We start from the raw sequence: 72,089 nt of genomic DNA, 5'->3' as shown, positions 1-72,089 counted from the left end.
CAAGTTTAGGTAGCTGGCTAGATTAACTACCAATCTAAAATTTGTTAGCTGACATGGCTAATTGAGTGACTGCCAGTGACTGAAAGAACAACAGAAAAACTGCTTCTGCACAATCACATTTCGAAATTGCACCTGGTGCATTCTACTATTGTTACTCTCAATAGTATGTTGAGACCCCCGACTGAGTTACGGTGATGTCACTTATGCCTGGAATCGGCCCTGGCTGGGTCAATTATCACTGGATGGTTACCTCACCCATGTAGTTTGTGTACTGTCACTAATTTACCTGCAGCTAGAGACATTTAGCAGGAAAAGGCTTATGATGATATCTGAGATGAAATGGTTAATTTTATTGATTTATTTAAATAGGCAAGTCAGTTAAGAACAAATTCTTATTTACCATGACGGCTTTCCCAAAAGAACTCCTGCGGGGAAGGCCATCATTGTAAATAAGGCAGGGATTAAAAATAAATCTATAAAAATATAGGACAAGACACACATCACGACAAGAGAGACAATACAACACTACATAAAGAGAGACCTAAGACAATATCATAGCATGGCAGCAACACATTACAACACAGTATGGTAGAAACACAACATGGCAGCAGCACAACATGGTAGCAGCACAAAACAGGGTACAAACATTATTGGGCACAGACAACAGCACAAAGAGCAAGAAGGTAGAGACAATACATCACGCAAAGCAGCCACAACTGTCAGTAAGAGAGTCCATGATTGAGTCTTTGAATTAAGAGATTGAGATAAAACTGTCCTGTCTGAGTGTTTGTTGCAGCTAATTCCAGTCTCTAGCTGCAGTGAACTAAAAAAGACGAGCAGTGATGTGTGTTTTGGGGACCTTTAACAGAATGTGACTGGCAGAACGGGTGTTGTTTGTGGAGGATGAGGGTTGCAGCAGATATCTCAGATAGGGGGGAGTGAGGCCTAAGAGGGTTTTGTAAATAAGCATCAACCAGTGGGTCTTGCGACGGGTATACAGAGATGACCAGTCTACAGAGGAGTATAGAGTGCAGTGATGTGTCCTATAAGGAGCATTGGTGGCAAATCTGATGGCAGAATGGTAAAGCACATCTAGCCACTCGAGAGCACCCTTACCTGCCAATCTATAAATTACATCTCTGTAATCTAGCATGTTAGGGTAATCTGAATATGGGTTAGTTTGGCAGCTGGTGGGTGAAAGAGGAGGCATTACGATACAGGAAACCAAGTCTACATTTAACTTTAGCCTGCAGCTTTGATATGTGCTGAGAGAAGGACAGTGTACCGTCTAGCCATACTCCCAAGTACTTGTATGAGGTGACTACTTCAAGCTCTAAACCCTCAGAGGTAGTAATAACACCTGTGGGACGATGGGCATTCTTCTTACCAAACCACATGACCTTTGTTTTAGAGGTATTCAGAACAAGGTTAAGGGCAGAGAAAGCTTGTTGGACAGTAAAAAAGCTTTGTTGTAGAGCATGTAACACAAAATCCGGGGAGGGGCCAGCTGAGTAAGACTGTATCATCTGCATTGAAATGGATGAGAGCTTCCTACTACCTGAGCTATGTTGTTGATGTAAATTGAGACGCGTGTGGGTCCTAGGATTGAGCCTTGGGGTTCACCTTTGGTGACAGGCAGTGGCTGAGAGAGCAGATGTTCTGACTTTATACACCACTCTTTAAGAGAGGTAGTTAGCAAACCAGGCCAAAGACCCCCTCAGAGACACCAATACTCCTTAGCCTGGCCCATAAGAATTAAATGGTCTACTATATCAAAAGCTTTGACCAAGTCAATAAAAATAGCAGCACAACATTGCTTAGAATCAAGGACAATGGTGTCATCATTGAGGACCTTTAAGGTTGCAGTGACACATCCATAACCTGAGCGGGTACCAGATTGCATCGCAAAGAGAACACTATAGACATCAAGAAAGCCAGTCATTTGATTATTGACAAGTTTTTACAACACTTTTGATAAACAGGGCAAAATAGAAATACGCCTATAACATTTATGATTAGCTTGATCTCCCCCTTTAAATAAAGGACAAACCCGTGGTTGCCTTCAAATCAATGGAAACCTCCCCAGAGAGGAGACAGGTTAAAAAAGGTCAGAGACAGGCTTGGCGATGATAGGCAACCTTAAAGTAGAAAGGGTCTAAACCATCTGACCCAAATGTTTTTTGGGGGTCAAGTTTAAGGAGCTCCTTTAGCACCTTGGACTCAGTGCCCGCCTGCAGGGAGAAACTTTGTAGCGGGTAGAGGAAAAAGAGGGAGGAGCATCGGGGCTAGTCGCTTTAGAAGGGGTTGGAGATGAGGAAATGTTGGACGGGCAAGAAGGCATGGCTGAGTCAAATAGGAATCCTGACTTAATGAAGTGGTGATTAAAGAGCTCAGCCATGTGCTTCTTGTCAGTAACAACCACATCATCAACTTTAAGTAACATGGGCAGGTGTGAGGAGGAGGGTTTATTCTCCAGGTCTTTAACCGTTTTCCAGAACTTTTCCAGGGTTAGACCCACAGAGAGAACTGCTCCTTAAAGCAACTAAAGTTGGCCTTCCGGATAGACTGAGGGCCCTTATTTGATGGATCTGGATCAAATACAGTTCCAAAGCAGCACAAATAGTAAGCTGAATCAATCTGGTAGCCTCTTAAACTAGTCTAACATGCCAGCTGACAGTCTTATAGGCCGATGTCCATTCTCTTCTTACATTTCCAGATTTTTTATGTTTTTTTTTTTAATAATGATGAATTGGCCGGTGGTTAATGGTCAACGTGTCAACAAACATGTTACACTTTTACACAAATACATTAATTAATCACCTATCAGACCCACTTTAATACAAAGCAGCATACATTTATTTTGACATATTTACAACTTCTCACTATCCAGTTATTTACATGATTTAAAACACATATGACATGAAAGTACAGAACATCATGATCACACCTATGGCACAGGGAAAATGTTTGTTTTTGTGTTTTGTGAGATGGCGCTGTGAAAAGTACAACCTACATGCAATCCCCAAGAAAATCAAAAAGTCAGTTTTTACAGAATATGTGATATTCTTACTCTATACCCCAAATAGGGCCAGATTTACTTAGAGTGTGCACCAGTGCAGGCTGCTAAGGGTAGGACGGCTCATAATAATGGCTGGAATGGAGTGAATGGAATGGTATTAAATGTGTTTGATACCATTCCATTTATTCCATTCCAGCCATTATTACCAATCTACTATTTTTTACTCTAATGAAAATATTGCCTTAGGAAATAAGGGCCACAGCGTCTAATGTAGCTTTTGCACGTCTTTTGAGGATCTAGATTTGAGATCAAATCAGAGGTCACTTCAATACATGGTTGTGGTCACCTCCATTTCAATTCAGAAAGTTTATTGAAATTCAAAATAGCACTTTTAAAATTGTGAATTGTAAGTCATGTCATTCTAAATTTAAATGGTTTTGACCACAACCCTACTTCAATCAATACAATGTGGTCTCACATAGATGTAATACAAATATCTCAGGTCCCTCTTAAAATCTGCTGGTGAGAGTGCAAATGTCGTCTGCTTCCAGAAAGCTAACCAGCTGGTGATGTGCTGTGTGCCTGCCAGGAACATTAGGTGGGTGAATATCAGCGAAGTCTCATCCAAGCAGGCAAAACTGGTTGCAATGTCATTTTGATGACATGGTCAGGTTTCATAAGTAAGTTTTGTTATTGTCTTTTTATTTAGCAGACACTCTTACCCAGAGCAATTTAGAAGAGCAGTTAGGGTTATACTTTTCACCTAGTCGGCTCAGGATTCGAACCAGTGGCCTTTCAGTTACTGGCCTAAACGCTCTTAATCTGACCAAATAACAACCAAAATATTACTCTTTCCCATGACCTCTTGATGTCATCGCCTGGTTATACTGTAACAGAGACCGTTTGGTTGCATCTGGAATTATGAAGTCTCAACCATACTACCACAAAATGATGCCATTAAGATGACATTTGCCAAATTTTTGCCTCCTTTTTTCTGTTGAAAAAATTCTGACAAAACAGAGAAATAAATCAATAACAGCTAAAAGGCAATCAAAATTCAGTAAAGAACCTAGTTGGGTTTTGATACCTCACCTTTATGGGGCAACTGTTATACATTGAACACAACAATGAAATACAACACTTGTGGCTGAAATTGAGTTAGTTCATGGTTGTTGAAGTTATTGCCAATAGACAGGATGTGTGTGGTATTAGCAACACTAATTCTCTTTAAATCTTGTTCCCTCTTTAGAAACTGGAACACTTAATTACGAGACTCAAACTTCATGAAGCATAGATGAATTCTGCCATGACATGACACCAAGCACATTACCTAATGATAGTTCATCATGTCACTTTTTGACCAACGACATCACAAAACACAGTCATTAATTTAAATGTAACTTACTAAAGATCCCAAATTGCTGCATGATATTGTAAAGTCATACTATACTGTGTGAAGTGTCACAAAATGGTTTAGGGACCCTAAACCAATTTGTGACACTTCACACAGTATAGCATGACATTACAATACATGTTACTGCTACAGCTATGCAGGCTTTATAACACAGTGTGCAAAGTGCTACCCAGCCAATTCACTGGGAATCTGACTTATACTGTACAATACATCAGACATTATAACAATAAAGAATACAGGTAGGAGAACGAATGCCCTATGAATAGGCATGCAGCGCATTTACAGACCGACCTCAGCTCTATACTGTACATGACCAGAGCCATATAGATACATATGTCTGGCTCCCTTATATACACATATGTATACATATGGCTTTGTACATGACCCTTCCAGGCAGTGTTTGACACTGCATCAGTGAGACATTTAAAAACAAATTCTTACAAAAGTATTATATACAGAGCATAAAGGAAGCAGCGAGACACTTCATTTTGTACATTTCTCAAGTGTCCTGATCGTCTCCCTTTAGAAGGTGGCAAAACTCAAGAGATCTGCATGGGAGATACGAAATCAAATCAATATTTCATTTAAATGTATGGATTAAAATATTTCATTTAAATGTATGGATGAAAGATGTAGGTCAAAGTCTGGTAGTTAATCTTAAGGACATATATTTCAATCAAGAGAATACAGTGGTAGCAGGGAGGACTTCTTTCATTGTTATTTATCAACTATAGTTTTATTGGTTCCCTGGTCTTTAATAGATGAGATTAAAAACATTCTGGAGTCTAGAACGATTGTAGAACAAGCGTAAAGGGGCTTACCTTCGTTACAACCTTTAGTTTGCTTGAGGTGTTTCAGGTAAACAAACTGATGTGTGATGGGGAAAGAGAGGAAAGTGAAAATAAATGAAAAGTGCACTCACCAAATCCTGGGTTTATAATCCTGGTTGTATTTAAATGTTTTTTCAATACATCATCTCTATGCAGAGTGATTCAACAAAATGTCAACAGAATTTAATCCCTTAGTACTGGCAATGACCACCAGGTGGGCATAACTATACTGAAACCACACTTTTTTTGTTGGTTTAAAGGAAAACTCCACCCCCAAAATATGCAACTTTCAAAATACAGAACTCTGCAGCATCATATGATTCAAAATGCATCATACAGGCCAGATTTCTTATTTTTAAAGTTACATATGTTGAAAACTTGATTGCTGACATGCAAAACATTTTGGGGAATAAATCATCAATGGACTAATGAAACAAATACCAAAATATAGTTTTGGGGTGGAGTTTTCCTTTAACATGGAAGTAAAAAAAAATATATAAGTATATACGTTTTTAAATAATCAATTGTGGTTCTTACCAACTCTCTCTCACTACTTCAATGTCGCTCACTAGATTCTGTGCTAAACAGATCCCAAAAATCTGAAAAAGGGCACAAAGATTAGGTGAGACATCTCTACTTTTGAACGGCTACTGTGGTGATAGATCTAGTTGATTTCAGTGTTTCATGGTCAGTTTTATGATCAGCAATACAGTTTTCTTTATGTCTAAATTCTATTCTCAGACAATAGCCTAAGTCATCATTTAGTATCATTTTGGGCGGCAGGTAGCCTAGTGGTCAGCGCTTTGGACCAGTAACCGAAAGGTTGCTAGATCGAATCCCTGAGCTGACAAGGTAAAAATCTGTCGTTCTGACCCTGAACAAGGCAGTTAATCCACTGTTCCTAGGCCTTTATTGTAAATAATAATTTGTTCTTAACTGACTTGCCTAGTTAAATAAAGGTAAAATAAAAAATAGTAGCAAGTAAAGTCCACAACCATATATACAAGCATAGTCAGCTATGAACATAAAAAGAAGAGATAAACAATGTTTCAAGACATCTTAAGAAATTGATCATTGACACCACTATCAAAAAAAAAACTGTCTATTTCAAATTACAGTCCATTCCCGCAACATGTCAGAGAAAACACAATGTTGAAAGTACAGCCCCTTAAAGCTACATTCTGGGATTTGAAAAAACAACAAAAGGGGTGCCCGCTATTTGTTTTATTATACATCTTATTATACACCCCTCTCAAATTCATAGACAACACTCTAGATGCAAGGTCTGACAGTCCATGACAGTTTCAACCATATATGTCGTTAGTTCACATTATTCGTGTTTGTAAACAATGGAATAATGAAACCTTGGAGGGGATTCAACCCATAGAACGTTGTCGAACAATGTATCTTTTTAAGGCCAATGTTACCGCATACGTGGAGATCGCATCCAAGGTAAACATCGCAGATGTCAACTCTATTGGAAATGATCTGAATATGTCAAGTGCTCCATAACGCAGCTTTTGGATTGATTTCCGTCCCTTATATTTTGGATTATGGTGAAGACAAACAGTTGTGCTAAACTCATGAGGCAGTTATAAGTTATACATATACAGTGAGCTATATCAATGTGTAAAATATCAAGAATTGAAATGACTATTGAACAGCTTCTCAAATCCCAGGCTTTAGCTTTAAAACCAAAAATGCACTGAAAGCAGACACAGGTAAAACTAGGGTTCATACTCCGGTGTATTTGGGGCTTATGTATCAGACATGTGTTCCCAACCTGTAGTAAAGCGATTCCTATGAAGATCCCTGCCACCACTGTCAGGTTGTCTTGAAGCCACTTCTCAAACTGAGGCACACAGCCTTTGATGTAGATAAAGGTCATCTGCTCCGAGTCCTAACACAGCAGAGACGACACAAAACAAAACAATGACCTTTCATGCTAACATTTTTATCTTACAGTCCATAATTTAATTGGTATTTACTCTGTTATCAAGTGTAGCTCAGTTGGTTAGAGCATCATGCTACCACCACATTTACAAAAAACAGTTACTATACTAGAAGTCGCTTTGGATAACAGCGTCTGCTAAATGGCACAGCTACTTTAAAGTATTGTTATATTATTATGTGAATTGTACATCAGGTTAATCATGCTTCAGTAGCCTAGATGTTAAATGTCAGCTTTTGTTAGCCACCTTATCAGTCACCTCAAGTGTTTTCGCGGGCACTATGGGGTGAAGTTTCTCCTACATTTAGATATAGAGCTAGGATCAGCTTCCCCTACCGCAATCCTAAACGCAAAACTGACCAAAGATCAGCGTGTAGCGGCAACTTTACCCTGACTTGCATGCCATATACGGTGAGCTCCAAATGTATTGAGACAGTGACACATTTCACAACAATTGTTGTTTTGAATTGTGAATAAGGATGAGTGAGAAAGTTACAGATGAAAAATATGCGTCTCACTCATCATTATTCACGATTCATTAAGGATTATCCGTAATCATGGTAGCATACACATTAATGTAGAAGAGTTAAGAAACATATTATATTCTTATAAACAATAAAAGTGACTCCAAAATGACCAAATACATTATTTACCATTAATTTCTATTGGGCACAAAATGATCTGAATCACAACCAAAACAAACCGCAAAATCATCCAACAAGTGTTTAGACCACAAGCTTGATGTAATCATTGCTTGTTAGGAATAGGAGACCAGTCTAAAGAAACATGATATGAAGAAAATGTAGTGTGTTTCATAAGAACAGAATAGTTGTCTATTCTGAGTTGTCCTTATCTGGCTTATTTTATCTTATCTGGCTTATCTGGCAATGCCATATGGCTGTGGGCTACACTAGTTCATTTAGCAGACATGATTTGCTTTGAATTCCGTGGCATTATTTTAGATTATTTTATATAGTATGAAGAACACAATTGAACATAGCTGAATAAAATAAAAATGATATTTTCTCCAAATTATTTGGGGGAGTGCGCACATTCGGCTATTCTGTGTTGAGAGGTTAATAAAGAAACAGGTACTCCTATGTTTAATTTGGAGTTTTTATGTAACTTTAGTTGTGAAACAAACCTTGGGCTATATGTTTAGATTTTTAAAACATTCTAGGGCTGCATAATGCGACTCTAATGATGATTTGAAAGGCATATGAGCTCTGCTTTGTTTTTTGCACAGGCTGTACACACTTCATCTTCATTCATTCGTCTTTAAAAATTTGACAAGCACTGGATAATGTATCAGATTTCACGGCGGCATACTTTTTGTGTGGCCATAATGCCACCCAAAAAATCCATGCCTTTTGCGACCAGTAGCTGTTGTGCCCTTGGGCTGAATAAAAATAATTATAATTCCCTTCTCCCAGCTGGGCGCGCCGAAGAACCTCTCACTCTCTGTCACTTGATCGGGTCTTTCTCACAGGATACAAGTGAAGACAGACACATCGGGGACGCAACTGTCCTCCTTATCTAACTCCGAAGCGCAAATTGAAGATATTGGAAGAACTGTCCACATTTATTTTTGTCAATCAACAAGAGAAGTAGGCCTAACGAACAGCAAACGCACACTCTACTATCCCCCATAGAACAAAAGTTGACCTATTCTATTCTGTGCGGGAAATAAATATCCCCAGCATAGTCTGGGACAGTTGTGGGATGCGATAATACAACCACTAGCATCAAAAAAACTTTAAAAGTAATGACGCAACAGATCAGAACGTTTAACTTAAAATGTTGCTAAACTATTAGGCTATTTCTTCACATTATAAGCTCAGCAATGACCCATGGCATTAGGCTATACGCGCAAATGTTCCATTACCAGGAAAACGCCACCCTCAAAAGTGACAGCAAATGCAATTATGCATGTAATGGTTTTATTATAAATTAATTATAAATTATAAATTTTATTATGAATTTATTATACATTTTAATGGTTAAATTTATATTGAAACTAAAAATTGATACCCACTCGCTGCATATGTATGCCAGTTGGGCTCTACACCTGATTAATCAGATTAATGTGCTTAACTTTACGAAGTTATTTGGCCACTTGATTTGTGATACTGTCACGACCGTCATATGAATAATTGGACCAAGGCACAGCGTGAGTAGAGTTCCACATTTTAATGATAGTGAAACTTCCAAAACAACAAAGATATAACGATTGTGAAATACGTAGCGCACATAGGCACTCATACAAAACAATATCCCCCATAGCAGGAGGGAAAAAGGACACATTAAGTATGATCCCCATTTAGAGGTAACGATTAACAGCTGCCTCCAATTGGGAACCATACACACACACCAACATACAATACCTAGAAACCCCCCTAGTCACGCCCCGACCCACTACACCACAGAGAACCCCGAGGGCTCTCCATGGTCAGATGCAAACGTTGGGCTATATGTTTAGATTTTTAAAATATATTCTAAGGCTGCATGATGCGACCGTAATGATGATTTGAAAAAATGCCTTGATTTTCCCGGCAACAAATATATCATTCACAAGTGATAGCCTAATATTGTCAACCATCAGACTATTCTTGATTTAATCTTGTGTTTACATATACTAAATAATATATGTGTGAATTTTTATTTATTTAGAATGGACCATTATCATGCACCTGTCTCGAAGCAGGGGCAGGAGGAAAAAATGCATGTCATCTATGCACATAAATAGCGAATGGAGGATGCTATTCCCATTGTTAATCTTCATGCCATCCTGTTGTAAAGAGAAGCAATGTGCTTAATATTAGAAAAGTTGAGAAATAAATATAGTAGGCATAGCTTATAGAAAGCTGATGGGATCCTCCTCTTTTTAATAGAGGCCATCATTCTGTTTTCTCACGTAATTGCATAGCCTATAGAAATGTTGCACAACATGAGCTCATGGGCTTTCGTGAAGTGTTTGATTAGATATTCGATAACATTTGCATTGATGTCAGAGTGATTAGAGGGACAATAGAGTGCTGAGTACCAAACTTGGTAGGCTACTAATGACCATCAACAGCATCAGAGCTTGAAGAAGCCTAATTACTGTGACTAAACGGTCGCGTGGAATTTGACTATCATGACTCATGGCCGTCGATGTGGCGATAATACGGTCACCATAACAGCCCTAGTCAGAATAATTTTTGGTCCCCCTAAAATGGGTGGACTATGTACAAATCGTGCTGCAATTTTCAAACTGTTCTCCTTTTGTTAAAATACATTCCCTGAACTGAATCTTATCAAAACAGTCTCCAAATGTATGCTTTTCACAGTGTGAGGGTAATGTTTGGAAAATAAATACACCCCTTCCTTACATTACTCTCTCTCCCATGGTACTTGGCCCAAAGCACATTTCTCCACCATGAGTAATTCCATGCAACCCATAGTACTGAGGGAACCAGCTGTTGTTAAATGGGGGCTGGGAGAGTGGTGATGGACTGTGAGACCAGTGTTGTGACTTAGACTTGGGTGGAGTGCAGTAAGAATGACCTCATCTAGCTCAACCAACCTGCCAATGACTAATGGGAAACAGTTTTCTACGATTCCTATTTCGCAATTCCACTGTTTTATTTTGAGGGCTGCCTTTTGATGAAACAACCCATCCCCATGCTGTGGAAAAAGTTCCCAGAGCTTGATTCCAAGTGAACAGACTGCCGTAATGTTGGATTCTGGGGCTGTTTGTATCAAGTGTCTCGGAGTAGGAGTGCTGATCTAGGATCAAGTCCCCCCTTTCCATGTAATATTATTCATTTTGATCCAAGAGGCAAGACAGCAGGTCTCTGAAGAACGTTTTCCCCTCTACTACTCAGGCATTGCACCAGCCTCACTGTGTCGGCTCAACACTAATAACAGCAACTTTTGAATTAGAATATAGGTGCAGACTCTTGGATTAAGTACTTCACAGCATTTCCAGGAATCTCAAATAAGTTACTGTTGGGAAATAACATGTTTTCTGCAAAAAGAATGATTAAACTCACCGCTTTAGCTCGAATGTCGTAGCCACACTGGGTGTTAATGACATCCTCCTACAATATAAACGAGAGGATATTTATAAACGGTATATTCACAGCATTCGCCTAATTGACTCAAAACCAAACCTGCGACAAGTTTGCAAACAGTAGATAGAAATGGATGTAGAGGCTGCTAAAACTGGGGTTGTTAATGAGCTTGATATAGGCATATACAGTGGGGCAAAAAAGTATTTAGTCAGCCACCAATTGTGCAAGTTCTCCCACTTAAAAATATGAGAGAGGCCTGTAATTTTCATCATAGGTACACTTCAACTATGACAGACAAAATGAGAAAAAAAAATCCAGAAAATCACATTGTATGATTTTTAATGAATTTATTTGCAAATTATGGTGGAAAATAAGTATTTGGTCACCTACAAACAAGCACGATTTCTGGCTCTCACAGACCTGTAACTTCTTCTTTAAGAGGCTCCTCTGTCCTCCACTCGTTACCTGTATTAATGGCACCTGTTTGAACTTGTTATCAGAATAAAAGACACCTGTCCACAACCTCAAACAGTCACACTCCAAACGCCAAGACCAAAGAGCTGTCAAAGGACACCAGAAACAAAATTGTAGACCTGCACCAGGCTGGGAAGACTCAATTTGCAATAGGTAAGCAGCTTGGTTTGAAGAAATCAACTGTGGGAGCAATTATTAGGAAATGGAAGACATACAAGACCACTGATAATCTCCCTCGATCTGGGGCTCCACGCAAGATCTCACCCCGTGGGGTCAAAATTATCACAAGAACGGTGAGCAAAAAACCCAGAACCACATGGGAGGATCTAGTGAATGACCTGCAGAGAGCTGGGACCAAAGTAACAAAACCTACCATCAGTAACACACTACGCCACCAGGGACTCAAATCCTGCAGTGCCAGACGTGTCCCCCTGCTTAAGCCAGTACATGTCCAGGCCCGTCTGAAGTTTGCTAGAGAGCATTTGGATGATCCAGAAGAAGATTGGGAGAATGTCATATGGTCAGATGAAACCAAAATATAACTTTTTGGTAAAAACCCAACTCGTCGTGTTTGGAGGACAAAGAATGCTGAGTTGCACCCAAAGATCACCATAACTACTGTGAAGCATGGGGGTGGAAACATCATGCTTTGGGGCTGTTTTTCTGCAAAGGGACCAGGACGATTGATCCGTGTAAAGGAAAGAATGAATGGGGCCATGTATCGTGAGATTTTGAGTGAAAACCTCCTTCCATCAGCAAGGGCATTGAAGATAAAACGTGGCTGGGTCTTTCAGCATGACAATGATCCCAAACACACCGCCCGGGCAACGAACGAGTGGCTTCGTAAGAAGCATTTCAAGGTCCTGGAGTGGCCTAGCCAGTCTCCAGATCTCAACAATCTTTGGAGGGAGTTGAAAGTCTGTGTTGCCCAGCAACAGCCCCAAAACATCACTGCTCTAGAGGAGATCTGCATGGAAGAATGGGCCAAAATACCAGCAACAGTGTGTGAAAACCTTGTGAAGACTTACAGAAAACGTTTGACCTCTGTCATTGCCAACAAAGGGTATATAACAAAGTATTCAGATAAACTTTTGTTATTGACCAAATACTTATTTTCCACCATAATTTGGAAATAAATTAATAAAAAAATCCTACAATGTGATTTTCTGGATTTTTTTCTTCTCCTTTTGTCTGTCATAGTTGAAGTGTACCTATGATGAAAATTACAGGCCGCTCTCATGTTTTTAAGTGGGAGAACTTGCACAATTGGTGGCTGACTAAATACTTTTTTGCCCCACTGTATATTGACCTGTATAGTAAGCCAAACCATTAGGTATTTTTCAAATATAATGGATAATGTCAATGTCAAGGACTTAGATTTTGCACGTGCTTGTAGGCAAGGAAATGTAATTTGAAGATATATGCCATCTGGTCTTGTTGCATGCTAAAAAAATAGATTTCATCATAAACATCTTCAAACAAGGTTCAGCTAGGGTTTTATAGCCTATTTGTGTGCCGTTTGGCTGTAGTATGAGTGAGTTCTGTGCGGCACAGGCTAGTTGTGTCCCTCCTTGTTTGTGTTGTATGAGTATGATTTATGGTGACGTGAAGTTAGCCACTGTGAGACGTTAACCCCTTAAAAAGGGACATGAGCTAAGATAGGACATTCTGTTCGGCAGCCTCTGAGAAGACTAAACACTGCGATCTGAATGCTGTAATCTAGCCAGTGCGTTTGACAGAGAGAGTCTACGACATGTCTTCTGACTAGGCAGAGAGAAACAACTAGGACGGTATTGAGCTTTACCTACTGACTTTGCTAAGTGTGTTCGCAGGCCACTTTACTATTCAAGTGTATCGGTATGAACTAATGTAATACGCTGGTGGCTGGACATTAGAATGGGGCATTTTATAACTGAAGTACTGACCGATCAACTCCAATAAAAGCTGTCTGTACTTCAGAAGATAGTGGGTATAGTTCAGTGAAGTGAGAGAACACGTACTGCAGGGTCTTTGGTGCAGCATGAAAAGGGGACTCCGCACTTCTCGCGACTTGGGTTGGAATCAGTGCAGTTGAAGTAGATGTTCAAGTTCCAGTCGTCTGCCCCAAAGGCTCCACAACACTCCCACTGGAAAGGCCAAAGAGACAGAACAACATCCTGTTTAGACATCAACAACGTCTTATGCTCTCAGACAAGGGACGCAAAAAACGTCATACCAGTAGGACAAGAAAGCAAGAAAATTAGTGATGGCAAAAGCAAGCCAGTACAATGGTATGAGTTGCTATGGTGATTTCAGTAAATAAACGTTGCAAATCAACATCCGGTAGAAAACAAAGCTAGGGCACACACCAAAAGTTGAAATATTTGAACTCTGGTGGCAAGTGTCATCTACTGTGGCGGCTAATGACATTCACCTCCAGCCTCAACAGCATTTACCGCCATGCTCTCATTGAAAACAATTACATTGTTTGCCATCAACCTCGTACCATATAAACACAGCATTACTGAGAGGTAAACATTGCATTCAGTAATACACATAATTGAGCATTCAGTAATACACATAATTGAATTGCTACTAGCATCACAGTGGGTGTGGCCCTTACATTACTTTCCATTAACCTAGGCAGTTGTCAATCCACATAGACAGTTTTATGTGCATTTGGTTATTTAGCTAGCTAGGTAATGCTAGGCAGAAGCTTCTGAAAATGACTAACATAAACTCACCCCATTCCGTACAAATGTGCGCAACCGCAACATTCATTCAAACGAGGCTACAAAGAAAAGTAATGGGACTGTAGCGACTGTGTTCACTTCAAAATCGGGGGTGTGAACTAGGTTTCTATTCAAGCATTGATGGACAGTGCCTTCAGAAAGTATTCATACCCCTTGACTTGTTCCACTTATGTTTCCACCCATCTACATAGAATAATCCACGATGACAAAGTGAAAACATGTTTTTTGAAAATGTTGTAAATTGATTGAAAATGAAATGCCTAATTTACGTAAGTGTTCACAGCCCCTGAGTCAATACATGTTAGAATCATCTTTGGGAGTGATTACAGCTGTGAGTCTCTCAGAGCTTAGCACACCTGCATTGTACAATATATATTTTTATCAGGCACTATCAATTTGGTTGTTGATCGTTCCTAGACGGCCATTTTCAACTCTTGCTATAGATTTTCAAGCTGATTTAAGTCAAAACTGTAACTAGGCCACTCAGGAACATTCAATGTTGTCTTGATAAGCAACTCCAGTTTATGGCTTTGTGCTTTGGTTATTTTCCTGCTGAAAGGTGAATTTGTCTCAGTGTCTGTTGGAAAGCAGACTGAACCAGGTTTTCCTCTAGGATTTTGCCTGTGCTTTGCTCTATTCTGTTTCTTTTTATCCTAAAAAAACTCACTAGACCTTGCCGATGACAAGCATATCCATAACTTGACACAGCCACAACCATGCTTGAAAATATGAAGAGTGGTACTCGTGATGTGTTGGATTTTCCCCAAACATAATGTTTTGTATTCAGGACATTAAGTTAATATCTTAGGCACATTGTAACGGCATTCTTCCTCCTCTTCTGAGGAGGAGTAGCGAGAAGGATCGGAGGACCAATGCGCAGCGTGGTAAGTATCCATAACATTTATTTTAAGACAAACGGAACACTATGAAATACAAAACAATAAATGTGAACATGAACGAAAACCGAAACAGTACCGTGTGGCAACAAACACTCACACGGAAAACAAACACCCACAACTCAAAAGTGAAACCCAGGCTACCCAACAACTAACAACTAACGACAACAAACGACACCTGCCTCTGATTGAGAACCATACTGGGCTGAACTCAAAACCCCAACATAGAAAAACACACAGACTGCCCACCCCAACTCATGCCCTGACCAAACTAAATAAAGACAAAACAAAGGAAATAAAGGTCAGAACGTGACACACATTATTTTTGCAGTTTTACTTAAGTACCTTATTGCAAACAGGATGCATGTTTTGTATTATGTGTATTCTGTACAGGCTTCCTTCTTTTCACTTTGTCATTTAGGTTAGTATTGTAGAGTAACTACAATGTTGTTGATGCATCCTCAGTTTTCACCTATCACAGTCATTAAACTATGTAACTGTTTTAATGTCACCATTCAGCCTCATGGTGAAATCCCTGAGTGTTTTCCTTCCTCTCCAGCCACTGAGTTAGGAATGACGCCTGTATCTTTGTAGTGGCTGGGTATATCATCCAAAGTGTAATTAATAACTTCACCATGTTCAATGGGATATTCAGTGTATTTTTTATTTGTATTTTTACCCATCTGTCACACCCTGACCTGAGAGAGCCTTTTAATTTCTCTATTTGGTTAGGTTGGGGTGTGATTTGGGTGGGCATTCTAGTTTTTTCTATTTCTTTGTTGGCCGGGTATGGTTCCCAATCCGAGGCAGCGGTCTATCGTTGTCTCTGATTGGGGATCATACTTAGGCAGACATTTTTCCACCTTTAGTTTGTGAGATCTTGACTGTTTGTGTGCAGTTGCTTTCTGCACTGCCTGTAGCTTTATGTTAGTTTTTTTGTATATTGTTGTTTTTTCGGTGTCATTTAAATAAAGGAAAAATGTACGCCTACCACGCTGCACCTTGGTCCAATCAATCTCTAAACGATCGTGACACCATCTACCATTAGGTGGTCGCTTGGCAGTATATCACTGGGGGCAAACTTCCTCACATCCAGGACCTATATATACTAGGCGGTATCAGAGGAAGGCCCAAAAAATTGTCAAAAGACTCCAGTCACACAAATCATAAACTTTTCTCTCTGCTACCGCACGGCAAGCGGTGCCCGAGCACCAAGTCCAGGACCAAAAGGCTCCTTAACAGCTTCTACCCCCAAACCATCAGACTGCTGAACAATTAATCAAAAGGCCATCTGGACTATTTACATTGCGCCCCCCCACCCACACATACACTTTGTTTTTACACTGCTGCTACTCGCTGTTTATCATCTATGCATAGTCACTTTACAAATTACCTCCCCTAACCCGTACCCCCGCACATTGACTCAGTACTTGTACCCTGTATATAGCCTCATTATTGTTATGTCATTTTTTGTATTACTTTTTGACTTAATTATATTTTTGACTTTAGTTTATTTAGTAAATGTTTTCTTAACTCTATTTCTTGAGCTGCATTGTTGGTTAAGGGTTTGTAAAGTAAGCATTTCACATGTTGTATTCGGTGCGTGACAAATACAATTTGATTCGATTTGAATGTAGGCCCACAGAGGGCCTACATTAGGGCATTAGCAGCCGTGCCCCACTTGTGATTGGTCCACAAAAAAAAAAAAAAAAACTTGTGCTAAAAAAGTGACAACATTTTTATTTAAAAAAATATATATAATTCATGGATTGTGTTCTAAACACTCATAAAAGTCTGGTAAATGTTCAAAACAAGCTGTTGGGCTACTCTGCCACTCAGTGACTGCCAGCAGTAGCAGCTTCGCCTCTGTGGGCGCATAGGCCGTGCGAACATTGCTTGGATTGTTTTGCCAGCTATTTGCTATGAGGGGGAACTACCCCGGATTGTATTCCAAAGCACTGGGTGTATCACAAAGCATGATCGATTTAATTAGCCAGCTACAGTAATTTTGAGAAACATTGAGAAATATTTTTATGTTTTTGTCAAATTCACCAGTTATCTACCTTTAAAAATCAGCTAGCTAGCTAGCTAGCACCCATGCCAATTTCAAGTCTTTCCAAATTAATATGAAAGTTAACTGGCTAGCGAATCATGCTTTGTGACATTATGTTAGCAATCTATCCCCAGTTACATAATGTGTTTTCACTTATTGCATCTGCATGCATGTTGCGTTCTCCCTGGTGCACTTGTTGTTCGTGAGCTGGCTGCTCGTTCTAAACAGCATAATCTAATCTGTTCAAAAGAGCGGCAGCATGTGCAGCAATGGTCATTCGGTTTTTGACAAGCAAAAGTGAAATAGGTGTATTTATACTGTTGTTCAAATGCACAGATTGCTTCATACAGTATATATTGTCTAAGAAACTAACGGTAGTTAAAAACTTGTTTCTGTCATGCTCCTTTGTTGACAACTCCAACCAACTCGCGTCACGGATATACAGCCAATCAGCGGTCACCGCTGCCCACACTTTTCTTTAACAAATGCCCTCCCGATTGATACAAATCATCATGATATCATTCTGCCTACTTTGCAGTGAACATTTAATTGGGAAGGTGTATTGGGGTCTGAATTGCGCATTGCAAAGATTCAGCCAAGACTCCGGACCAAACTTTTGTTGCCTTAGTTAACTTTTACTGATAGATATCATAAATTGAAAGGACATAAAGCAATTTTTTTATCAAATAATTGTTCAAATTCAAACAAATTTTGCTATTTCATTTTTAAGACCCCTTGAAGTAACAAAAAAACAATATTTAAAAAGTATTTAATTAACATTTGTATTCGGCCTGACTGCTATTAGCCCATACAAACTGTAACGATGTGCGGTGAGAGTCGGGAAGCAAGTTCAGGGAGTGAGTGTTTTAATAAATAAACACAACATAATACAAAATAAGAAACACGGACAACGCACAGACATGACACAGAAACAATAACACCTGTGGAAGGAACCAAAGGGAGTGACATATATAGGGAAGGTAATCAAGGAAGTGATAGAGTCCAGTTGAATGATGACGTGCAGGTGCGCGTAACGATGGTGACAGGTGTGCACCATTAAGAGCTGCCTGGTGAACAAGAGGGAGGAGAGGGAGCGCACGTGACAGTAACCCTCCCCGACGCGTGGCTACAGCCGCAGGACGCTGACCAAAATGACAATCCCAGGGATCAGGAGTGGACCAGTCACCTCTGCTGAGGTGCTGGAAACCTGTCAGGCCGGCTGAGACGCGGGAGCATGGCGACCTAGAGCACCGGAGAGAGCAGACATGACGATACCCCCTCCCCGGGGCCTTCGGGTCCAGCCTCGGGACGCCAACCCAAGGGACGATCCCGGGGATCAGGATCGGACCGGTCATACCTGCTGATGCGCGGGAACCTGTTGCCGGCTGGGACGCAGGAACCTTACAGACCAGCTGAGGCAGGGGATCCTGGCAATCTGGCTGAGGCACAAGAACCTGACGAGCCGGTGGAAGCAGGGGAGCCTGGCGATCCGGCTGAGGCATGAGAGCCTGTCGAGCTGGCGGAGGCAGGGAAGCCAGGCGATCTGGCTGAGGCATGAAAGCCTGTAGCGGCCCCCATACCTGACATCATTCCACCTGACACAAAAAAAGCACTCCCTGATGCTTACCTTAGGTGAGGGGTTATTCTTGAACGATGTGCGCTGAGAGTCGGGAAGCAAGTTCAGGGAGTGAGTGTTTTAATAAATAAACACAACATAATACAAAATAAGAAACACGGACAACACACAGACATGACACAGAAACAGAAACAATAATGCCTGGGGAAGGAACAAAAGGGAGTGACATATATAGGGAAGGTAATCAGGGAAGTGATGGAGTCCAGGTAAGGTGCGCATAATGATGGTGACAGGGGTGCGCCATCACAAGCTGCCTGGTGACCTAGAGGCCGGAGAAGGAGCACACGTGACAAAAACGCATTGAATAACAGATTCCCTAAATGGAACAACAGATAGTCCCCCCCCAAAACAATCAAAAGGAAGTTTGTTCTGAAGTGTCTGTCCTGTATCTGAGAGATAAAAAAAATCCTGATCTTTCTTTTATTACATTTGTACATGTATTTTACCCCTTATTTTTGTCAGTCTCCATATATAAACTCAGCAAAAAAAAGAAATGTCCCGTTTTCAGGACCCTGTCTTTCAAAGATCATTCGTAAAAATCCAAATAATTTCACAGATCTTCATTGTAAAGGGTTTAAACACTGTTTCCAATGCTTGTTCAATGAATCATAAACAATTAAACAACATGCACCTGTGGAACAGTCGTTAAGACACTAACAGCTTACGACGGTAGGCAATTAAGGTCACAGTTAGGCAATTAAGGTCAAACTTAGGACACTAAAAAGGCCTTTCTACTGACTCTGAAAAACACCAAAACTAAGATGTCCAGGCTCCCTGCTTATCTGCGTGAACGTGCCTTAGGCAAACTGCAAGGAGGCATGAAGACTGCAGATGTGGCCAGGGCAATAAATTGCAATGTCAGTACTGTGACGCCTAAGACAGCGCTATTGGGAGACTCACCAGACATCACCGGCAACAACGTCGCCTATGGGTACAAACCCACCGTTGCTGGACCAGACAGGGCTGGCAAAAAGTGATCTTCTCTGACGAGTCGCGGTTTTGTCTCACCAGGTGTGATGGTCGGATTCGCGTTTATAGTTGAAGGAATGAGCGTTACACCGAGGCCTGTACTCTGGGGCGGGATCGATTTGGAGGATCCGTCATGGTCTGGGGTGGTGTGTCACAGTATCATCGGACTGAGCTTGTTGTCATTGCAGGCAATCTCAACGCGTTACAGGGAAGACATCCTCCTCCCTCATGTGGTACACTTCCTACGGGCTCATCCTAACATGACCCTCCAGCATGACAATGCCACCAGCCATACTGCTCGTTCTTTGTGTGATTTCCTGCAAGACAGGAATGTGTTCTGCCATGGCCAGTGAAGAGCCCAGATCTCAATCCCATTGAGCAAGTCTGGGACCTTTTGGATCGAAGGGTGAGGACTAGGGGCATTCCCCCCAGAAATGTCCAGGAACTTGTTCCAGAGTGCTCAGGACCTCAGAATATGCTTCAACAAAGTACTGAGTAAAGGGTCTGAATACTTACAGTTGAAGTCGGAAGTTTACTGAGAGATACACCTTAGCCAAATGCATTTAAACTCAGTTTTTCACAATTCCTGACATTTAATACTAGTAAAAATTCCCTGTCTTAGGTCCGTTAGGATCACCACTTTATTTTAAGAATGTGAAATGTCTAAATAAAAGAGAATGATTTATTTCAGATGTTATTTCTTTCACCACATTCCCAGTGGGTCAGACATTTACATACACTCAATTAGTATTTGGTAGCATTGCCTTTAAATTGTTTAAATTGGGTCAAACCTATCGGGTAGCCTTCCACAAGTGTCCCACAATAAGTTGGGTGAATTTTGGCCCATTCCTCCTGACAGAGCTGGTGTAACTGAGTCAGGTTTGTAGGCCTCCTTGCTCGCACACGACTTTTCAGTTCTGCCCACAAATTTTGTATAGGATTGAGGTCAGGGCTTTGAGATGGCCACTCCAATACCTTGACTTGGTTGTCCTTAAGCCATTTGGCCACAACTTTGGAAGTATGCTTGGGGTCATTGTCCATTTGGAAGACCCATTTGCGACCAAGTTTTAACTGATGTCAGAGATGTTGCTTCAATATATCCACATCATTTTCCTCCCTCATGATGCCATGTATCTTTTGAAGTGCACCAGTCCCTCCTGCAGCAAAGCACCCCCACAACATGATGCTGCCACCCCGTGCTTCACGGTTGGGATGGTGTTCTTCGGCTTGCAAGCCTCCCCCTTTTACCTCCAAACATAACAATGGTCATTATGGCCAAATAGTTATATTTTTGTTTCATCATACCAGAGGACATTTCTCCAAAAAGTACGATCTTTGTCCCCATGTCAGTTGCAAATCGTAGTCTGTCTTTTTTATGCCGGTTTTGGAGCAGTGGCTTCTTCCTTGCTGAGTGGCCTTTCAGGTTATGTCGATATTGGACTCGTTTTACTGTGAATAAATACTTTTGTACCTGTTTCCTCCAGCATCTTCACAACGTCCTTTGCTGTTGTTCTGGGATTGATTTGCACTTTTTCACCAAAGTACATTCATCTCTAGGAGACAGAACGCATCTCCTTCCTGAGCAGTATGACGGCTGCATGGTCCCATGGTGTTTATACTTGTATACTCTTGTTTGTACAGATGAACGTGGTACCTTCAGACGTTTGGAAATTGCTCCCAAGGATGAACCAGACTAGTGGAGGTCTGCAATTTTTTTCTGAAGTCTTAGCTGATATCTCCATGATGTCAAGCAAAGAGGCACTGTTTGAAGGTAGGCCTTGAAATAAATCCACGGGTACACCTCCAATTGACTCAAATGATGTCAATTAGCCTATCAGAAGCTTCTAAAGCCATTACATAATTTTCTGGAATTTTCCAAGCTGTTTAAAGGCACAGTCAACTTAGTGTATGTAAACTTCTGACCCACTGGAATTGTGATACAGTGAATTATAAGTGAAATAATCTTTCTGTAAACAATTGTTGGAAAAATTATTTGTGTCATGCACAAAGTTGATGTCCTCACTGACTTGCGAAAACTATAGTTTGTTAACAAGAAATTTGTGGAGTGGTGGAAAAACGAGTTTTAATGACTCCAACCTAAGTGTATGTAAACTGCCGACTTCAACTGTATGTAAATGTGATATTTCAGTATTACATTTTTTATTCATTTTCAAAAATGTATAAACAACTTTTTTATTTGTCATTATGGGTTAGTGTGTAGATTGATGAGGGAATTATTTTTTATTAAAAAAAATATCTATTTTAGAATAAGCCTGTAAAGTGTCAAAATGTGGAAAAAGTAAAGGATTCTGAACACTTTCCAAAGGCACTGTACCTGCGTATAGCCCCAAATACACCACTGGGTGCACCAGTAAATTATTAATCTTATCACACAGAAAGACAGTTGTGAAAAGATAACTGCTCTTACGTATTCTTGGGTGAAATCTATGAGATTCTGTAGGTCAATGTCATCCCGGTACGCCCGGATGTTGTTGTTAATGAAGAAGTTGAGCTGGTCCTTTATCCAGTCCTTGAAGACGAAGGCCAAGACTCCAGCTGTCAGCTCCAGGAAGAATATGATCCCCAGGAACACAGAGAACTGGAACAGAGTGACATTGGCCAACACTTAATATGGAATACCCAGCAAGAAAAATTGGTTCAAATCACTTTAAAAAATCTTATGGCTGAGATCCCGCTAACGGGATCGATATGACAACAGCCGAAGGGCGCCAAACAACAGAAATCTCATAATTAAAATTCCTCAAACATACAATTATTTCACACCATTTTAAAAGATACACTTCTTGTTAATCCCACCACAGTGTCCGATTTCAAATAGGCTTTACGGTGAAAGGTACCACAAACGATTATGTTAGGTGAGTGCTTATACATAGAAAAACACAGCCATTTTTCCAGCCAAAGAGAGGAGTCACAAAAAGCAGAAATAGAGATAAATTAATCACTAACCTTTGATGATCTTCATCAGATGACACTCACACTCTTCGTGTTACACAATACATGTATGTTTTGTTCAATAAAGTTCATATTTATATCAAAACATCTCAGTATACATTGGCGCGTTATGTTCAGTAGTTCCAAAAACATCCGGTGATTTTGCAGAGAGCCACATCAATTTACAGAAATACTCATCATAAATGTTGATGAAAATACAAGTGTTATACATGGAACTTTAGATAAACTTCTCCTTAATGCAACCGCGTGTCAGATTAAAAAAAATCTTTACCGAAAAAGCAAACCATGCAATAATCTGAGTACAGCACTCAGAGACCAAAACAAGCCAAACAGATATCCGCCATGTTGTGTAGTCAACAGAAGTCAGAAATAGGCATTATAAATATTCACTTACCTTTGATAATCTTCATCAGAATGCCCTCCCAGGAATCCTAGTTCCATAATAAATGTTTGATTTGTTCGATAAAGTTCACAATTTATGTCCAAATACTACTTTTGTTAGCGAGTTTGGTAAACAAATCCAATCTCACAACGCGCTTGCAAGTCCAGCAGAATGTACGGACGAAAAGTCCAAAAAGTTATATTACAGTTCATAGAAGCATGTCAAACGAAGTATAGAAACAATCTTTAGGATGTTTTTAACATAAATCTTCAATAATGTTCCAACCAGAGAATACCTATGTCTGTAGAAATGCAATGGAACAGAGCTCACGAGACTGAGCTCGTGGCTCTCTGCCAGACCTCTGACTCATTACCCTCTCATTCGCCCCCACTTCACAGTAGAAGCATCAAACAAGGTTCTAAAGACTGTTGACATCTAGTGGAAGCCTTAGGAAGTGCTATATGACCAATATCCCACTGTGTATTCGATAGGCCAAGAGTTGAAAAACGACAAACCTCAAGTTTCCCACTTCCTGGTTGGATTTTCCTCAGGTTTTTGCCTGCCATATGTGTTCTGTTATACTCACAGACATCATTCAAACAGTTTTAGAAACTCCAGAGTGTTTTCTACCCAAATATACTAATAATATGCATATCCTAGCTTCTGGGACTGAGTAGCAGGCAGTTTACTCTGGGCACCTTATTCATCCAAGCTACTCAATACTGCCTCCTGCCATAAGAAGTTAATGAGCAGGTTGTATACTGGTTGCGATAGGAGCTTTTGTAAATGTATTTTTATTATTTTCAAATGTAAAAAAAAATCTGGATATAATTAAAAACATTCTGTATACATTATATATTGTGTTTTCAGTCATAACTATTATAGAATATGAGCTTTATAACCCACCCCTCAGCTACTCTCAGTCCATCCCACCTATCTATGTAAACCACACTTATGATTTCCATGTGCCATATATTTTTCAACTGTGCTGTGATGTTTCACATAAATTCTGAACCTTTCTAATCACTTATCAATATTTATAATAAAAGTATTATTATATTGTTGACTGATTGCCTATGGCTTTCCAAATCTCCCAACAGTGCTAAACGTCATTATAGCAACCAGAAAAACATGTCCTTTAACTGGTTGTAATCTGACCAGATTACAAACAAAATATGTCTTTCCCTGATTTGTGTCATGACGTGCCCTGGGGGGAGGATCATAGCCCCCCCCCCCCCTCCCTCCACAGTTTCATGACTTAAACGACAGGTCGTAAATACCTGGAAGGAACCCTCTCCACCTTTGGACATGCAGTATGGCGAGAGGGGATTTCACAGTGGAACAAAGAGTTTATCTTTGTTCAACTCCTAATCCCCAAAATTGGAGGATTAAACTGTATTTCTAGTTTTGAGAAATATGGGAATGGTCCACGGGTATTTAATGAACAAAGTTGTTTCATTTGATGAAGGACAGGAAACACACATAACTGTATCTCCTAGTGTACATTTCCCGGCTGTCAGGTTTACATCTAAATATTGTGAAACGTGATTAAACATTAAACTATTTGTGGAAAGATGTAATGTATTGATGTAATGATGTAAACCTTCTAAATAAGAAAATATAGGTTTCCATATAGTTAACCACATCAATGGCCACGCCCACGTGAGCATAGACATTACGTCGGCATCATGGACCACCCTTTTCTCTGAAGTGTATAAAACCCACTCCTGATGAAATTCACATTAGACTAGAAAACATGCAGCTGAAACTATGTGTGAAATTGGTTAAAACTACAAGACCAGAAGCCCATACCACACGGCTGGCTACACGGCTGGAAATGGTTCAACTCTGAGACTATTGATCACTACAGAATAAGTGAGAAATTCTAGACAAACTAATTACTAGTCTGCAGCTAGAAATGACATAAACCTAGAACGAGAATAGCGACAACGCAGAACAACATCTATTCTAACATTCCCAAATGGTATCTATACTAACCACCTATGACTTTGATCTTCAGGGAAACACAACCAGAGACTTTTCTGTTCACTCTCTCCAGCAGATGGACCGGCGACCACAAAGAAAGACAGCAAGACATACACTCGTAAATATGTAAATTCCTATTTATTTTAGAATGAGCGGTCATTCATGTAAAGTATTAGCAATTCCTATGAGTGTAGTTATCCATTCTGTTCTCCCGCTTTCTCAGTCCCCACCCCTTTTCTTTTGTCTCCCAAGCCGTCATATCGGCTTAGCTCACTAGGGACTTTTCTATCATGTTATCAATGCATTGTGTTAGTAACCAATATCTACTGTTTGTTTGTTATGTATTTCTGTGATTGACTAAGTTAGTTAGTAAAGAAATAATTAAGCCAATTTGTATATCGCTGATTCATAATTTATGCTAGAGTTCATGAAAATAACCAAGAATATGACAACGTTTGGAATAAGACTAACGAAAGGTAAAGAGTTATAAACATTAAGACCTGTTACCCAAGGTCTCTTTCGTGACGACATCAAGAAGTCATGGTAAAGATTTTGGTTGATATCTGTTCAACCATATTACGACCTGATAAAGACATCCTTTTCTGGTTGTTAAAAAGATGTTAAAAAACGTCCTTAAACAAACTGACCTAACCATGAATTCATAAAAGACATCACATTGTAATAAAATACATCATTAAAGACATACTTGAGAGCAATAATTCACCAGTCCAAACAAAACAAAAACACACACCTGCTCCGTAAAGCTGTGTGCTCTGGTTTAGTACACACATTGTAGTGGACCTACAGTTGAAGTCGGAAGTTTACATACACCTAAGCCAAATACATTTAAACTCAGTTTTTCACAATTCCTGACATTTTAATCCTAGTAAAAATTCCCTGTCTTAGGTCCGTTAGGATCACCACTTTACTTTAAGAATGTGAAATGTCAGAATAATAGTAGAGAGAATGATTTATTTCAGCATTTATTTCTTTCATCACATTCCCAGTGGGTCAGCAGTTTACATACACTCAATGAGTATTTAGAAGCATTACCATTAAATTATTTAACTTGGGTCAAACCTATCGGGTAGCCTTCCACAAGCTTCGCACAATAAGTTGGTTGAATTTTTGGCCCATTCCTCCTGACAGAGCTGGTGTAACTGAGTCAGGTTTGTAGGCTTCCTTGCTCGCACACACTTTTTCAGTTCTGCTCACACATTTTCTATGGGATTGAGGTCAGGGCTTTGTGATGGCCACTCCAATACCTTGACTTTGTTGTCCTTAAGCCATTTTGCAGCAACTTTGGAAGTATGCTTGGGGTCATTGTCCATTTGGAAGACCCATTTGTGAGCAAGCTTTAACTTCCTGACCGATGTCTTGAGATGTTGCCTCAAAAAAATCCACATAATTTCCCCCACTCATGATGCCATCTATTTTGTGAAGTGCACCAGTCCCTCCTGCAGCAAAGCATCCACACAACAAGATGCTGCCACCCCTGTGCTTCACGGTTGGAAAGGTGTTCTTTGGCTTGTAAGTCTCCCCCTTTTTCCTCCAAACATAACAATGGCCATTATGGCCAAAAGGTTATATTTTTGTTTAATCAGACTGCAAAGAGGCATTGAGTTTGAAGGTAAGCCTTGAAATAAATCCACAGGTACACCTCCAATTGACTCAAATGATGTCAATTAGCCTATCAGAAGCTTCTAAAGCCATGACATAATTTTCTGGAATTTTCCAAGCTGTTCAACCTTTTTGGGATAGGGGGCAGCATTTTCACTTTTGGATGAATAGCGTGCCCAGATTGAACTGCCTCCTACTCTGTCCCAGATGCTAATATATGCATATTTTTATTCGTATTGGATAGAAAACTCTGAAGTTTCTAAAACTGTTTGAATGATGTCTGTGAGTATAACATAACTCATATGGCAGGCAAAAAGCTGAGAAAAATCCAACCAGGAAGTGGGAAATCTGAGGTTTATAGTTTTTCAACTCAGCCCCCATTGAAGATACAGGGTGATATGAGTTATGTTTCACTTCCCAAGGCTTCCACTAGATGTCAACAGTATTTATAAACTGTTTTGAGGATTCTACTCTAAAGGAGGGGCTTTTGATATAATTTGAGGCCTCTTTGAGTGAGTGGTCTGGCAGAGTTCCACAGCCTCGGTCTGGCGCGCTCACGTGAAAGGTAGCTACGTTCCACTTCATTTGTACAGACAAAGGAATTGTCCGGTTGGAACATTAATGAAGTTTTATGTTAAAAACATCCTAAAGATTTAATCCATACTTAGTTTGGCATGTTTCTACGGGCTGTAATGGCCAGACCTGAACGCGCTTTTGGATTTGTTTACCAAACGCCCGAACAAAAGAAGATATTTGGACATAACTGATGGACATTATCGAACAAATCAAACATTTATGGTGGAACTGGGGTTCCTGGGAGTGCATTCTGATGAAGATCATCAAAGGTAAGTGAATATTTAAAATGCTATTTCTGAGTAATGTTGACTACCCAATATGGCGGGTATCTTTTTGGCTGCTTTGTTGTTTAAAGGCTGTACTCAGATTATTGCATGGTTTGCATTCTCCTTAAAGTTTTTTGGAAATCTGACACAGCGGTTGCATTAAGGAGAAGTTTATCGAAAGTTCCATGTATAATAGTCGTATTTTTATCAATGTTTATTTTGAGTACTTCTGTAAATTGATGTGGCTCTCTGCAATATCACCACATATTTTAGAACTACTGAATGTATTGCGCAAATGTAAACTCAGATTTTTTTATATAAATATGAACTTTATCAAACAAAACATACATGTAGTGTGTAACATGAAGTCCTGTGAGTGTCATCTGCTGAAGATCATCAAAGGTTAGTGATTAATTGTATCTCTATTTCTGCTTGTTGTGACTCCTCTCTTTGGCTGGAAAAAATGGCTGTGTTTTTCTGTGACTTGGTGGTGACCTAACAATCGTTTGTGATGCTTTCGCTTTAAATCCTTTTTTAAATCAGACACTGTGGCTGGATTAACGAGAATTTTATCTTTAAAATGGTGTAAAATACTTGTATGCTTGAGGAATTTTAATTATGAGATTTCTGTTGTTTTGAATTTGGCGACCTGCACTTTCACTGGCTGTTGGGAGGCGGAACCCCAGTCCTAGACAGGTTAAAAGCACAGTCAAATTAGTGTATGTAAAATTCTAACCAACTGAAATTGTGATACAGTGAATTATAAGTGAAATAATCTGTCTGTAAACAATTGTTGGAAAAATTACTTGTGTCATGCACAAAGTAGATGTCCTAACCGACTTGCCAAAACTATAGTTTGTTAACAAGAAATTTGTGGAGTGGTTGAAAAACTAGTTTTAATGACTCTAACCTAAGTGGATGTAAACGTCCGACTTCAACTGTATAATTGCTTGGTAGGGTTAAGTATTGACAAGGGGAGGAAAAATACTTCCAATGTTATGTCAGATCAATGTAAAATATAATGGTCTTGAATAAAAAGGGGAACATACAAACTTGAGAAGGAAAGAGTTCTCCCTCAGTGCTCCGATGCAGCCGGCAAAGCCAAGGATAAACATAACTCCTCCCACCACCAGGAAGAGCCAGACGGGGTCAAAGCCCCCCAGGTCTGTGATGGACGAGATGTTGGAGAGCACACCCTGGAGAGAGAGCGAGCGAGAGAGAGAGAGAGAGAGAGATAGATATCACTAGATATAATTGACTCATGAAGAGTCAATTAGTCATGTTATTTATTCATAGTCAATCATGTCAACTGTTTTAAAGAGTTTGAAACATGGAGCTTGAGCAATGGAGACCTTATTGGACATACAAAAATGATTCCACTCTAGGACTCTCACGACAAAGACACAAGCATTTTGGGCTCCCGAGTGGCACAGTCCCTAGTTCAACTCCAGGCTGAATCACATCCGGCCGTGACTGGGAGTCCCATAAGGCGGAGCACAATTGGCCCAGTGTCATCTGGGTGGTCGGGGGAGGCCGTCATTGTAAATAGGAATTTGTTCTTAACTGGCTTGCCTAGTTAAATAAATAAATAAACATATACATGCATGCACGCACACATCCACACCAGGATATGTACACGCACACACATATATGCATGACAGCTTGGAAATATGAGTTATCCCTAATAAATACAAATGAACCTGTGAATGTCCAATCAATTCAGGAGCTATTGTGTAGTCACGCTTCCCACAGGAAAACTCCAGTGTTTTCACTTTTTTTGACAGAAATTATTGCATGCAGGGCAGGTGGATGTGGAATACTCTTTAACATGGGTCAGTCTCGTCATAGACTTATAAACCTGTGATCTATTACCATGGCATATGATACTTCTTTATTGGTAGAACAGAAATAATAAATAACACTAGGATCTCTTCTGTAACACTTAAAGCCTGCAAGCATAATGCTTTATAACTTGTTATAAGCATGTATATGAGCCTTTATAATGTGTTATAAACAGGCTTATATTGACTCAAATTGGCTGGTATTTAGTCTGGATCATTATTAAATAATTATAAGACATTATGCTCAAAAAGTCTTACAATGCATTATAACTGCATCATAATGCACTATACCTGCAGACACTTGCAATGTGTTTCGAATTCTTTGAGCAGTCAGCTAGCAGATCATTAGTTATCTAGAGGATACAGGACACCCAGGGATCTCAGCTGGACTCACCTTCTCGCTCCATGCCCAAAGCCCTATTCCAAGGAACGCCACTCCAAGTAACTGTGAACCACGAGAGAGAGAGAAAGTATTTTAGATATGACTTTTTTTTAGACTTTTAGACTTTTAGACTTATTAACATAAAACTAGAGACATCCTCTCTGGCTTATCTACTGAGTTGTGGTTGAGGAAAGTTATTCCACCATTAATCAACCATTAAGTCATGAAAAATGTGCACAGGTATGCTGTACTGAATATTGTTGGGGTTAGCATCAACCAATTATTGCTGTTATGTAGGAGGATTCCTCAATTTATTGGGCCCAAGAATTTAGAACTGCCATAACTCTATGGACTATGGACTAACGCAAAATTATATAACCCTGAAATAATGTGAGCAAAAATACTACAGCACAATAGCCTCCTGCATTTCCATCAATGCGATACCCGTAAAAGCTATTGATGAGGGAGAAACTGTACAGGCATTTCATTAACTGGGTTATCATCTTGTGCTAAAGCACATGGACTGAACCACTGTTTATGTTACTTAATAGTCGTCACAGTATCCAGGACAAACCCTGAAATGTACATGGCCCTAGAGTCGGAGGCTTTCTAGGGCCTCCTACGACACTAGGGCCTCCTACACTAGGATGAATCTTTAAAAGCAATTTGAAAGCATAAAAAAGGAAGCACAAGTTTTCTGCAGAGATACAGTTTGCTCTTTCAGTGCTTTGATTTAAGAACAGGTCATCTGTGTGCCATGTATCTTAAATTATAACATTGTAAGTATGACATGGCCCTCAAACCTAAGCCTTACACTTGCCTGTAGCTCTTCCCTGCCCTCAAGATGGTAAAATGGTCAAATAAATGACTCTGCAATTAAATTATATAAAGACACTTTTTTGATATGACGATGACCACAAGAGTTGGGAAAACAGCACAAACAGATCTTAGACCAGGCTAGATTAGGCCTTGACTAGTTCTGGACTAAAGAGCACTAAGTGCCAGTTTCCATGATACAGATTAAGCCCAGTGCTGGCTTAAAAACCATATTGAAATTGAGATTGTCCATTGAAAATGATTATTAGTCCAAGAGGCTTATTTTCAGGACACTGGCTCAGAATCGCCAAATAGAAAGGGCTTTTTAGTCCAGGACTAGGCTTAATTGTGTCCAATGAACCTGCCTATAGGTTTTATATCAATGGATCTACATCCTTACAACAGAAGTCATATATACTTGAATTAATATAGTGCACATCCATCCGTAACAATTAGATTTGCCTCAGTGTTTTAGAGCGCCGTACTGTACATTTAACCTGAAGTTCACTTCACCTGTCAAGTTATGCTGTACAAGATGTGAGGATCTACCGTATATGAAAATAAATAATTATCCCAAAATTATTAATATGATTTTTTGTTGTTTTATAAGACAAGGATTCCATCAGTAGTCTACTGAATGTATAATCTAACCTATCAATCAGCACGGGAACATCTTACAATGGCAACAAATTGTAGACTATGGGAAGCACTGTGTCAACAGATATCACAGACTATATACCAGGTTATACTGTATGACTCAAACAATCAATCTGATATTTAATGGTTCACTTCAGAAGACATAGTCGAAACACGTTGCATGCACCATATCTGCATTTGTTTTCTGGTCTTTTTGGAGTGTATTGATGGCGAATATTATATAATGTGTTACAACTTCAATACATTTGTATGTACAAAGATACCCTATCTATTTTGGATATAGATGTAATTCATGCCCCCTTATCCTTTAGTGCCACTCGACCTATTGTCACTTCAGTGAAGGCAATTTGCAATCATGAATTTGGGGTCCCACTTTAAATGTCCCTTAGTATAGATTCGAATAGAATAGATACACTATTGTCAATTTCACAAGAAACAGACATTTGTATACTGTATATCTCAACCTGCCCCCATATACTGTGCTGTATATACACACGTTGAAAGGTGCAGTGTCAGCCATGGAGCAGCTCTTCTGGATGGAGAGCAGTTTAAGTGTAAATGCCTTGCTCAGATGCACAAATGCAGTTGATGGTACCTGCCAGTACTGGCCAGTTTACGCCTGGCCCGAGGCTTGAAACAGCAACCTTCCAGCTACTGGTCCAACTAGGCAACCTGCCTCCATGGTAGGCAGGCACAATGAAATGATTGTAGAGATAAATATTAATATGATAATACAGTATTGTGACAGTAGACTACTTAGGCTACAACTTGAGTAATTACATGTTAACATTACATTTGTAAACTCAACAAAATCCTTGACATTTGTGCATGTCACAAACATGTACGTGGAACAAGTAAACCTACCTAGACTTCAGTTACACTGTAGCCTACCTACACTCATCTGCCAGTTTATTAGGTACACCCATCTAGTACCGGGTCGTACCCCCTTTGCCTCCAGATCAGCCTGAATTCTTTGGGGCATGGATTCTACAAGTCAGAAACGTTCCACAGGGATGTTGGTCCATGCTGGACAGTGGTACACCACCGCCACTAGCCTGTACCGTTGACACTAGGCAGGATGGGTCCATGGACTGAGGCTGCTTAGGCCAAATCCTGACTCTGCCATCAGATGCATGACGCAACCGGAACCATGATTCATAGGACCAGGCAATGTTTTTCCACTCCTCAATTGTCCAGTGTTGGTGATTGCGTGCCCACTGGAGCCCCTTCTTCTTGTTTTTAGCTGATAGGAATGGAACCCAGTGTGGTCATCTGCTGCAATTGCCCATCTGTGACAAGGATCGAAGAGTTGTGCATTCTGAGATGCAATTCTGCACACCACTGTGCAGAACTGTTATTTGTCTGTTTGTGGCCCGGCTGTTAGCTTGGACTAGCTTGCAATTCTCCTTCGACCACATGCTGTTTTCGCCCACAAGACTGCCGCTGACTTTTTTTTTCTTCATCATTCTAAGAGGAGCAATCAATTTTCATGAGCGGGGTGGTGTACCTAAAAAACTGACCGGTGAGTGTATATCTACTCTAGGCTATAATTACATATAGGCCCCTATGTATGCAGTATGGCTAAAGGGTTCAATGGAGAATGCCATTAATTTTCACAGATTTGGAGGCAAGGCCTCAGTTCATGCATTCTACAGCCTACTGGCAATTGATAGATGTACGGCCAGAAGGAAACACTGTATCCTTAACCTTGTTCTGAACACCTCCAAAACAAAGGTAATGTGGTTTAGTAAGAAGAATGCCCATCGTCCCACAGGTGTTATTACAACCTCTTGAGGGTTTAGAGCTTGGGAGTATTTATTTTATTTTACCTTTATTTAACTAGGCAAGTCAGTTAAGAACAAATTCTTATTTTCAATGACGGCCTAGGAACAGTGGGTTAACTGCCAGTTCAGGGGCAGAACGACAGATTTGTACCTGGTCAGCTTGCAACCTTCCGTTTCCAACGCTCTAACCACTAGGCTACCCTGCCGCCCCTGGCTAGACGGTACACTGTCCTTCTCTCTGCACATATCAAAGTTGCAGGCTTAAGTTAAATCTAGACTTGGTTTCCTCTATCGCAATCGCTTCTCTTTCACCCCAGCTGCGAAACTAACCCTGATTCAGATGACCATCCTACCCATGCTAGATTACAGAGACATCATTTATAGAATGATAGGTAAGGGTGCTCTTAAACAGTGTTCTTTACCATTCGGCCATCATATTTGCCACCAATGCTCCTTATAGGACACATTACTGCACTCTATACTCCTCTGTAAACTGGTCATCTCCGTATACCCGTCGCAAGACCCACTGGTTGATGCTTATTTATAAAACCCTCTTAGGCCTCACTCCCCCCCCTATCTGAGATATCTACTGCAGCCCTTATCCTCCACATACAACACCCATTCTGCCAGTCACATTCTGTTAAAGGTCCCCAAAGGTCTTTTCAGTTCGCTGCAGCTAGCGACTGGAACGAGCTGCAACAAACACTCAAAATGGACAGTTTTATCTCAATCTCTTCTTTCAAAGACTCAACCTTGGACACTCTTACTGACCTTCTTGCCCTTTGTGCTGTTGTCTGTGCCCAATAATGTTTGTACCATGTTTTGTGCTGCTACCATGTTGTATTGTCATGTGTTGCTGCCTTGCTATGCTGTTGTCTTAGGTCTATCTTGTTGTGATGTGTGTTTAGTCCTATATTTAAATTGTATTTATGTTTTATTTCAGGCCCCGTCCCCACAGGAGGCCTTTTGGTAGGCGGTCATTGTAAATAAGAATTTGTTCAAAACTGACTTGCCTAGTTAAATAAAGATTAAATATCAGATAAAGTAGATATTTTTCTCAATAGTCTGCATGTTGACATAATTGTCATGCACAGTGATGCCAATATGTTGCAAAATAGAAACAATAGAGGGAGCATGTTATCAGATGTAAGCTGCTATAGTTTGCATTTCATTTAAGGAGTGCCATGAGCAGTAGGCCTACAAATTTAATGACAAAAAAATGACATTATGACGTAATCACAAATGGATGCTTAGAATTACAACGAGCAGCAAGAGGAAAGCTGCTTATCTAGGTCCGGATCCCGCGTTTATCAAAATAGACCATAATTCTACTCTTTTAGTTCAACATTGCCGCATTTACCACCGATTCGGCTATTATTGGTGTCCCGTATGTTGGTCTCCTCATAAAGCACCTATTCAATGTTAATAATGGTCGACCAATAACCTAATGTGCACTGCATTCAGATTTCAATTCGATCAATTATGTTATTTATTGCATCCGTTGATGTAAGACTTTATGTAAACATTAATGATACAAATTCCTTGCCCATTTTCCCCCATATGTGAAACGCAGGCCAAGGTTGAAAAGCATTTCAATATGATGTAGGCTAATCTATAAAGCCATGACAGACACTGAAAACGTCATATAGCAGATTTACTTACCCAAAATATTATATTGAATCCAAATATGAAATATTTGATACAGCAACTGACTTCATGAGCCTTGAAATACTTTCCGGACATCATTTGGCTCGTATTTACAAATGTCGCCCACCAGAATAGGGCTAAATCACATCCAGTCTGGTTTGGGTTCGACAGTTCGTTTCGGAAAACCCGCAGTTAAGGGTTCAACCAGTAGAAATGTTCCGACAATTGTTCAGCGTGTAATAACGTTCAACATCTTGCTTCCTCTTTGAAATACGTAGGGTCACAAACTATCTGCTTAAAAAACATATCGAATGTCGTATCCTATATATATATATATATATATATATATATATATTTCACCTACAGTATATGAGCCCAACCAGATTAAAACCTTTCTTCTGTCTGGTCCATGATCTAGACATGGCTGTTATTTGATGGACGTGTCTGCCTACCAATGAGAGCTTTCGTGTCATGACTATATATGCCACGTTCAAAACAACTGGGAACTCGGAACATGAAACTTGGAAATCTACGACTTCCGAGCGTTCAAAACAACTGGGAAACAACTAGTTTTGAACAGTCATTCAACTCTGAAATCCTTTTTCTGGAGCTCCGATTTTCCGTCCTGAAGTTCACGGACGTCATGATTTGACCTCATATTTTTCCGAGTTCCCGGTTGTTTTGAACGCGACAATAGACCTTTAACAAAGATAGACCACAGCCTGTAGTTTCCAACGGGAACAAATGAGTCATAGTTGGCAGAACAATTAGGAGGAGGGCAGAGCCAAGCAAGAGCTAGCGATATCATATTGGCGCGTTCTAGCATGTATTTGCACATTTCCGTAAGAGAACGCAAAAACTAGTTTCACCCTAGCACTCCTGAACGTTTTATTTATAAAAAAAATGTTTGGCAAAGGGTAAAGTCTACAAATCTATCTTCTCTCACTGCCGGCCACTGGGCTTCTTCTCACCATCACATTTGATGGTGAGTGGAAACGCCAAGCGGATGCTTCACATTTATACATCCGGTGAAATATCTGCCTCATTGTTCTGTCTGTGCCTATACCCTGGTTTTAATGTCCATACCTATACCACAGCGCAGCAGTTTGTTTTGACTTGCAAAGGCGGTAGGTTGCCTAATGAGCGTTGGGCCGGTAACTGAAAGTTTGCTAGATCGAATCCCAGAGCTGACAAGGTAAAAATATGTCGTTCTACCTCTGAACAAGGCAGTTAACCCACTGTTCACAGGCTGTAAATAAGAATTTGTTCTTAACTGACTTGCCTAGTAAAATAAAATAAAAAGCAGCCTGGCAAAGTTGCATATTAAAGAAAAGCGTTACACTCCTTCTGATGAAAAATTTACTAAATTAGTTTAATTCTTTTAGGAAATACGTAATCGGGACAATTGTCAAATTGTTCTTAGGGGATGCGTGTGTGAATGGGGGTGAACTGCAAACTTGTGGCGCAGCAGTCTAAGAGGCGCTGCGTCTCAGTGCAAGAGCTGTATCATATCCAGCTGTGATTGGATATGGGCGACGCACAATTGGCCCAGTGTAAACAATAATTTGTTCTTAATTGACTTGCCAAGTTAAATAAAGGTTACATAAAAAAAAAATGCCCATAGTTCAATAAAGACATGTTATTGATCATTACAGTCAGCAGCCATATCACCTGGCATTCTTCTGCTGTCCTGGGTTGCACCCAGTTGGGCTTTGGAAGAGGTTTCTACTGTGATGAGGACACTGTTCTCAAAGGGTGCCACCCTTGCTAAAACTATAAACTGATGCCCTGATTGAGGACAAGTATTCCAGGGCAGGGCTGTGCAGTGGGCAGGGGCTCAAAATGTACCCCTCCCTGAATTTTTTTCTTCTACTTTAAGCATTCATTTCTAGAAATTCATAACAGCCCCTGTAGTGATTTTTCTTTTTTTGAATATGCCTATATATTTATTGCACCAACATACTTACTCATCACAAATTGTAAGCAAGCTAACTTAGTTGCCTCCTAAAGACATTATTGAGATCGGTAAAAGAGGGTGGGCTATTGATGTTGATGATTGATGGACATTTGCAAGTTAGCCAGCTCGATAAATCACAATGAGTAAAAATTATTTTATCTTAAATTATTCTAAATAATAACTTCATAGTATAATATTATAACCCATGATATATGTCTGGCTGGCTAGTGGCCTGTGTGGATATTGTAGTATATTGTGGTTAGCTAGAGTCAACTAACTCTGTTGCTGCTGACACACCTGCAACTCCATACTGAAGAGATTTTGGCGTTAGGTCAGAGGATAGTTGATGCAGCCGCTCCTCTCCTCTCTTTTTGAGTCTCACTGCTGCGTGTATCAGCCAACCAGACCGAATCTTGATGATGATGATGTAAATCAAGTGTTATAAAGTGTTAATCAAATGTTATGCTGCTGTGGCAGTACTGTTGATATTTAATGTATGTAGCTTGTCTCACACAAACACACCTATAGCTAGGTGAGGTCTTGGGTTAGGTATTCTGGTCCTGCCTAACACACACATCGCAAGACATGCATGATCGGATACCGGGAGCTTGCAATCTCAGTGGACAGACCAGGAAACAGGCGCAACCAATCGTGAGCGAGATCCAGGGCAGACCAAAAGGCGAAACCAATGGATGGGGTGGGGGGTGGCGAACTTGACGGCGACCTATACCACCACCCAATGGGTCACTTGGTGATTGGGAGGGCAAAGGGTGAGGTGCTCAGACACAGTTAGGCCTCTATCTGTGCACGTGCCTGTCCCAGGGCTTTATCCCAAATGTCCAAACTAAAGTCCTACTCCGGTCCTCATACTGTCATGGCCATCTAACCAAATTGACACCCCAATCTATAGTCACACAGCTCAAATACACTCACCGTGCTATAATTACTGTGTAATTATTCCTGTTAGTAAAATGTAGCATTGTAATTACAGTTTAAGGTTACTGCTGTAAGTACAGCGTAAAAATGACTAATAACAATACTTGTTAGACTGTACTCACAAGAATACTTGGCCTACACAGTAATCAGATTAAAAGTGTCACCAAATCAGATAGGAACTTTACACAGAGCAAATTAAACGTAAAATAAACAGCTGTTGGTCTCATTTTGTCACTTACACGAAACCCAAACAGGCTGCGCGCGTGCGCTATCGTGCATACATTTATTTTGCCCCCCCCCACCAAACGCGATAACGACACGCAGGTTTAAATATCAAAACAACTCTGAACCAATGACATTAATTTGGGGACAGGTCGAAAAGCATTAAACATGTATGGCAATTTAGCTAGTTAGCTTGCACTGGCTAGCTAACGTTAATTTGTCCTATTTAGCTAACTTGCTGTTGCTAGCTAATTTGTCCTGGGATATAAACATTGAGTTGTTATTTTACCTGAAATGCACAAGGACCTCTACTCTGACAATTAATCCACACATAAAACGGCCAACCGAATTGTTTCTAGTCATCTCTCCTTCCAGGCTTTTTCATCGTTTAACTTATATGATGATTGCATCTAAACTTTCATTGTATTACCAGACTACCGGCAAAACAGTTCGTCTTTCAATCACCCATGTGGGTATAACCAATGAGGAGATGGCACGTGGGTATCTGCTTCTATAAACCAATGAGGAGATGGGAGAGGCAGGACTTGCAGTGCGATCTGCGGCAGAAATAAGAATGAGTTCTATTTTAGCCCTTAGTGTGGGTGCAATAATTGAATAACATGGATTTCTAAATTTATTTTGCGACACTCACGCACGCGACGTGTCCGGTCTGGTCAGCATGTTACTGGCTTTATCGCTTCACCTTTCTTGCCCACTGAACCAGCCTGTCTATTATTCAAAAGCAAACATCCCATTACTGATTAGACACACAGTATTCTACTAAATATTGTTTTCTAATTTCTTATGTTCTATCAGGCAAGATCTGAAAGACTAAATGTAACATTTGTTTTTTATGATTGTTGTTGTCATTGCATTTGTTTTTATTATGAAAATATAGTTGTTTGCAATGGGACTCACATGATGATATATACAAATGAAAAACCTAAAATTGTTTGAACACATATATAGCTAACAGGTGTAACTTCGAAGTGAAAGTAGCAGTATGGTCCAGGCACAGGAGGCAACAAATGTGCAAATGTCCTAAGGACAGTTTTCACAGCTGTGAGTTGACCCATTATCTTCCCTCTCATATGGTCCAATAGCCAGTTGTGTATCATTAGAGCCCTCTATGAAGGTCTGAAACAATCTCTCAATATGAGGCTTCTTGTATTTTGTTAGTAAAACTTAGCATAATAGTTCTACTAATAATTATTCTGAATAATAACAAGGACCATTATTTTTGGGGAAAATACATACTTCCAATCAAGAATTATTATTATGAATTAAGAATATATTTCTTTACTGAAAGGTGAAGAATCTGTAGTTTGTTATGATTTCAATAGCTTTAAAAAAAATCCTGTATAATAACCTTTTTTTGCAACATATTGAGTATTTGTCAGCAAATGAATCTATGAATCTAAAACCATAAATTAAAATATTTTTTTAATTCAGGAAAATGATCGTTATAATACCATTATTGCATGTAAAGCATATGGCATTGGTAATTGCATCCCTAAACGATGTGTAATGCCTATTTCGTTAATACACAGACAAACAATACGATTTTACTTCTGAAGTGAGAAGACATCAAAAGACAACATGTCAACAGGAACTTGAGGAGGCAGTTTGCTGACAAATTTAGCACGTGCTTTGTAGTAGCCTACTAAATACTTCAAGGTTCTCCGTTAAGTTAAGTTCGGTCTAGGGGGGGCACTTAAAATTCCCCGGTCATAAAACAAAACGTTGACATCCATTTCCTCCGCGTTTGGCTTGTGCTTTTTCATCCAGGAGCATTGCTTGCAGGATGCCAAAGTTTGTGAGCAGTTGCAACTTGTAGATGCAAATATTTTTCTCAACAATCATATCCATATGCATTCTGCAAACAGAAGTATGTGGATATACACTGCTCAAAAAATAAAGGGAACACTAAAATAACACATCCTAGATCTGAATGAATGAAATATTCTTATTAAATACTTTTTTCTTTACATAGTTGAATGTGCTAACAAAATCACACAAAAATTATCAATGGAAATCAAATGTATCAACCCATGGAGGTCTGGATTTGGAGTCACACTCAAAATTCATGTGGAAAACCACACTACAGGCTGATCCAACTTTGATGTAATGTCCTTAAAACAAGTCAAAATGAGGCTCAGTAGTGTGTGTGGCCTCCACGTGCCTGTATTACCTCCATACAACGCCTGGGCATGCTCCTGATGAGGTGGCGGATGGTCTCCTGAGGGATCTCCTCCCAGACCTGGACTAAAGCATCCGCCAACTCCTGGACAGTCTGTGGTGCAATGGAGCGAGACATGGATGGAGCGAGACATGATGTCCCAGATGTGCTCAATTGGATTCAGGTCTGGGGAACGGGCGGGCCAGTCCATAGCATCAATGCCTTCCTATTGCAGGAACTGCTGACACACTCCAGCCACATGAGGTCTAGCATTGTCTTGCATTAGGAGGAACCCAGGGCCAACCGCATATGGTCTCACAAGGGGTCTGAGGATCTCATCTCGGTACCTAATGGCAGTCAGGCTACCTCTGGCGAGCACATGGAGGGCTGTGCGGTCCCATAAAGAAATGCCACCCCACACCATGACTGACCCACCACCAAACCGGTCATGCTGGAGGATGTTGCAGGCAGCAGAATGTTCTCCACGGCGTCTCCAGACACCGTCACGTCTGTCATGTGCTCAGTGTGAACCTGCTTTCATCTGTGAAGAGCCCAGGGCGCCAGTGGCGGATTTGCCAATCTTGGTGTTCTCTGGCAAATGCCAAACGTCCTGCACGGTGTTGGGCTGTAAGCACAACCCCCACCTGTGGATGTCAGGCCCTCATACCACCCTCATGGAGTCTGTTTCTGACCGTTTGAGCAGACACATGCACATTTGTGGCCTGCTGGAGGTAATTTTGCAGGGCTCTGGCAGTGCTCTTCCTGCTCCTCCTTGCACAAAGGCAGAGGTAGCGGTCCTGCTGCTGAGTTGTTGCCCTCCTATGGCCTCCTCCACGTCTCCTGATGTACTGGCCTGTCTCCTGGTAGCGCCTCCATGCTCTGGACACAACGCTGACAGACACAGCAAACCTTCTTGCCACAGCTCGCATTGATGTGCCATCCTGGATGAGCTGCACTACCTGAGCCACTTTTGTGGGTTGTAGACTCCGTCTCATGCTACCACTAGAGTGAAAGCACCGCCAGCATTCAAAAGTGACCAAAACATCAGCCAGGAAGCATAGGAACTGAGAAGTGGTCTGTGATCACCACCTGCAGAACCACTCCTTTAATGGGGGTGTCTTGCTAATTGCCTATCATTTCCACCTGTTGTCTATTCCATTTGCACAACAACATGTGACATTTATTGTCAATCAGTGTTGCTTCCTAAGTGGACATTTTGATTTCACAGAAATGTGATTGACTTGGAGTTACATTGTGTTGTTTAAGTGTTCCCTTTATTTTTTTGAGCAGTTTACATTTCAGATGTGCTTTGGAATACCATTTGGAGAACTAGGGAGGAGCGGGTGGTTTAGGCCACTGCTACAGGGTGAAGTCTCCAATAATGAGCGTAGGAGTCTGAAAAAGAAAATGGAATAGATGCATAATGGCACGCGTAATGATGCCACGCGTAATGGACATTTGCCCTTGGTTAGCCAACTCACTGCGGTTGCTTCCATCTTGAAACAGACATCCATTCCAGGACAGATCAACGACTCTCGTCAAAAGAATGCCAAATCGTTCTGGGAGAGCTTTTTGCTACGAAGAAGATCTGAGTTGTTGTCTATAATACCCTTAAGACACTCAACCAGCAGATGTGTCGCGCGTTACCAATGTCACAGGTAAGAATATCGCCAAATACCCCAACAAGTATTATAATTTATTTGTACTTGGATGAGTTAATTATTTGTTTATTTTTAGAGGGTTCATCATGACGACTGCAAGACTGGTGCTGGAAAACAACATTTGCTTTGGGAAGTGTAGTAGTCCAGAGTGCAATACCAACAGCGAACACAGCGACCACACTTCTTGCGTTCACTGCTGACCAGTCAAATTTGCCAAGTCTCTGGAGTTGAAATGCAAGAACACCACTCAGGTAACTAAAGTGGTGACGGTGTTGGAGGACTGTCAGTGCGAATTGAAAGGACTGTGCTCCCACAGCCGGCAAGGACCCTCTCTTTTTGATCCAATCTTAATTAGAAACATACTGTAATGACCTGACTAGATCATAAAGGAACAATTGTCCAGCCAGAGGGTTGAGTTTACGAATTGACGGTTTATTAAACCAACTTTACACAGGCTACTGTTTTGCCGTAGCCCACGCCAAATAAATGAAAGATAACCCACAAGCCAATCGTGACCTTCTCTTGTGAAGCCCAGACGTAAGAGAGAGAACAAATGCTAAACCTGGTCTTAAGTTCCAATGCTCCATCCCCCTGCCCAAACCCCCTCCACGCCACTCCGCCAACCGCCAGGATGCCCGACATCAGAACATTCCAGGCATTCCCGTGATTGGCAGATAGCAGGTTGATTGGCATGTCGGACCCCGTCAACACTGGGTACTGGTAAGTACAACACAACCACCTACTAGCCTAACACATACAATACCATGAAGGAGATTCAGCATTTCATATTATTCTGTACATAAATCCGAGACACTCCATTTATAGGTTACGTTTTGTATGGTATGTATTCATTTGTGGATGTCCATCATCCATATCGTATGAAATGTTACGAATTGCAATTTATACATTTTACGAATTTGCATAACATACACTATGTTACAAATTTGCTCAAATTCAAATGTATGTTACCAATTCCAATTGGTTGTTCTTAGGGTTACAGTTAAGGTTAGGAGTTAGGGGAAGGGTTAGCTAACATGCTAAGTAGTTGCAAAGTAGCTAAAAAGTAGTTGCAAAGTTTCTAATTAGCTAAAGTTGTCCATGATGGTATTCGAACACGCAACCTTTGGGTAGCTAGATGTTCCCGTTATACACCCACCTGTGGGGTTGCTAGACTTCTTGTTATACGTTGTCTAAAAGTACTTGGTTTTAAATATACGTAAGTATCAAATGTAAATGTAATTACTCAAATATAGTTAAGTATCAGCAGTAAAAGTCAAATTCCTTTTATAAAGCAAACCAGGCTGCACCATTGTCTAGTTTTTATTTTATTTTATGGATAGCCATGGGTCATGCGCCAACACTCAGACATCATTTACAAATTAAGTGTTTGAGTCCCCCAGATCAGAGGCAGTTAGGATGACCAGTGATGTTCTCATTGTGTGTGTAATAAAATAAAAGAAATCCTATCCTGCAAAGCATTCAAAATGTAACGAGTACTTTTGAGTGTCAGCGAAAATGTATGGAGTAAAACTACATCATTTTCTTTAGGAATGTAGTGAAGTAAAAGTTGTAAAAAATATAAATAGTAAAGTACTGGTACTCCCCAAAAAAAGACTTTCAGTTATTTTTACACCACTTGTTACATCTAGTCTATGGATCCAGGCTGCGATGTGAGGAGTCTGACACTGAAGTATAGCCTACCAACTCTATTCTGTACCAATTACGGCAGTGGAATGTTGCATGTACTGTACATAATGTACAAACAATGATCAGAAAATAATTGAACCATTATACAGTAGAGAAGGAATAACTTGAGAAACATGCCCGATAGGAGTACAAATTTGGCACTGTACCTCTGATCTACAATCAAGATGGTGGGCATGGACAGTCCGTCCTAATTTCTAACACATGGACATTATGAATTCTATGAAATGTTATTCTTTAGTGGTTATTGTTTGTGTTGAAGTTGCCAATTCCAAAAAACAGCACTGCTCATCTGTCATTGTTTAAATAGTCAGTCAAAGTTCAGCATTCTAATCTAGTAAATGTTTGCAAATCAATCTTACATATATTTTGGAATGTAAAAATAAAACATTTAAAAATAAATAATAACTTCACAAATTGATCCCATACAGACAGCTTTCAGACAAATTCACAATCCACTGTGTATGAAGGTTTTCCAATGACATGGATGTGACATTGTTGTGGTTGTCACTTCAGTCAAAGCTGCAGCTTCCTTATGTACTTCGATGGTCGGTAAAGTTTGTGTTTTAACACACTGCCCCCTGGTGGCATAAACTCTGATCAACAGGTAGTTTTAGTTGGTAGGACGACAGATGACAAGACTAGGGCAGAAAGCACATTGTCCTTGGCCTAATATACAGCTGCTTAACACTTTAACATATCAACTTCACTGTACAATGACAATAGGCTTCAATTCCAGCCAACATATTTTAAAGCGAGCCATAGTTATAAGTTGGTGATCAAAGAAACTCATATTTTGTCAGGATTTTGACAGACTTGCTATGATGTTCCAATATGTGTTCGATGTTCTGTGTTTGATGCCCAATCTAACCAACTGAATCAATTCCTCAAAAAGAATCATGCAAAGACAGTGCATTTTTTTGTAGTAGTTTATATTTTGTTGCATAAAATAATGATATAAAATACTTCAATCACATTCAAAATATTTGTCTACAAAACAGGATAAACTCTGAAAATAAATATTACTGTGCAACTTGAATGTATTGTCATTACAGGTAGAGAGATGGATCAAGAACTCTTTTTATAGATTAAACTTCACTTGAACGGAGTTACAATTATGTAGGCTTTAGGTTGGCTAGCTCAAGGCCGTTTCAATAGAAAATGCATAATTCTTTCCGCCCTAACCCTGAGGCCATCACTGACATGTAATTGGTTAAGTAAAAGTAAAGCTTAAACACCACTGCTTTTACCAATCAAACATCTCACATCTGTGATTACTTTGAGGAAGGGAGAGAAATAAGATTGCGTTGTTTAAGTGAAAGCATTCAAACAGGTCCTACATTAGTTTTTTCCTCACACTACTGAGCCAAGCCAAACTCAGTTGGCCCAGTTACACATCCACTAGTTGCTGGAACCTTGCTGAAAAGGACAATGTGAGAAGCCAGCACAAATTGCTTTGGGAGTGCACAATAGTGTGAAAGGGGTATTAGTTAGCCTACTACACAGGCTGTCATAGGATTCAAAACACATATTTTGACAAGTAAAAAAGCTTTGCACTTTGTCAAATCACTAACATTTGGAAAGCAACAGAATGGTGATTCTTGATTTTACATGGTCATATTCTAAAAACAGTTACCATCCTTGCATGTCTGCAGGTTTTTAAATAAAGTCCAAGTAGAAGGTATCAAGGTTTGTAGACACCAGCGCGGCTCTTTTTGCCTTTGTTTAAACAGTGCACTGCATGTTACGGTATTCCTTTCCCATACAATACCTTAAAAGACTCACTACAATCTACAATCTACTACAATCTACTCACTACAATGGTTGACCATCCAAAATAATAATACTTCAGTTTTTTTTGTCTTGCATCCTTTTAAACATGTATTTGAATGGTTGTGCTCTACATTTAGGAAAATATAAATATACTTTTTGGCTAAACAAAATACTTCAGATAATGTAGTTACAAAATATACCACTTTGTGGACTCTGGATAGAGTTGTTTCCTGCACTTGTTTGCCCCTATACTTTGACACCACACAACCCAACAAATTGTATACAAAACAAATTGTATCAGACTGTGTAAAGAAATAACAGTATATAACAATAACAGAACAGTTCTAAATGGAGTCCACAAAAAGGTAATTGATTTGAGATTAAATTACTTGTTACTGGAGTCAAGTGTTTGCTATGCCTCCTCCAACCAACAACCTTCCCTTCCAAATGGTAGTGTAGGTTGAGCAGTTGTATTCAATTACTCAATTTCAATTCACTGACATGGAATCAACCGATAGGTCAGATCATGGCATATTGAAAAAGCCAACCAGCTTCACGCAAGGCTTGCAGTGCCTCTTAATTGGATATGCATTGCATGCCTTATATTTCTCTCTAAGGGCTAAAAGTAATGTAAAAAAAAAAAAAACTTCAATTTTGGCACAAAAATTACAATTAAGAAAGCAACTTAAATTCATAACATAATTATTAATTCATTTGTTAAATAGACCTACTTCATTGGCCATCCAGAGTTGTTTAGCACTTGCACCACTTATTTTCCAGGAGGAAATATAAAAATAATAAGGGCCAGTTTCCCCAGACAGAGAGAAAATCTACTCCTGGACTAAAAACTAATGTTCAATGGCACATGAATCTCCTATAATAAAAGTGTATTTTAGTCCTAAAGGTAGATTAAATATTAAGATAGTTGTGCGTTTTATTCTTGTTGCTTTTATCTTTATTCCCTTCTGAAAATAACAGGTGCAAAAAACTTGTCTAGTTTAGACTTTCTTAGTTCTCTTCATGTGGGTAACTATTCAGTAGGGTTGGACACGTAACAACCAGCATAATATTGCTGTCAAGGCATCATGAAGACATCAACAGCAAACAATTACTATGGTAACTGACCTATCCCTTTTATGTCTATGCGAGTATTTATATGGTTGCAATTCACTATCATGAACAGTTGAGACAGTGTTTTACATTTCAGTTCTGTTACTCTCATTTTCATGACAACTGACAATCTGAGACTTGACTTACATTTCTCTTCTAATACTCCGCATTCAGTAAATACTATGGTTGGGGGGGTTGAGTGTTTAAAATAAGAATCAGCTAAACACCTCTTACTTCAAAAAGGTGTGTTCCAGAGCCTTCAACAGGGAGAAAAAAATAGTTTGCTTTCGGCCTTACATTTTAAAGTATATAATACAAATGCTCTTAAATATAGTTGTAGATAATGCAATAACTGAGATAATACTGTATACAGAAAGTCTTAACGCTTCACATTCGTACCCATATACGTGTGGAAAAAGATTGCTAAGAGCCTAAATTCAAACACAATGGCTGTACAGTAACATGCTATACATGAGTCAGAGCTCAGGATTTCCTCAGGATTTCAGCTTCACAGCTCTGTATGGGTTTTGACTGACAGTTGTTCTGAACTTGAGCACCGCGCGCGACAAGAAGTTGCCTTCATCCCTCCCGCTATAATTGGGCAACTTTAGCAAATGTTTTGTTGTCTGAGTGAGGGAAAGGCTATAAATTATGAGGATGATTATACCACTCTGATGTCATACAACCAAGCCAAACACCTGTGAGTCTACTTCACATTACCATATCAACTCAAGTAATATAGTGTCAACATGTATATTACATGTTTGATGTACAGATGACATGGCATTATACCCTGGGTTGTCCTGAACAGAATGAGCCTATTTGTTGTATCGTGATAAACTTGCAGCGGACCATGCATCTGAATGCACACGACTCCATTCTATGCGCACCAAAATGATTATCGCCTTCTCTGAATTGCCTTGTGAAGACCTAACACTGTTGAGTACATATTTTATGATTTAGCTAGTCATTTTGGCAATAGAACAATCTTTCACGTTATGCCCACCTGACCCAGATTGCGATTTATAATGGACCGGTTTTGGATTGCGTAAACAACAGTAATTGTGTAAAGACGGGGATGCAGGACTGTGTTCCCAACAAAAAAAACACATATGTGTGTGCTCTAGTTCCTCAACGGCACAGCTAGGAGAGAAGAAAAAAAAGCTCCTTATAGTTGAAGACTCTTCTTTGAGTCATAAAAAGTGCATTGAAATTACTTCAGAACTGTGCACACTTTGGAGAAGCCACTTGGGAACACCAATTAGATCTCTCACTTGTCATTTTTTTTGTCTTATGTTGTACCTAACCCAAATTTTCCAATAATATTTTTTTATCATGTAACTGAATGTATCCAGAGTATTTTTAGATTTCGTTAGCAACAAATGCGGCGAAAAGTACAGTAAAATGCACAAAAAATGTAATGTTTGGATTCAGTCTTGTGTCCTCAGCTTTAGTGTGATAATTTTCCAATAACTAACCAAACTGTTCCCTTTTAATTGCTATCTTGGTTATGCATTCCATATTTCTTCTGTAAGAAACATTTAAATTTCTCCCTATAGGTCAATTCCCATGAGTCTAAGGAGTTAATTAATATACGTCTATAACAGTATTAACAATCAGTCAGCCACGCTGTAAATGTAAATACTGCACAATATACACCATTGGCAAGGTCCTCACCATTTGTGCTTAATTGCCTGAAAATGTAAGGGCAAGTGAGCATTTTGAATAGTAGATCCAGAGCTGAAAAAATAAATTTCTGTGAGAAACACTGCAACACACCTATATACATTACTGCCTTACTCTAAATTGAATTATTCACGATCACCTCAACAAAGCCTGAGAATTACATTCGCAGTTGATTAATGAAGAACTTGGTAAGTTTCTTAGCATTGATGTTACCTCACTTATGTCACTTTAATAGATGACTGCGGGACACATTTGTGCTTTGACATTAAGTTGCATAAACATTATTGCATTATTGAGGGGATTTCATTTTGAAGCGATAACGGACACGTTATGTCGCCTTTGTCACGCATGTCAGAGAAGTACTTTAGAGGTACTTCATTTTAAAGCATTCTACATGCATTGTTCAGATTGTCTGACATCAGGGCGTATTTTGTGTGCATGTTTGGGGAGCACCTCATAGTGAGGAATTTTCCAAGCTCAGTGGGCCCTGAGGATGTTATGTCACCTTGACAGAGTCAGATTTCTTGGTTTCACAGAGTAGAGTGACATAGGGCACTCCGATGAAGGCCCATTTCTCGTTGGGCCAGAACATGATGACCGGGCCTCGTTCGGGGGCCTCTGTGGCGACGTCGAAGTAGGCGAAGCACACACAGCCCAGGTAGGAGGCTAGGCAGATAAGGACGTGCCTGTGGGAACAAGAGTCATGGGGTCAGGACCGAAAACATTTAGGGCCAGTTTCTCAGAAAACTAGCTGAGAAACTGGCCCTAATGGTATATCTCAACAAACTTGAGTGGCTTCCTTTCCTCATCTCCTTTCTTCTATCTGCACTGACGTGAAAGAACTTGCCCAGTGGGCAAAAATGGTTGTAAGGATGTTCATAATGACAATTTCAACCAGCTTCTGGTTATAACATGATTTCAACTAGTTTAGTCTGCTGGGTGTCAGGAAAAATGACATTTTTAAATACAGAAAGTGTGAAGACAATTTCATGTTTTTAATCTTCATGTATTATTTCCTTCTTAAAAACAGCAGGTGCAATTTCCAACCATTGCTGTCCTCTGGTGACCCAGATCAGTACCTGATTAGGACTTTGAAAACAAAGGTGTTGCAGGTTTCATCCCCCAGGCTTAGAATTGAATAGCCATACATTAGAGTGGTTAATAAAATATTCAAGCTTCTTAAAAAGGGAAAATAATTCTGAAAGCCATTGTCATAACAATATGTGTCATCATCATGCGTGCACCATGTGTGATGGAACATCAAGATGACCCCATTTAAAAGGATTACATTAAAATGGTAGCTACCCATCTTTCCCACTAATTTGAGATTGAGGCATATACAGTAGCTGGATCTACATATCAGACAGTGTGGTGCATGGACTCATCACCATTAGACCACTTTTGAGGTCTGAAAACATTGTCACTTAAATGATTCATTTCTTTTATTTATCTTAGTTGAATTCACTGACTAAGTCACTCTGGATAACAGTGTCGGCTAAATGACCAAAATGTAAATGAAAACTCTCTCAATGACTTTTCATGCAGTTTCAAGCTCACCAAGCACAGTGTAGGTAGGGGAAGTTGACAGAGGACCACATCTCACAGAAGATCTTGTCACTGATCCAGCAGAGTAGAGCCAGAGCCCACCAAAACCCAGAGATAAGCCCCAGCTTGAATACACGTGGGTTCTCACACCTGCAAACACCACACAATAACATATTGGCAATGCATAAGTACCCACACAAAGACATATACGTGACACACACTATTCAAATGTTCGCAAGAAAACACACACACACACAAACACTTCATGGCTTGCTGTTAATGTAAATTCTATATTGACAAGAACTACAGCCAACACATGCCAGTACAACTTCCAGTAAATGCCCATACATATGACTTCTGATTGCATTTCAAATAAAAGAGCTTCAAACAATAGGAAGCCATGCATGTAAAAAGCAATGGGAAATGAAATATCACATTTTCATCTTAGTCATTTAGCAAATGCTCTTATCCAGAGCGACTTACAGGAGCAATTAGCGTTAAGTGTGTTGCTCAAGGGATTTTTCACCTAGTCTTTTTGGGGATTCAAACCAGCAACTTTCCGGTTACTGGCCTGTTGCTCTTAACCACTAGGCTACCTGCCGCCATAGTCAACTAAAATCCCTATACAGATTTTGAATCTGGTATAAAAATAATAACAAGCAGGTAGACTCCCGTCAGGTAAATGCTTCCAATTCAGTCAGTCAGACAGTAGTTGTGTACTGCCATTTACAAATACACACACTGCATGAGCAGTATTTAACTGAGCCTCAGTCCCATGTCACATTGACGCGTCACTAGGCCTGACAGGGAAATGAAGTGTGGCGATGGGCCGTGTCGTGACATGTGGTCTGTACTGGGACGAGAAACCATTAAATCCTCAACACCGACCACTTTTCGCAGGCATTTTGCTGATATCGTTCATTACAAAAAGTAGGCTGTACTAGAGAAATGTGAAGTTTGCTAATATGGGTGACTGTTAATGGGACATTTGATGGCCACAACCATAAAACTTGTAGTAGTAGTTTAAAGGATAAAAAAAATTAAAATAAACGGTGGTGCATATTAATGCTATAAAATTGTTATATTTAATCGCATCAATTCAGGCAATTTATCGCGATATGGATTTTTGTTCATATCGCCCAGCTCTAGTCTGTACATCTGGCTAATTAAGCACAGAGAAGGGGAAACGCATGCAGAGAACGAGCAGTAAAAGAGGAAGTGCAAAAATAAAGAGACGGGACAAAGACAGTGTCAGGAAATAGAATGTCAGAAGAACTGTGGTAGAACTATTAACTCATATCAGCACATTTCGATGCAACTTTGAGCTTGAAGGAGACATACGCATGTTAAAAAAAACACAGGGACTATTGGTAGTGAAATGACAATGGGGTCGTTCCACAAAATGAGTGTAACTTGTTGAAAAAAAATACACTTGATTTTAACATTGTCATGAAGTGCACATTTTCAACTTCATAACATGTCAAAAAAAAAAAAAAAAAATTGTTTCCCGTCTCAAGAAGTTAAAATAGGCCTATAGTAAGTGAGTATTAAGTGCCAAATAAAGTCACAGGGTGGAGCATAACAGGTCATAAATCAGCCATAAATCCCCTTGTGACAGGGGGAATGGAAGCTGGTTGTGTGCAACAGGGGAGGGGCAATTGAATGCAAGTTTGTTTGTTAAGATGTATTTATTTTTGTAATAGTAACAACATATTGGGCTCCTGAGTGGCACAGCGGTCTAAGGCACTGCATTTCAGTGCTAGAGGGGTCACTACAGACCCTGGTTCGATCCCTGGCTGCTGTGATTGGGAGTCCCATAGGGTGGCGCACAATTGGCCCAGTGTCATCCAGGTTAGGACTTAGCCAGGGTAGACCATCATTGTAAAATAAGATTTTGTTCTTAACTGACTTGCCTAGTAAAATAAAGGTTCAAATAAAAAAAATATTCAAATGAGAGTTCAGTTCATAGAACAGGGTTGATCTTAAAATGAGGGACAGGTTTTTTTTAACATAAAAATTTTCAATAAACTACTTTTTCAAAGCAAGAAAATAACTAGGGATTTCCAATGATGATGAAAACCGAGAAATCTGGGGAGTAAGTGAGTTAAAATCCTCCTAGAAGTCACAGAGAGTGCACAAGGTGACATGCCAAAATGCAGATTTTTTTGTACTTTAGTAAGTCTTTGTCCCTCCATCCGTCCATCCTTACACGCAAACTCAAACAGCACTGACCTAATTTTGACCAAACTTGGTGAATGATGCATCTCACCATTGAGATTCGTCATTTACAAAATTGCACTGATTGGCACAAGGCAGGAACTATGGTAATTAACTGAAATTTGTGAGTCACATCAGAGAGGAAGAGGCAAAGTACAGGGTGTGGATTAGGGAAAGGGGGATACCTAGGGGGATACCTCAATCAGAGATGTGCTGTGGCCTACCTTAATCGACATCCACGTCTTCGGCACCCGGGGAACAGTGGGTTAACTGCCTTGCTCTGGGGCAGAACGACAGATTTTTACCGTGTCGGCTCAAGGTTTCGATCCAGCAACATTTCGGTTACTGGCCCAACACTTTAACCAGCTGAAGAGCCTGGTACCCAGGCTAACTGTCTTCCATTTTTTAAGAAATGTCTTTTCATTGTTAGAGCGACTTGAGCATCTGGTCAATATAATGGATAGTCATGGGGGACGACATGTTTACTGTTGCCTTGTTCATATAAAAAAAAATATTATAAAGATTTATTGAATTTTAAAGGGCACTTCATTTAATTTAATAGGCTTTTAAAATGCAATATTGGTGCACAATCTCTACTAAAAATATCAAAACGGACTCATTTCGTGGACGACCCACCTACTAGCGACACAGGTACCAATCAATTTATGCAGACAAAAGACTAATCTCCATTGCGATGTAAACTCTTACTTACAGGTAACTGCCAAAATAAAAGGAAATACATCAGTGTTTTAATAGGGAGTTGGGCCACCACGAGCCAGAACAGCTTCAATGCGCCTTGGAATAGATTCTACAAGTCTCTGGAACTTTATTGGGGGGATGCAACACCATCCTTTCACGAGAAATTCCATTAATTGGTGCTCTGTTGATGGTGGTGAAAAATGCTGGTCTCAGGTGCCGCTCCAGAATCTCCCATAAGTGTTCAATTTGGTTGAGATCTGGTGACATCAGCAAGATGAGCAGTCTCTGTCACCAGCCAAACGTGCCCCAACAATCAACCCTCTTTCAAAGTCACTGAGATCTCTTCTTCTAGCAAAAATAATGGGCAACTGGGTCTGCTCAGCATTTCTATACACTAAGCATGAGGAGATGATAATTCCACACCTGTGTGCAAGCACCTGCTTTCAATATACTGTCTGTCTGTCTGTCTGATGAAGCTACTCTCACCCCAAGGTATAAAAAGGAAAACGCACGCAAAGATAATAGAATGAAAGCAAGATGCACCACATATATTAAATAGTTCCCTTTTCAAGTGCTTCCCCGAAGTTACAACCAGGAATAGTCAGAGATCCTATATGTTCCTTTAGTTCAGGATGAGGCCATTCTAAACTGGGCTCTATGATAAAACATACGTAGAACACAAATCATGCATTAACAGTGATTTAAAAATAAAAAATTCACCCACTTAGCAAGATTATGAATAAAATAAAATAAAATGGTTTGAAATGTATTGCGTAAATAACAGATGAGTCTGTTATGTCTGTCACTATCATTAAATGTGAAGACTTATATCAAATCAGTTCTCTAGGTTTAATTATTAAGGGATTAAACTAATCATGTAAAAACATTAATTCACTAGGAAGTCAGGGCACCACGGAAAATGTTGAGATTTAGAGTTATAATTTTCCGAATATAACGCTTCAGATATTTTAATATTACAGTCTTCCATTAATGAATTATTACCTCATCAGTTCTCATTACTGAATGTCGCAACCCCTTAGATATCTGCACGAACCCTAGCCTAAATCATGAATCAGCGATAGTAAATAAATAATTAAGACAATTTTGTATAACTAACTAACCACACAGAATTACACAACAAACAGTAGATATTTGGGTTACTACATTATACAAAGAAAAAGTCTCTAGCTGACGAAGCTAATATGATTGCTTGGTAGACAAAGGAAAGGGGTGGGGACTGAGAAAGAGCGGGAAAGACTAAATGGATTCACTACACACAGTTGATAATTATATTAATTGAAATGCTAATCCTTTTCACATGAACGGCCACTCATTCAAGAATAATTGCAATGTATATTTTTATGCCCGTATGACGTTATTTTTTTCTCTGTTGGAATCGCGGTCAGTTCATCAGAGTCTCTGGTTATCTTCCCCAGAAGTCACAATGTCCTTCGTGGTTGTAGTTTTCTCCGTGGCTCTGGATAGTGTCTGTTGTAATGGATACGTCAGGTGTAACATGTTCTTAGATTAGATGTTTTGGGGGTTGTGGGTATTCTCGTCCTAGGTTTAAGTAATTTCTAGCTGCAGACTAGTAATTCTACGTCTAGGATTTGTAGCCATTCCAATGTGGGGACTCCATCCTGGCGTTCCATTACTTAATGTATATTTTATTTTATATTTTCGTCATAACTGTCCCCTAAGTGTCCACGAACATTCCCACATTCTCAAAAGTAGAAACATTTATTTAATTACTCAAACTTTTGATGTCCAAGGGTCTCTCTGTGTTCCAAAGTTTACATTCCAATCTCGAACACTACAGAGCATAGAGGCAGAGTATTTTATGACCGACCATAAAACAGTCGACTTCCCAGTCTATGAGAGAGAGCATGCTGTAGAGCGGACCCCCTGTAACCTGATCCCTCAGATCGTCACAGGAGAGTTATGACAAGTCCTTCATGCTGAACAATGACTTCAAATTGTTAATAAAAACAATGCACTTAGCGTTTGACATGAGAGCGCTAACTGTTTTAGTTCAATGAGAGTGGGTAAGATGCTAAGCTATTGGCTCAGTTGATAAACTAGAGGGAAATGTTATCGGAGTTACAAAATCAATTGTGATGTACTAGAATGCAGCAGGCCATGTTTCAAAGGGTCTCCTGCAGGAACTGTCATCCATTTAGCAGAACTACGAAAACAAAACAACGATATCAATGACTGGCCGTGTGAGCTATGTCAAGAATCAGAAACAAGTAGAACAATGGATGAATCAAGGCTAAATGCTTTAAGTGAGTCAGTCTTGTAGGAAAAGGAAAAAACATCATGCACCCACTTCCACACAGGTGCATATACACAAACCGACACGCGCACATGACAGGAATGGCCCTTTGTGCTGCTATTTGGAAGAATGTTATTTCCTTCAACATTGACAGCAACACACTATTGAAAAGGCTCAAAGTAACACCATGCAAAATAGGTGACACATAACCATAGTCAAAAATGTGGACTCTCCAAAATGTGACTAACTTGTTTCCTGTCTAAATGGTTTTCTGTGTGTTAACTGCTACTACACTCTGACCTAAAAACATTTAGAAATGTACTTAACACTGACTGAGTGTTGCCCATTACTGGTTGAAAATTACTACACTACAACATAGTGTTGTCACGATACCAGTATCATGAAACAAGAAGCAGACTGAACTCCATGGTCCTTTAACAACCTGTTTTAGGTCACCAATTGTGTGCCTAGTTTAGAAATAAATACGTGCCTCTGGATGACAACTCTTTTCCCTGGGAAATTGAGTCCACTTCATGTGTTGCTTACTTGCCATGAAACTTGTGACATCACTATAACATTACACTTGTCACTTTCGTAAAGCACTGGGAATTGTTGATGCTTACATATTATCCAACACTAAATCACATTAATTGAGGTAAGGTTTTGATGTAGAATCCGCAAAGTGAGGCAAATCGTTATTTTCAATGCGAGTGAGAGGAAGACATTATCCCTGAGGCTCAACTTTGCGGCTTTCGCGTGCATACCCACACACGTCCACTATCGCATGTGCACACACACCGAAACACACCTCATTAGATACAGTTTCAAAACATTCAGACGCCTGGAGTACTATCTATTTCACATTCACTCAGCAACAGGCCACAAATTCTTTTATAAAAAATTATAATTACATTTGAGGGTGTATTCTTTCATTCAGATCCATTACATTCCAATTCAGGAGATGAATTGACATTCATATCCAGAAGATTTTTTTCCCAATTAATTAATTACATTTCAATGCTCTTCCTGGAATGGACTTGACACCAACCCTGGTTTCTACATAGGCCTACAGTATAAGGCCCCTCAAAGAGAACTAACGACTCAATGTCAATGTGCCATCTGTTATTTAATGGATTCATAAATTATTTAATCTGTGGAGGCTTCTCAATCATAATTTAGCTGGACAGCAAACTCAACTAGCTGTAGGCCCCATACAAAAAATTGATGACTTGAGACTTGACTTGGAGTCTCAAGACTCGGGACTCGACTTTGACTTGAGACTGATGACTTGAAATTATCTGGCCATGTTTTGTCACTCATTTTGTGGCAGAGTCGCTAGTGAAATGCAAATTATTGTTCCATGTATAAATGGTATGGATATAGCAATTTGGTCTCCCAAGGGGAGGCTTTGCAGTCTTGCTCTCTACCGGTATCCTGTCAGATAGGACAGATTAAGCCTGATACAGAGGCTATTTCTTTTGGGCTATTGCCCATGTATATTTTGTATGATATAGCACTTTCCCATCAACCTATCTTGCCTTCTGCTGATTTCATGTCCTTATAACTGCTACAAGGTCCCCATTTTACAATTACATAATCAAAATGTGTTATAGACAAAATAATGAAAAAGGCTGGTAATCTCAATAAAAAGAGAAAGATTTTTAGTTGAACAAGTCATCGCATGTATAGATTTGATTTTTTACTTGACTTCAGACATGACTTGAAAAAACTTTGCTCGACTTGATCTTAGAATTGCACGACATGGACTTTTCTTTTTTTAACTAGGCAAGTCAGTTAAGAACAAATTCTTATATACAATGACGGCCTACCAAGAGGCAAAATGCCTCCTGTTGGGACGGGGGCTGGGAAATTGACTCGACCTGTTCTACTTGGGACTCGACGTGAGATGGATCTTGTGACTTAAGACTTGCTTGTGACTCGAATAATAGTGACTTGGTCCCACTTCTGCAACAGGATGTACCAGCTAGTCTATTGCATGTGATATTTGTTGGTGTTTGTTCTTAATAACTCACCTGTTGAAGTAAACAGTGAATCATTCTCACCTTTTGAGCTCAGTAATGAGCAGAACGGTGCAGGGGATACCCAGAGTCATCAGAGACACCGAGTTGATGACGGGCTTAACGAAGGCCAAACCAGTGGTGATCCCGGACAAGATGCCGATGACTACTTTGAACCTTGACCTGGAAGGTAAAGATACCTATATGACCACAGAGCAAAACATACTGGCAAAGCTGCATCTGCTTTATTTAGAATGTGATGAGCACTGGGAAGAGTGCGACATGGGAGTATAGTGCACAAACAGAAAAACAGTATAAAATAACAAAAACAGCTGTATATTGAAGTTTCAAATAGATGCAATTTATCTGAGGATTTGAAAAATCCTTTATTTTGATGTAGGACAGTTTAGCCAGGATACCCGTCCAAAGCCACCAACACAGGAAACACTTCACATCAATCCAAATGCACTGGATCAAAATGCAGTGTGCAATGGTAGGTCAAAAAAGTTCAGTAAAGTGCAAGCCCAGACCAGGCTGGATTTCAGAGATGTGATGGCTTTGGTTACAAAGAAGGACAAACAGTGCCTTCAGAAAGTACTCACACTCCTTGACTTTTTCCACATTTTGTTGTGTTACAGCCTGAATTTAAAATGGATAAAATTCAGATTGTCACTGGCCTGCACACACCCCATAATGTCAAAGTGGAATTATGCTATTATAATTTTTTATAAATTAATTACAACTGAATTATGCTATTATAATTTTTTATAAATTAATTACAACTGAAAAGCTGAAATGTCATTAGTCAAGTATTCAACATCAGTGAATTTCAAACGCAGTTTCAACCACAAGGTCCAGAGAGGTTTTTCAATGCGTCGCAAAGAAGGACACCGTTTATTTGCATTCATTTAACCCTTATTTTACCAGGTAAGTTGACTGAGAACACGTTCTCATTTACAGCAATGACAGGGGGAAAGATTACAAGGGAGAGGAAGGGGGGATGAATGAGCCAATTGGAAGCTGGGAACGATTAGGTGGCCATGGTGGTATTGGGAATTTAGGGGTGTTAACCTCGGTGGCCTGGCTAAGTGTTTTTTTATTAATTTTTTTGACCAGAGGAAAGAGTGCCTCCTACTGGCCCTCCAACACCACTTCCAGCATCATCTAGTCTGCCACCCAGAGACAGACCAGGACCAACCCTGCTTAGCTTCAGATAAAAGTGGGATGCAGGGTGGTATGCTTCTGGCACCTATTGGTAGATGGGTAAAAATAATAAATTTTTGAATATTGACTATCCTTTTGAGCATGGTGAAGTTACTAATTTCACTTTGGATTGTGTATCAATACACCCAGTCACTACAACGATACAGGCATCCTTCCTAACTCAGTTGCCAGAGAGGAAGGAACGCACTCAGTGATTTCACCATGAGGCCAATGGCATTGTTAAAACAGTTACAATGTTTAATGCCTGTGATAGGAGAAAACTGAGGACTGATCCACAACATTATATAGTTTATATTTTTTATTTATAGAGTACCAGTAAAAAGTTGACACACCTACTGATTTTAGGGTGTTTATTTTCACTATTTTCTACATCGTAGAATAATAGTGAAGACATCAAATTATGAAATAAATCATATGGGATCATGTAGTAACCAAAAGTGTTAACTTAAAATAAAAAAAACTCTTTAAAGTAGCCACCATTTATTTGCCTTGATGACAGCTTTGCACTCTTGTCATTCAGTAAACCAGCTTCATGTGAGGAATGTTTTTCCAACAGTCTTGAAGGAGTTCCCACATACGCTGAGCACTTGTTGGCTGCTCAACCCAATTGTGTTGAGGTCGGGTGATTGTGGAGGCCAGGTCATCTGATGCAGCACTCAATCAATCACTCTCCTTCTTGGTCAAATAGTCCTTACACAGTCTGGAGGTGTGTTTTGTGTCATTGTCCTGTTGTAAAACAAATGATAGTCCCACTAAGCGCAAACCAGATAGGATGGCATATTGCGGCAGGATTCTGTGGTAGCAATGCTGGTTAAGTGTGCCTTGAATTCTAAATAAATCACAGACAGTGTCATCAGCAAAGCACCCCCCACACCTTCTCCTCCATGCTTCACGGTGGGAACTACACATGCGGAGATCATCTGTTTATCTATTCTCTGTCTCACAAAGACACGGCGGTTGGAACCAAAAATCTCAAATTTGGACTCAGACCAAATGACAGATTTCCACCGGTCATGTCCATTGCTCGTGTTTCTTGGCACAAGCAAGTCTCTTCTTATTATTCGTGTCCTTTAGCAGTGGTTTCTATGCAGAAATTCGACCATGAAGGCCTGATTCACGCAGTCTCCTCTAAAACAGTTGATGTTGAGATGTGTCTGTTACTTGAACTCTGTGAAGCATTTATTTGGCTGCAATCTGAGGTGCAGTTAACTCTAATGAACTTATCCCCTGCAGCAGAGACAACTCTGGGTGGTGGTCCTCATGAGAGCCAGTTTCATCATAGCGCTAGATGGTTTTTACGACTGCACTTGAAGAAACTTTCAAAGTTCTTGAAAATTTCCAGATTATGACATGAAGGTCAGTCGAAGTAATGGACTTTTGTTTCTCTTCACTTATTTGAGCTGTTCTTTCCATAATATGGTATTTTACCAAATAAGGCTATATTCTGTATACTCCCCTACCTTGTCACAACAACTGATTGACTCAAACTCATGAAGGAAAGAAATACCACAAATTAACTTTTAACAAGACACACCTGTTAATTGAAATGCTCTCCAGGTGATTACCTAATGAAGCTGGTTGAGAGAATGCCAAGACTTTGCAATGCTGTCATCAGGGCAAATGGTGGCTGCTTTGAAGAATCTCAAATATATTTAGATTTGTTTAAGACTTTTTTGGTTACTACATGATCCCATATGTGTTATTTCATAGTTTTGATGTCTTCACTATTATTCTACAATAATAGTGAAAAACCATGGAATGAGTCGGTGTCCAAACTTTTGACTGGTACTGTATGTGTGAAACTTGTTTTGATTTAGAATTGACCATTATCATGCACCGGTCTCAAAACATGCTCTTAAATAGCAAATGGAGGACGCTTTTACCGTTGTTTGTTTTCATGCCAGCCAGGTAGGCTATACTCCTGTTGAAAAGTGAAGCAATGTGCTTAATATTAGGAAAGTTGAGAAATAAATAAATATAGTAGGCCTAGCCTATAGAAAGTTGATGGGATTCTCCTCTTTTTAGAGGCCATCACTCTGATTTCTCATGCAATTGCATAGCCTGCGCAACATGAGCTAATGGGGATCTCAAATGATTTGATTCGATTTTCAATCACATTTGCATTGATGTCAGAGTGATTAGAGGGACAGAGTGCTGAGTACCAGGTAGTTTGCAAGTTTGGTAGGCTACTATAATCACCATCAGCAGCATCAGAGCTTGGAGAAGCCTAATTATAGTGAATAAAGGGTCACGTGGAATTTGACTGGCGTCATGACTCGTGACCGCCGGTGTTGCAGTAATACAGTCATCCAACAGCCCTTAACACAACAAAATGTGGAATAAGTCAAGGGGTATCAATACTTTCTGAAGGCACTGTAGCCCTAGAGAAGTCGTCACTTTGGGAACTCTGTGCCTTCTTCCTGAAGGGAGCAGCTGCGACATTGTGAATAGAGGATGTCCTCAGAGCCCTTATTGATTGTGGAGATGAGTGAGGGTGAGTTGTTTAGCGCCAGTAATTCGACTTGAGATGTAATGCAACATGTCACGTGAGACATCAACTTCAATAAATGTTTTTATTTACAATGATTCCCTACATCCTATTTGTGATCATATTCTTTTGTGCCACTAACGATCCAGGTACGACTAAGGAAAGTCCTTAGAGACAATAGGACTGACAGTCTCCTTCCTGACTGTCGTCTCAAGGACCCATAATGGCAAAACTAATAGATGTGCTGCCATTTAGGCTGACGTTAGCTGAAATAACTAGGTAGAGTACACATGGATGACAGCCACCAGAGGTGTCCATAATGCCTTTAATGACAATGGAAAGGGGTATAGGGACATGTGATGCAGCTTTGACTGGTGTCAGCTATCTCAGACAGGACTATTATTAAACATGGTCATATCAATGGCCACATGACAAAGAGTAGCCAACAGCAAACTTTATGAAACATCAAGAGTGGAAAAAGCTCATGGTAAAATAAACATCTATGAAACTGCAATCAAATTGGTCACATACACATGGTTAGCAGATTTTAATGTGAGCGTAGCGAAATGCTTGTGCTTCTAGTTCCGACAATGCTGTAATAACCAACGAGTAATCTAACCTAACAATTCCAAAACTACTACCTTATACACACACACACAACTGTAAAGGGATAAAGAATATGTACATAAAGATAGGAAGGAGTGATGGTACAGAACGGCATAGGCAAGATGCAGTAGATGATATCGAATACAGTATATACATATGAGATGAGTAATGTAGGGCATGTAAACATATTAAGTAGCATTGTTTAAAGTGGCTAGTGATACATTTTTACATCAATTTCCATTATTAAAGTGGCTGGAGTTGAGTCAGTGTGTTGGCAGCAGCCACTCGATGTTAGTGGTGTCTGTTTAACAGTCTGATGGCCTTGAGATAGAAAAACAGCTTCTGTCTCTCGGTCCCTGCTTTGATGCACCTGTACTGACCTCGCCTTCAGGATGATAGCGGGGTGAACAGGGAGTGGCTCGGGTGGATGTTGTCCTTGATGATCTTTATGGCCTTCCTGTGACATTGGGTGGTGTAGGTGTCTTGGAAGGCAGGTAGGTTGCCCTCGGTGATGCGATGTGCAGACCTCACTACCCTCTGGAGAGCCTTACGGTTGTGGGTGGAGCAGTTGCCGTACCAGGCAGTGATACAGCCCGACAGGATGCTCTCGATTGTGCATCTGTAGATGTTTGTGAGTGCTTTTGGTGACCAGCCAAATTTCTTCAGCCTCCTGAGGTTGAAGAGGCGCTGCTGCGCCTTCTTCACGATGCGGTCTGTGTGGGTGGACCAATTGTGAACAGGGAGTACAGGAGAAGGCTCAGAACGCACCCTTGTGGGGCCCCAGTGTTGAGGATCAGCGGGGTGGAGATGTTGTTACCTACCCTCACCACCTGGGGGCGGCCCATCAGGAAGTCCAGTACCCAGTTGCACAGGGCGGGGTCGAGACCCAGCGTCTCCAGCTTGGTGACGAGTTTGGAGGGTAATATGGTGTTAAATGCTGAGCTGTAGTCGATGAACAGGATTCTCACAGCTATTCCTCTTGTCCAGATGGGTTAGGGCAGTGTGCAGTATGGTTGCGATTGCGTCGTCTGTGGACCTATTTGGGCAGTTAGCAAATTGGAGTGGGTCTAGGGTGTCAGGTAGGGACGAGGTTATATGGTCCTTGACTAGTCTCTCAAAGCACTTCATGATGACGGAAGTGAGTGCTACAGGGTGGTAGTCGTTTAGCTCAGTTACCTTAGCTTTCTTGGGAACAGGGACAATGGTGGCCCTCTTGAAGCATGTGGGAACAGCAGACTGGGACAAGGATTGATTGAATATGTCCATAAACACACCAGCCAGCTGGTCTGCGCATGCTCTGAGGATGCGGCTGGGGATGCCGTCTGGGCCTGCAGCCCTGCGAGGGTTAACACGTTTAAAATGTTTTAGTCACGTCGGCTGCAGTGAAGGAGAGTCCGCCGGTTTGGGTAGCGGGCCGCGACAATGGCACTGTATTGTCCTCAAAGTGGGCAAAAATGTTATTTAGTCTGTCTGGGAGCAAGACATCCTGGTCCGCGACGGGGCTGGTGTTCTTTTTGTAATCCGTGATTGACTGTAGACCCTGCCACATACCTCGTGTCTGAGCCGTTGAATTGAGACTCTACTTTGTCGCTATACTGACGCTTAGCTTGTTTGATTGCCTTGGAGGGAATAGCTACACTGTTTGTATTTGGTCATGTTTCCGGTCACCTTGCCCTGGTTAAAAGCAGTGGTTCGCGCTTTCAGTTTCACGCGAATACTGCCATCAATCCAGTTTCTGGTTTGGAGTTGTTTTAATCGTTACTATGGGTACGACATCGTCAATGCACTTTCTAATGAACTCGCTCACCGAATCTGCATATTCATCAATGTTGTTGTTTGACGCAATGCGGAACATATCCCAATCCACGATGATCGAAGCGGTCTTGAAGCGTGGAATCAGATTGGTCGGACCAGCGTTGAACAGACCAGAGCATGGGAGCTTCTTGTTTTAGTTTCTGTCTATAGGCTGGAAGCAACAAAATGGAGTTGTGGTCAGCTTTTCCGAAAGGAGGGCGGGGGAGGGCCTTATATGCGTCGCGGAAGTTAGAATAGCAATGATCCATGGTTACCAGCCCTGGTAGCACAATCGATATGCTGATACAGTTTAGGGAGTCTTGTTAAAATCCCCAGCTACAATGAACGCAGCCTCAGGATGTGGTTTCCAGTTTACATAGAGTCAAATAAAGTTAGTTCAGGGCCATCGATATGTCTGCTTGGGGGGGAAAATATACAAAGAGAATTCCCTTGGTAGAGAATGCGGTCGACATTTAATTGTGAGGAATTCTAAGTCAGGTGAACAGAAGGACGAGTATGTTGTTATGATCACACCATGTCTCGTTAATCATTCCACCCCTATTCTTACCAGAAAGATGGTAGTTTCTGTCGGCGCGATGAAACCAGCTGGCTGCACCGACTCCGTTAGAGTCTCTCGAGTGAGCCATGTTGCCGTGAAGCAAAGAACATTACAGTCTCGGATGTCTCTCTGGAATTCTACCCTTGCTCGGATTTCATCAACCTTTTTGTCAAGAGACTGGACATTGGCGAGTAGTATGCTAGGGAGCGGTGCGCGATCCGGAGCCTGACCAGAAGACCGCTTCGTTTGCCTCTTTTACGACGTCGTTGTTTTGGGTCGTCGGCTGGGATCCAATCCATTGTCCTGGGTGGGAAAAAAATACTGCATAGTTTCCTAGGAACGCGAAGCGACCATCTCTTTTGGCACCGGAAGTATAAGTGTTTCTTTCATCCGGAAGGTTTTTTTTGTTTGTTTTTTGGAGGGTGTATCCACTTAATATTGCAGAAAGAAAGTTGCTTACTCAAAGGAGAACAAATTAAAACTTAGAAATGTAATATTTTACATTATTGACCAGCTGGTCAGTGTTTTCACTGACATGTTTATTTAATTTAACTAGGCAAGCCAGTTAAGAACTAATTCTTAATTACAATGACGGCCTTACCCCAGCCAAACCAGGACAACACTGTGCACCGCCCTATAGGACTCCCAATCACGGCCAGATGAGATTCAGCCTGGATTCGAACCAGGGACTGTAGTGACGCCTCTTACACTGTGGTGTGTGCCTTAGACCACTGCTTCACTTAGGGCTCCCATCTCTGACCCAGTCTAATACCAGCTTGTTTCAAGCCAACCTACTAGTCCTCGTGCCCAAGAACGCCAAGGTAACCTACCTAAAATCTATAGCCATGAAATGCTTTAAAAAGGCTGGTCATGGCTCACATCAACACCATTTGGAGGTGGTGGGTCCGTCATGATCTGGGGCAGTGTGTCACAGCATCATAGGACTGAGCAGCTCCAAACCATGATGCTCCCTTCACCATACTTCACAGTTGGGATGAGGTTGATGAAGGTGTAGCACTAAAATCTATAGCCATGAAATGCTTTAAAAAGGCTGGTCATGGCTCACATCAACACCATTTGGAGGTGGTGGGTCCGTCATGATCTGGGGCAGTGTGTCACAGCATCATCGGACTGAGCAGCTCCAAACCATGATGCTCCCTTCACCATACTTCACAGTTGGGATGAGGTTGATGAAGGTGTCCTGTGCCTTTTTCTCTACACATAGTGTTGTGTTCCTTCCAAACAGCTCAACAGCTCAGAATATTTTGCCAGTAGCACTGTGGAACATCCAGATGCTCTTTTGCGAACTTCAGACGTGCAGCAATGTTTTTTTTGGACAGCAGTGGCTTCTTCCGTGGTGTCCTCCCATGAACAAGATTCTTGTTTAATGTTTTACGTATCGTGGACTCGTCAACAGAGATGTTAGCATGCTCCAGAGATTTATTTAAGTCTTTAGCTGACACTAAGATTCTTCTTAACCTCATTGAGCATTATGCGCTGTGCTCTTGCAGTCATCTTTGCAGGACGGCCACTCATAGGGAGAGTAACACTGCTAAACTTCCTCCATTTATAGACAATCAAGGCTTTTAGAGATACTTTTGTAACCCTTTCCAGCTTTATGCAAGTCGACAACAATCTTGGGTCTTCTGAGAACTCTTTTGTTCGAGGCATGGTTCACATCAGGCAATGCTTCTTGTGAATAGCAAACTCACATTTTGTGAGTGTTTTTATAAGACAGGGCAGCTCTAACCAACTTCTCCAATCTCACCTCAATGACTACACTCCAGGTTAGCTGACTCCAATTAGCTTTTGGAGAAGTCATTAGCCTTGGGGTTCACATACTTTTTCAAACCTACACTGCAAATGTTTAAATTATGTAAATGTAAATCTTTACGAATATAAAGATATAATTATATGACTAATTTATGCAGAAATCCAGATAATTTCAAAAGGACACACAAGTGTATGCATGTATGTATGGTACGCAATGTATGTTTAACGTACGTACGTATGTATCACTGTTTAGCATATCAGCATATCACGGTTTACGAAGCATGTGACAAATAACATTTGATTTGATATCATGTAGTACCAACCAGTCCCCAAAAAGGCTAGAGTCTGCACAGACCCTTCATATCTGCAAACATCGAAGCGCAATGGCCAATTGCGTGGGCGTGCATTGAGCAGTGAAACAAGGCAAACTGTTGACTCACCTGTCATTCCTGAACATCTTGGGCAGATATCTCTTGGGGAACCACATGCCGATGGCACACATGAGCACCCACAGGATGGACAACTCATCCAGCATCTGACCCAGGAAACTGAGGGTGGCATGGAAGTATGTGGAGCCAATACCTGAGGCAAGGGAGACACACACCAGAGTTACATACTAGACAAAACCAACACTGTGCCTTTTAATAGGCATAATAAGACAAAATCTGATCATTTGTGGGGCTATTGACAGCAGGTGTTACTGGTAGTCCACAGGTGGTGTGTTATTTGGACTATGAATGAAATTGCTGTAACTCTGGTCAAAAGCAGTGACTCCAGAATAGGGTACCATTTCAGATGCACAGGATTTGCAGGCACACAGAGCTCCTCAACTCCCCCAGACTAATTTTATTAACTTTTATATTATTACTTTGTGATAATTTTCCAAAAATGTCAAGTTGTGGTCTTGGTTCTTTCGAAACAAGGAAATATCACCCTTGCAGAAATCAAACTTATCTGATTAGCGGCAGGATGTTTTGAAACACAATTTCACACATCCTCTCAGAAGTCAATTGAAAACAGAGGGAGAGTTCACCTGAAACACAATTATCTCCCTACAGACATCAAACCCTAGCCCTTCCCCCACCTAAACTCTAACCTCCCCAGAGCCGACAGAACCACACAGGTGAACAATGTGGCAAAATCTCTCTTTTGTCCATGGGAAGGCAAGGTGGGGCCATCTCAGAGGACAGCTGCGGCGGAAACGTGTTCTTAGGCTACAGTGGAATAAATTAATAACTAAAGATTATTTATGTTGTGGTGTCCAATCTCTTTCACCAAGGTGGAGCCATTGCCACACTGCTTGACTTATCCAGTCCCTTCAGAACTGCATGCAGTGAACAGAAGATGTGTTTCTCAATTCTGGTCCTGGGGACTAAAAAGGGGGCACATTTTTGTTTTTGCCCTTCAGGTCAACGGGACCAGAATTGGGAAACATCCTCTTAGTGTTCACTGCATCCAGACACTCTGAGTAGGGCCTAGCTAGACAGAGGAAGGAGCCAGGAGACCAGGCATACAACTCTAGATTAGATTCCAGCTCTGTGTTCCAACTCAGGTCAGAGGTGAACTCAGCTCTAGAAACTGTAAGAAGAGGCAGAAGTTATGCGAATTGTGGCCACAGTGCAGCTGCTGTCCCACTAGACATGTAATGCAGTATGCTATTAACTCTCTGGAATCTATTTTACGGTCTTTATAGTCATCCATTTTAGACTGCAGACTTGCAGATCAGGACACAGTTGAATATGTTGTTTGAGATTGTGGGTGATGCTGTAAATTTAGGCAACCACACAGCCTGTACAATACTTTGCAGTGTAGGCTTCGCAGAGACCTAACAAAATAGAAATGGCAGCTGTAGAAATAACTATTCCAGTCCCCTTTGACTTCACAAACACGGCAGAATGGCCAAGATTCGAGAGGTTTTGTCTTGGCATCGGGGCTGAATGCAAAACCAGAGGAATATCAGTTGAACTCTTAAACTATTCACACCCTTTCACTTTCTCCACATTTTGTTGTGTTACAGCCTGAAAATGGATAAAAATTTAGATTTTGTTTCACTGGCCTACACACAATACCCCATAACGTGAAAGTGGAATGATGTTTATACATCATGGCACCACCATGCTTCACTGTGAGGATGGTGTTCTCAGGGTGATGGGAGGTGTTGGGTTTGGCCAGACATAGCGTTTTCCTTGATGGCCAAATAGCTACATTTTAGTCTCATCTGACCAGAGTACCTTCTTCCATATGTTTGGGGAGTCTCCCACATGCCTTTTGACGAACACCAAACGTGTTTGCTTATTTTTTTCTTTAACCTCTAGGGTATGTGGGACAGTAGCGTCTCACCTCGTCAACAGCCAATGAAACTGCAGGGCGCCAAATTCAAGTGGATGTGCAACATGACCCCATTTCCACTGTATCTTGTATAAGCAAAGAGTTGAAAACCTACAAACCTCAGATTTCCCACTTCCTGGTTGGATTTTCTTCCCAGGTTTTTGCCTGCCATATGAGTTATGTTATACTCACAGACATCATTCAAACTGTTTTAGAAACCTCCGTGTTTTCTATCAAAATCTACTAATAATATACATATCTTAACTTCTGGGGATGAGTAGCAAGCAGTTGAATTTGGGCATGCATTTCATCCGGATGTGAAAAATACTGCCCCCTGTCACCAAGAAGTTAATGACAAAGCAAAAACCGGTTCAGAAACTTTTGAAAATAAAAAAACAGAAATACCTTCTTTACATAAGTATTCAGACCCTTTGCTACGAGACTCAAAATTGAGCTCAGCTGCATCCTGTTTCCATTGATCATCCTTACAACTTGATTGAGTCAACCTGTGGTAAATTCAATTGATTGGACAAGATTTGGAAAGGCCCACACCTGTCTACATAATATCCCACAGATGTCAGAGCAAAAACCAAGCCACGAGGTTGAAGGAATTGTCCGTAGAGCTCAGAGACAGGATTGTGTCGAGGCACAGATCTGGAGAAGGGTACCAAATAAATTATCAGCATTTTAGGTCTCCAAGAAAACAGTGGCCTCCATCATTCTTAAATGGAAGAAGTTGCTTCCCGAGTGGTGCAGTGGTTCAAGGCAGTGCTAGCTGTGCCACTAGAGATCCTGGTTCGAGTCCAGGCTCTGTCATAGCCGGCCGCGACCGGAGGACCTATGGGGCGGCGCACAATTGCCCCAAACCTGGCACCATCCCTATGGTGAAGCATGGTGGTGGCAGCAGCATGCTGTGGGGATGTTTTTCAGCAGCAGAGACTGGGAGACTAGTCAGGATCAAGGGAAAGATGAACGGAGCAAAGTACAGAGAGATTCTTGATGAAAACCTGCTCCAGAGCGCTCAGGACCTCAGATTGGGGTGAAGGTTCACCATCTAAGAGGACAACGGCCCTAAGCACACAGCCAAGACAATGCAGGATTGGCGTCAGGACAAGTCTCTGAATGTCCTTGAGTGGCCCAGCCAGAGCCCAGACTTGAACCCGATCTAAAATAGCAGTGCAGTGACGCTTCCCAACCAACCTGACAGAGCTTGAGGATCTGCAGAGAAGAATGTGATTAAACTCCCCAAATACAGGTGAGCCAAGCTGTAGTGCCATACCCAAGAAGACCTGAGGCTGTACTTACGTAAATGTGAAGTAGATTTTTTTTAAAACATTTGCTAAATGTTCTGAAAACCTGTTTTTGGTTTGTCATTATGGGATAGTGTGTAAAAAAAATGTTTAATCATTTTTAGAATAAGGGTGTAACGTAACAAAATGTGTTAAAAGTCAAGGGGTCTGAATACTTTCCGAATGCACTAACTGTGATAGCAATGTTTGGTTGGTGTCATCATACACCTAGGCATGGCCATTTTAGTGACATGGCCATCCTTAAGTCTTCCACCTTTTTTCAGATGTAAACCGATAAGTATGAGTGCCCTTAAAATAAGATGACGTTCAGACCACACACACACGTCAAAGTATATGAAGGAATCATCATGCTTTGTCAAAACAACTTACCAATCACAACCAGTAGAATCCAAATGAGATATATTCCACTGTTGAAATGTGTTGCATACTGGCGGAACAAGCACATTAATATAGGCGGTAAAACAAAAAACAAGATGTTGCTGATCTGAAATGAGGGGGAAAAAATGAAGGGAATGAAAATGTGAGCAGAATTGTAGCATAAAAGTTACCATGCATGTGATATGCTTGATACAAATACATACACACATCCATTAATTTCACTCTGTATTGCAACAGAACTTCTGAATCTTTAGGAACACGTATACGAATAAAAGAGGTAGGCCTACTGAACAATATGAAAATGTTTCATCTAAATACCAAGATGTCTTCTTGATAGGCAAAAACAAACAAACAACTCAGCATTGATGGTAGCTGACAGCTGTTGAAACAGGAGGTGCCATTGCGCCTGTGTTCTTTACCCCTTTCTATGTCCTAAAAATCCAACTGTTGAAAAGTGAGGATGTGTCGACTACCAATCTGGGGTAGTAACATTCAAACGAAATCACAATACAGTAAATAACGGGAAGCAGTGCCATGCAGAAAAGTAAGGATTAGCAAATATTGACACAGACACTAAGCAATGGCTGTCACAAAACAGATTACAATATTGGCATAAAGATAAATGACTAACCGTGTTATAAAACTCTGCAATGCTAGGGTAAATAAGGTAATTGCCTTCACACCAGTCCACCTCGGAGCTTCCAGCTTGCAGTTGGTCCCAAAACATAGGATTAGTCATGTCTCGACTTGTTCTAGTAATGGATAGGACTCTGCAGTCACTATTGAGATAAGCAGTCGACTATCAAATCAGCTGTGGACCGCTAGATCAATTACCATAATTTGAAACACGTAGCTGTATACAAAATGCATCCAAATTCAAACGCATTTTAAATCACCAGTATATCCCAATGCAAGCTTGTCGTGCAACTCCGCTCTCAACAAAGTGCAAAAGCGCTGTAATTATTGTTCTTGTTCTTCGTCATCTTCTTCTTGGGATTTGGTTGTCGGATCGCATCGAACTTCTAGTTGCATACACCGCCACCTACTGCACTGGTGTGTGATGCCATTCACGGTCTACATACATTACATTATTGGAAATAATAATGCAAAATTGGGAAAAAGGAAAATTACCCTACCACCTATTAGCCCTCTCTAACAAAAACACCACTCATTCCACTATTTAACCCTATCTATTCCTACTCCAGACCAACAGTCTGAGAGGACATATCACATATCACTTACCACTCAACACCGCCTCTAGCTGCTCTGCAGTAAATCCTCGCAATCCCAAGTACCTCTCTGCCGCTACCACTACAAACTATATTTTCTGTGACTTTCATTTCTGCAGTACAACCATGGCTATAAATGCTAAAAAGCCCACCTTACTGAAGCGCACATTCTTCCCATCACTCTCTCGACCTCTGCCTACCCACAGGAATCCTCTCAGGATCCCTCACCCTATACCCATCCTTCTCTATCACTCTCTTCACTGCTTCAGTATTCAACACTTTCTGTACTACTCTCAATCTGCCTTTCTCTCACCGGATACCTCGTATCTCCAGTCCCATGATCACCCCCACAACTAACACACAGAACTTTCTACACCGATACTACACATTCCTTTGTCTCATGCCCTCCTGCACACTTCTCACATCTAGGCATCTGTTGCAATATGCTGATAACCTTGACATCAAAAACACTGTAATATTTTCAGAACATAAACTCTCAATGGATAACTGACACTTCCTACGTTTACCTTATCTGGTAACAACTGCATCAAAACTCAGCATGACAGATATTGTCTTCTCCTTTTCCCCAACAGACCTATGTTTCATCAAGTGGCAGGCGTCACAGACACTGGGAATCTTCCATTTCAACTGCTCCTCCTCAACACTTCATGCCACCACCGTTATCATTCCTTTCAACGGCGCCCTGTCATAGAGAGCAAAGCACGTCAAAATGATTGCCCCTAATCTCGTAAACCAGAGCGCCCTCTGGGCAGAGGAAATACAATAAATAATCACGAGTCCACTCCAAGTTACCTTCTCCATCTCAACAGTCCCCAACCTCTCCTCCACCCAACCTGATACCACATATGGATCAACCACACAGCAAAACTCCATTCTCTCTACAATTCTCACTCCCACTGGACCAAAATCATCTTTAGGACGAGCCCCGAAATTGGTGATCCTCACCGCAGGTAGTTCACCCTCACTCTCAACAAATTTCATCTCTGAACTATTGGAGCTTGTATCCCTGTTTTTGCATTTGACGCCCACCTTCCTCACCTCACTACTTTCCTCTACACTCAACTTCTTCTCAGCAGTCATCAAAGCACCTGCCACTACATTTAATTCATCCTCACTCTCGTCCTGTCCCATTTCCTCCTCAAGCTCTTCAAAAAGTTCTGTGCGATCCTCCATTCCAAATTCACTCAATAAATATTCAATGTCTCTCCTTTTTTTTCATCATCTTCTCGTTCACCAGATCTTTCAGAAGGCCTGTGCAATCCCCCACTCCACCTTTAATCATAATATGTTCCACTTCCTTCCTTATTTTATTTTCTGTGATCCTCCCCACCGTGGCCTTCACCCAATTTACTCTCTTCTTTTTTTTCACCTTTATTTAACCAGGTAGGCAAGTTGAGAACAAGTTCTCATTTACAATTGCAACCTGGCCAAGATAAAG

At 40.5% G+C, this 72,089-nt stretch overlaps 2 protein-coding genes across 2 annotated transcripts; both read right to left on the bottom strand.

The window, feature by feature from the left end:
- Window positions 1-2,833: 2,833 nt before the first annotated feature.
- LOC109901025 (tetraspanin-5) lies at window positions 2,834-35,405 on the bottom strand. The gene is made up of 10 exons (XM_020497002.2): window positions 34,975-35,405; window positions 30,068-30,118; window positions 28,882-29,028; window positions 22,458-22,628; window positions 13,744-13,869; window positions 11,249-11,296; window positions 7,047-7,163; window positions 5,801-5,862; window positions 5,255-5,300; window positions 2,834-4,981 (listed from the first exon to the last, which is right to left on the bottom strand). Exons 1-9 carry the CDS (start codon window positions 35,056-35,058, stop codon window positions 5,288-5,290), a joined length of 819 nt encoding a protein of 272 aa, XP_020352591.2. The 5' UTR covers window positions 35,059-35,405; the 3' UTR covers window positions 2,834-4,981; window positions 5,255-5,287.
- Window positions 35,406-46,255: 10,850 nt separating this feature from the next.
- LOC109901024 (alkaline ceramidase 2) lies at window positions 46,256-70,402 on the bottom strand. Its single transcript, XM_020497000.2, has 6 exons — window positions 70,033-70,402; window positions 69,393-69,507; window positions 65,826-65,967; window positions 56,987-57,124; window positions 49,745-49,882; window positions 46,256-48,873 (listed from the first exon to the last, which is right to left on the bottom strand). The coding sequence occupies exons 1-6, from the start codon at window positions 70,138-70,140 to the stop codon at window positions 48,684-48,686; spliced, it is 831 nt and encodes a 276-aa protein (XP_020352589.1). The 5' UTR covers window positions 70,141-70,402; the 3' UTR covers window positions 46,256-48,683.
- Window positions 70,403-72,089: the final 1,687 nt, after the last annotated feature.

This window comes from Oncorhynchus kisutch, linkage group LG12 (assembly GCF_002021735.2).
Source record: "Oncorhynchus kisutch isolate 150728-3 linkage group LG12, Okis_V2, whole genome shotgun sequence".
NCBI classification, from domain to species: domain Eukaryota; kingdom Metazoa; phylum Chordata; class Actinopteri; order Salmoniformes; family Salmonidae; genus Oncorhynchus; species Oncorhynchus kisutch.
This window is presented reverse-complemented; position numbering and strand designations above follow the sequence as displayed.

What these genes read in the sequence shown, in the direction of transcription:
- LOC109901025 (XM_020497002.2), bottom strand. Translation starts at nt 35,058, where the DNA reads ATGATGTCCGGAAAGTATTTCAAGGCTCATGAAGTCAGTTGCTGTATC. An exon ending in TTTGGGCATGGAGCGAGAAG is followed by an intron (nt 29,029 to 30,067) that starts GTGAGTCCAGCT and finishes CTCTCTCTCCAG; the next exon opens with GGTGTGCTCTCCAACATCTC. An exon ending in GCTGCACCAAAGACCCTGCA is followed by an intron (nt 11,297 to 13,743) that starts GTACGTGTTCTC and finishes TTTATATTGTAG; the next exon opens with GAGGATGTCATTAACACCCA.
- LOC109901024 (XM_020497000.2), bottom strand. Translation starts at nt 70,140, where the DNA reads ATGACTAATCCTATGTTTTGGGACCAACTGCAAGCTGGAAGCTCCGAG. An exon ending in GATTCTACTGGTTGTGATTG is followed by an intron (nt 65,968 to 69,392) that starts GTAAGTTGTTTT and finishes CCCTTGCCTCAG; the next exon opens with GTATTGGCTCCACATACTTC. An exon ending in AAGATGTTCAGGAATGACAG is followed by an intron (nt 57,125 to 65,825) that starts GTGAGTCAACAG and finishes TTTACCTTCCAG; the next exon opens with GTCAAGGTTCAAAGTAGTCA.